We start from the raw sequence: 72,089 nt of genomic DNA on the forward strand, positions 1-72,089 counted from the left end.
GAACAGGTGAGTCTGAACAGGTGAGTCTGAACAGGGGAGGGGAGTCTGAACAGGGGAGTCTGAACAGGTGAGTCTGAACAGGTGAGTCTGAACAGGGGAGTCTGAACAGGTGAGTCTGAACAGGGGAGGGGAGTCTGAACAGGTGAGTCTGAACAGGTGAGTCTGAACAGGTGAGTCTGAACAGGGGAGTCTGAACAGGGGAGTCTGAACAGGTGAGTCTGAACAGGGGAGTCTGAACAGGTGAGTCTGAACAGGGGAGGGGAGTCTGAACAGGTGAGTCTGAACAGGGGAGTCTGAACAGGGGAGTCTGAACAGGTAAGTCTGAACAGGGGAGTCTTCAACTGTCTCTTAAAAGACTTAAAAGACTTCAACTGTCTCCAGTCCTGGGGGAGCACATTCCAGAACCCAGGGTTCTCCAGTCCTGGGAGAGCACATCCCAGAACCCAGGGTTCTCCAGTCCTGGGGGAGCACATTCCAGAACCCAGGGTTCTCCAGTCCTGGGAGAGCACATTCCAGAGCCCAGGGGCCACTGCCTCAAAAGCACCATCACCCTTAGTCCTTAGCTTGGTCCGAGGCACCACCAGGAGTTCCTGGTCGGATGACTTCCGAGACTGGCTGGACGAGTATTGGTGGATGAGGTTGCAGATGTAGGCGGGCGCTTGGCCATGGAGGGTTCTGTAGGTGAACACCAGGACATTGAACTGGATCCTGAGGTGCACTGGGAGCCTATGTAGGGAAGCAAGGATGGGGGTGATGTGGCATGACCTCTTTGACCTGGTGAGCAACTTGGCAGCAGCATTTTGGACCAGTTGCAACTGGTCCACAGACAGATGAACAGTCAGTTACGCCTGGAGGATATAAAAGCATGGACAGACATTTACACCTCAGTATGAGATACAATGGACATGAGATTTGCAATGTTACTGAGGTGGAAGAAGCAGGTGCGGGTCAGAAACTTGACATGTTTGTCCAGATGCAGACTGATCGAAAATAACACCAAGATGTCTCAGGTTAGGACATACATTCCATTTAGGGACCCCGTATGGTGGATGGTTACACAAATCTTATATTGTTTAACGTACTAAGAACACTACTAAAATAGGAGGTTAATATAATTTATTGGAATCACAGAAAGTGATTGTCATTGTTTTGTTAATCTCCATTCGCAATCAACTGTTGTTACTTCGATGAGGAAAAACACAAAGCTAACATGAGATATTTACCATGTCATTTTTGGAAGAAAATAAAATAGAAATTTAGGAAATTACTTAGTTCATCATCATCATCATCATCTTCATCCGCTTATCCAGGGTCGGGTCGCGGAGGCAGCAGTTCCAGCAGGGGGCCCCAGACATCCCTTTCCCTAGCAGCATCAACCAGCTGTGCCTGGGGAATCTTTAGCCGCTCACAGGCCAGTGTGGAGATGTAGTCCCGCCACCTAGTCCTGGGTCTACCCCGCGGCCTCCTCCCACCTAGTCCTGGGTCTACCCCGCGGCCTCCTCCCACCTAGTCCTGGGTCTACCCCGCGGCCTCCTCCCACCTAGTCCTGGGTCTACCCCGCGGCCTCCTCCCAGCCGGACACGCCTGGAACACCTCCCTAGGGAGGCGCCCAGGAGGCATCCTCACTAGATGCCCGAACCACCTCAACTGGCTCCTTTCGACGCAAAGGAGCAGCGGCTCTACTCCGAGTCTCTCCCGGATGACTGAACTTCTCACCCGATCTCTCAGGGAGACCCCAGCCACCCTCCGGAGAAAACTCATTTCGGCCGCTTGTATCTGTGATCTCGTTCTTTCGGTCATGACCCGAATTTACTTAGTTGCTCTTGTCAAATTATTTTGTTATTCAGTATTGTCCATTTTAAAATAGGTTTCAACAAAAAACATGAACATATTTCACTAAAACATTCTACTGACTGGACATTTCCTCATGTGAATATTAATACCAATTAAACAATTTTACAGGCTGGAAATGTGTTCTTGATTGTGTTATTGTGAGATTGCTGTTGCACTTAGTCTCCGCCAGTAGATGGAGTGGTTGTACTGTAATAGGCCTAACCCCAATGTACAAAGCCACACGGGCCAAAAGTAACAATGTTGAAATAGCCTAGCTGTTGCATGACATTCATTGACACAATTCATTTTACATGGCTGAACAGTAAACAGTGTTTATTTGAGTTTCAGCTTAGGGCCCTGTGTATTCACTCCACCTACACGATGGTCAACGCGCTGCCATTGTAAGCCTATTTTAAGCGTCGGGGAGAGGTGGGGTTTCAGAATTGATCGCAAGGAGGGACCTATTATGTTGAACAAATTGTAAGTGAACAAATTGTAAGCAGTCAGTCTTACTCTTCCTCGACTGGCAGCAGGCTACTGTGCAATACAGTTAGCCTACACTTACTATATTATTCCCCAGCTTTGCTATGATGGAGTGCTCTTTTGATCACTTGGATGCGGCCGGTTTTCTGGAAATCTGGAAACACTTTGATGCAGACGGTGAGAGTGGTGACGAATCAGATTAATAACATATTTTGTTCGAAAAATAGATAAAATATGCTTTCCCCGTGTCTAGTTGTAATTGGGAATTTGACCGACACCGAAGATGCAGCATGTCTCAGGTTTGTGATACTGTAATTTACAGATAATGGTTACATTGAGGGGAAAGAGCTGGATGACTTTTTTCGTCACATGCTGAAGAAACTGGGTCCGGAGGTAAGTAGCCTAGACTTCAGTGTAATTATTTTGATTGGAATAAAATCATGAACAATTTTAAGATGCAGCTGAACTTGCTCAAGGTTATAAGCCTACATAGCCTGTACGTGCACTAATTAAACATGCTTTCCAAAACAACTTTACAGTAGCTAAGTAGACTCGACCGCATCCGTAATCGTCAGTAAAGATAAAATGCCACAAAAAAACAGAAAAAGCAGCACACTTTAAGCAGCAACCACAGAGAAGGAAGAGGACCCGTCATTTTGTTCACCGCGTGCGACTCAGTCACACTCAGTAGAATTTCCAAGGTTCAGAAGTGCATTTCAATTTCGTTTATTGCCGTATATGGGTATGAATTAACAATACATGTGTTGCTATTATGTAATTATGTTATTATTTAATTAATTGTTATTAGTATTACTGTTATTATTATTATTATTATTATTATGCTTATTATTAATAATAATAATAATAATAATAATAATAATGCTAATAATAGGCCTAATAATTCTTACACATATAGAACTACGGGACCTCGAGGGTCTATTCGCCACACGGTGAATGACTCAATACACAGTGAAATCAGCGGCGACAACCACACAGAGCGCGCGCGCGCGCGCACACACACGCATCTGCGGTCGTCGGTGGAATTCTTCCTTTTGCATTTAAACCCATATCCCAGCCGTCCTCCTCCAGGGGCAGCGGGCAGCCAGGGGCGCCCGGGAAACAAGTCCAAGTGCTCAGTCCAAATCCTGGTCAGGGACAGCCTCTGTTCTTCTGCATGTTTTTCATATTGGTTTCTTTGGTAGAAACCCCTTGCAAACACGGGGAAAACATGCACGATCCGCACAGAACGACCCGGAGACCTTTTTGCTGTGAGGCGACAGTACTGCGTCTGCACGTGAGCGATTTAAGGGGCTCAGTATCTTTGCTCAAGGACATTCCAGGAGCTGGAATCGAACCGGCGATCCCCAGCCGGCCGCTCTACCTACTGAGCTACATTAGGCAATGTTTTCATATATTGATTTATTGTTCATATAAATGTTCATGTAAATATGTGGCATTCTTTTTTTTGCTTGCTCATAGCTCTAGGTCTGAAATATATCTGTTTCAAGGGCTACACTTCGCCCTTACTGCTACACTCGAGAATTGGGATGACCCTACCACTAAACGTGAACGCGCTAAATGAAGTGTTAGGGGTGGGGCAAAGGGGTGAATTGGGATGACCCTACCCCTAAACGTGAACGCGCTAAATGAAGTGTTAGGGGTGGGGCAAAGGGGTGAATTGGGATGACCCTACCCCTAAACGTGAACGCGCTAAATGAAGTGTTAGGGGTGGGGCAAAGGGGTGAATTGGGATGACCCTACCCCTAAACGTGAACACGCTAAATTAAGTGTTAGGGGTGGGGCAAAGGGGTGAATTGGGATTCAGCCTTAAATAAACTGAACAGGGCACGGATATACAGTACAGTAGGTGACATGGACATGGATATCTCATACTATACTTTGGGGAATTCAACTGAATCCTCTTTCCAACAGAGACACACCTGTTGGCTTGCTTTACAGACGGCTGCTGAGAAGACATTAGGACACTAGAGAAACTCAGTTATAGTGTTCTGGGTTCTGTCTGCAGGGGCGGTGAGAAAAAAACACACACACACACACACACACACACACACACACACACACACACAGCACTGAGACTAAACTCTGCATAGCCTGTTTACTGTCATAGCAACCAACAGGGATATCTATCAGGCTACAGAAGGTCAATGATGTTTGTTGTTTATGTTATAAAACATTGCACTTGGCAGTGTCAACACTGTACCTGAATTCAACTCAATTAAAGGGCCTGTTCGTTGAGGCAAATGTCGGCTCTTCTAAACAGCGATGTGGCTGCAACAAAATATAGTGTGATAAGGCTCTGATGTGTAAGCGAGTGAGAGTGTGAGTGAGTCCCAGGTAGTGTAGCGACTAGTTGGTTAAACTTACTCCTTAAAGGAGCACTACAATACAGCCCCTCCAAGAGGGACATCCCTATTGGAGCAGCTGTGAGCGTGTCCACCTCAAGCAGGTGAGCTTGTGAAGGCTTGGTTTGGAATCCTGCCCTGGCCAAGACCTTAACATGGGTCCAACCCAAACACAGCGCAGTCAGAGTACTACCGCTACACACGTAGACATGATGAAGAGGTTTATTGGTTGTTTGACCAAACATTAGAATGGGCAAGACGTGTGACTTAAGCGTGCTATTGTGGTGCCAGACGTGGTTCTAGCGTGCTCCCCTGGCATTTTCAGGCACTACAGTCTGTAGAGTTTATAGAGAATGGTGTGATAAAACAAACAAACTTTGGATGAAAAGTGGGATTTTCGACCCTGTGAATGCATGAAAAATTCATGCAAACTTCTAATTCCTGGCAGCTCTTCGCCATAAACTGTTGAGATCATCCCATTCCTCCGATTCCACCTGGAGTATTGAGCGATTCTAATTAGCATCGAAGAGCAAAACTGCCCGGCTAGAACAATGGAGCCTTTTCACTAGTGATTAGTTGCCAGATCTGGGGAGCTGGCTTCTGTTCTTTTCTTTTTCCTCTTATTTTCAGTCTTTGAAATAATTGTTTATTGTTTGTAAATCTGTGAAGTATGTTTGAATACTGAAAAAGCAATAAAAAAGTTTAATCGAAAAAAAAAGAATTGGGGAGCTGGCTTTGCTCAAAGTTTGGTTGTGGCGCTGCGGGCGAATGGGGCATGTTTGGTCTTCCTGTGTTCATTACGTCCAGTCCAACCCAGATATGAGGGTTGCAATATGGCCGACCCTCAGGTGGTACTCAGGTGGGGTATCTCCCAGGGTAGACAGGTACTTAGATGGTATCTTCCAGGGTGGTCAGGTACTCAGGTGGGGTATCTCCCAGGGTGGTAAGGTACTCAGGTGGGGAATCTTCCAGGGTGGTCAGGTACTCAGGTGGGGTATCTCCCAGGGTAGTCAGGTACTCAGATGGGGTATCTCCCAGGGTGGTCAGGTACTCAGGTGGGGTATCTTCCAGGGTGGTCAGGTCCTCAGGTGGGGTATCTCCCAGGGTAGTCAGGTCCTCAGGTGGGGTATCTTCCAGGGTGGTCAGGTACTTAGATGGGGTATCTTCCAGGGTGGTCAGGTACTCAGGTGGGGTATCTCCCAGGGTGGTCAGGTACTCAGGTGGGGTATCTCCCAGGTCTTTCTGTGCGGTGTTTGCATGTTCTCCCCCTTTTCACAAGCCAGGGATAAGAAATAAGACAAACATGCAGAAGAGCAGATGCTCTCCGGTCCTGTCCTGAGCACGTGACCTGTTCTCCGGTCCTGTCCTGAGCACGTGGACCTGTTCTCCGGTCCTGTCCTGAGCACGTGGACCTGTACTCCGGTCCTGTCCTGAGCACGTGGACCTGTTCTCCGGTCCTGTCCTGAGCACGTGGACCTGTTCTCCGGTCCTGTCCTGAGCACGTGGACCTGTTCTCCATGTGTGTGTGTGTGTGTGTATGTGTGTGTGTGTGCTGTCGCTGCTCACATGTTATACTTTTGTGTGTAACTTGCTGTGTGGCTGAATAAAGACCACCCCCCCGAGGACCCCTCTATGTACTATCAACATTATAGCATATGAACTGACCATTATCCACCAACACCTGCTCAGCACTAATGATGGATCACAGGACCTGCCCTACTGTATTGAACTGGAAGCTACTTGTGCGCAGGCATGTGCTACTGACCCGTCCACTCCAACATTCACTTCATGAGCTTTACAGGCTGATCAGGGCTGCTGGGCGCCATACAGTAGTTGCTCATGTCACCTCTTCATTACTGTAGTTTATTAATTATTCTTGAGGTGATTCCTGAGGGAAGCACCATTGATCAACGGGTCCTGTTGGCTGTATTACATCGGTCTGGGCTTGAGAATAGAGATAATAATGTGATATGGGCTAATCAGGTCACAGTTACCCAGGCAACAGGCTGATACAGAGCCAACCAAATTGAACCCTAACCCGACTTAATTTCACTTTATGAGGCTGTGGTCATGGTAACTGAAACATTATGTCAGTGGGGCCAGTTCAATTTCTAGGTCTTGATCCCTCCTTATCTCTGCAGGAGAAGGTGACGGAGGAACGACTGCGGAGGCTGAAGGAACGCTTCATGTCTGCTTACGACATCGCTGGGGACGGCCGGCTCCAGATCCAGGAGGTGCACACCCCTCTTTACTATTCCTGCCTTCTCTCCATCCTGTCTTTATCCTCGTTCACATTCAAATCTCATGATCAAGGGCCTGACAGGGCGGTGGTCCCTGTTGCTAGGTGGACTGCCCACTCCACTACCCAATAGAAAAAATGAATGATGCAGCACACTGGATAGAGACTGGCACAATACCAATGCTATCCCCCAAACTTAGATGTTTCATCTATCAAGTAATTCGTTTTGTTTTGAAAGACTAACCCTAAATGGATCACAGTCTTGAAACCTTCTTTGAGAAAATCAATACGTCTAAATGTTCAGATGGATTATGCTGGCGTATGGTGCTGCAGTGTAGTCCCAGGAATCTTCTCAGTCATCTAAAGTCACAGAGGTTTTATAGAGCTCATTGTCCTTAATGCACGATGGCACACTGCCAGAGAGAGCCAATGAAACTGCTTCACTAATGGGATGAGTAAGATTCAGGCTGTAGGCATGTTGACCAGAACAGGAAGCTGCATACAGTCATTCATTATGCATCATTTTGTTTAAAAAGACAGACATAATATCACTGAATAGACCATTTGTTGTGTTGATACTGCATATATTATACATATATATATATATATATATTATACATTTTTTACTGTGCATAGATAATTCTCAGCTCTCGTCGTAAGTTAATCCATTGCCTGTATATCAAACATTATTTATGCTTGCTCAACTGTATCTTTGTTAAAATAACTCGTTCTGATACCCATTGGAGCACTATGGATACCAACTGAATACTGTACATCTGTTATCCCTCCAGCTTAGCCTGTCAAATTAACTTATCTGCTAGTCTGGATACCCATTAGAGCCATTTAGGCCATTATACTGTATCTGCCCGTTTCCACCCCAGAGCATAACAGACATGTTGTGTTTGGCAAGTCCCATCTGAATGATAGCTTGCATGGTTTGGCTATTGTGTGTAAGCTAGCTAGCTACTACAGTAGGCTACTATTGGGTGGACAATAGAACGCACTAATGTTGGGCAAAGCTGAGCAACGGAAAAATAATTGTAGAGTAGGTTGGTGGTGTGAGGTTCTTTGCTCAGTGTTTGTATCAGGGCTGGTGTGAGGAAATAGTTGAGTGTTTGTATCAGGGCTGGTGTGAGGTAATAGTTCAGTGTTTGTATCAGGGCTGGGGTGAGGTAATAGTTCAGTGTTTTTTGTCAGGGCTGGTGTGAGGTAATAGTTCAGTGTTTGTATCAGGGCTGGGGTGAGGTAGTAGTTCAGTGTTTGTATCAGGGCTGGTGTGAGGTAATAGTTCAGTGTTTGTATCAGGGCTGGTGTGAGGTAATAGTTCAGTGCTTGTATCAGGGCTGGTGTGCGGTAATAGTTCAGTGTTTGTATCAGGGCTGGTGTGAGGTAATAGTTCAGTGTTTGTATCAGGGCTGGTGTGAGGTAATAGTTCAGTGTTTGTATCAGGGCTGGGGTGAGGTAATAGTTCAGTGTTTTTTGTCAGGGCTGGTGTGAGGTAATAGTTCAGTGTTTGTATCAGGGCTGGTGTGAGGTAATAGTTCAGTGTTTGTATCAGGGCTGGTGTGAGGTAATAGTTCAGTGTTTGTATCAGGGCTGGTGTGAGGTAATAGTTCAGTGTTTTTTGTCAGGGCTGGTGTGAGGTAATAGTTCAGTGTTTTTGTCAGGGCTGGTGTGAGGTAATAGTTCAGTGTTTGTATCAGGGCAGCCACACTGATTTTGGGCAAAGCTGATGAGCTGACAAAATAATTCTAGATTGGGTAGCTGGAACGCTGGGGTTCTATTATCGATCTGAGCAATATGTCTGTTGGCTGGCAGTATTTTATATTACTGTTAGCCAAAATGTAAATTAATCAAAAATCCGACCCCGTCTGTCCAAGGCAAGTCTGGACAGAGGGATAGACAGACAGGCCGAGTGTAGCTCATTTATGTGTTAGATGCTCAAATGTTTTCAAGTGCTGCTTTGGCCCATAGGCAAATGGCAGGGGCCTGCGGACCGCGGCAGTGGACCAGTAAGCTGCTGCTGTGGTCAGGCCCAGTGGACCAGTAAGCTGCTGCTGTGGTCAGGCCCAGTGGACCAGTAAGCTGCTGCTGTGGTCAGGCCCAGTGGACCAGTAAGCTGCTGCTGTGGTCAGGCCCAGTGGACCAGTAAACTGCTGCTGTGGTCAGGCCCAGTGCAGCAGAGATGGCCTGGTAGTGAACAGTGGTCCAGCTTGGGACTGGTCCAGTAGTCAGGGCTGGTCCAGTGAACCACTCAGGTCTGGTCCAGTAGTCAGGCCCAGGGCTGGTCCAGTAATCAGGTCTGGTCCAGTAGTCAGGCCCAGGGCTGGTCCAGTAGTCAGGTCTGGTCCAGTGGTCAGGTCCAGGGCTGGTCCAGTAGTCAGGTCTGGTCCAGTGGTCAGGTCCAGGGCTGGTCCAGTAGTCAGGTCTGGTCCAGTGGTCAGGCCTAGGGCTGGTCCAGGGGAACCAGTGAGAGCTGCTAAAGTGGCCTGATGAATGGTGGTCCAACCTATGGGTAACCCAGTGATCACACACAGATACACAGATCTTAGTGCAAGTAGATCGATATTTTTACAGATGATCTTCCATTTTGAAGAATCTTGGTTTAAAGGTCATCGTGCTATTTGTGAATACGAATCAGAGTTGTCCGAGTTGAACACAGCATGAAGATTGGGGGTACAGCGTCAATACACCTGACGGAGAGAACCTGGCTGCTTGGACAGCTAACAACAGCCTGGCCCTATTGTATGATCCCAAGGGCGCAGCCATCTTTGTCTCAGGTTGCTGGAAAACTGGGACGAATCCTGACCTGGCATTCGCGAGCATTGGCATTGATAACCAGCTCCCTGATAGACGTGTGCTAGGAAAGTTACCGTGGCCTCAACATCGACCATCGCTGATAACCATGCCTAAACTCGTGGAACTCGTTCCAAGCCCCAACATCTGGAGAAGAGCTGTAGTTGTCGCGATCCCTAAGCCGAATAAGCCTGAAGGGGACTCCAAGAGTTACCACCCCATCTCTCTGTTATGTATCCCCTTCAAGATCCTCGAGCGCCTCATCTACGTCCACATTGAACCAATCATTGACCCGCTGCTCCCACAGAAGCAGGCCGGGTTTTGACGTGGGAGATCGACCGTAGATCAAGTTACCCTGATGACTCAAGACATTGAGGACAGCTTTTCAGCCAAAAAGAAGGCCGGAGCCGTCTTTATAGACCTGACGGCTGCCTACGACACCTTATGGCACCGCGGCCTCACCTGCAAGCTGCTCTGCCTGCTGCCGTGGTCAGCATGATCATGGAGCTTGTCCGAAATCGCAGCTTTACCCTCACCACCACCACTACACCTACGACCTGCCGACCACAGTCTCCAGGAAGTATGCCTACGCAGACGACCTCGTGCTGGTGTACTCCACTGGCCGTGGAGGAGACCCTGAGCCAGGACATGCAGACGCTAGTGGCATACCTCCGGAAATGGAGATTGAAGCTCAGTGAGCCTTTTGTGCCTGCTGCACAGGATCTCCTGCAGCAATGCAGAGATCTTAACATCAGTGAGGCAGGATGGGCGGACTACACCTGGCGTACGGAGTGGGAAACGAACACCTCCAGACTGATTTCATCCCGGCCATGAAATCCCAACGGAATGCGCGGCCTGACGGTCGTGGATGACGAAATAGGGACGTGGCTTCTGTACAGGGGCGTGCTGGGACGAAAAAACAGGGGGGGGAGCATTCACCATGGGCCAGGCCAGTTAGCCTGGCGGCCAACTGGCGGCCGTTATCACCGGCGGCTGTTCTGTGATTCTCCAGAACCTACAGATGGCCAGCACGCCCCTGCTTCTGGAGGTGTGCCCGGATATATAGCCCAGGTGACCCCTCACCCAGGCTCGGGGCCGAGGGTCTATCCTTTTACCATCCCGAGCCTGGGGAAGAGGACCGAACCAACCTACCCAAACGACGAAGAAGAAGAACACCTGAGTTGTAATCTTGGTGCATTGCGCTGTTCGGTACTGTCCTGCACTGCACTGCCTCATCTATCTAGGATGATGACATCATATGTGGCCCACAGTGGGTCTTCAGGCCTGGAGTCTTAATGGGATCATTGAACAGAGTCCAACTTAATCCCCCTAATGCAGACCAAACATGATTAAGAGATGAACAGTGAAACGGTCTGGAAGGCTGCCCAGCGCTCTGTCACAGCGCAGGAGTCAAACATGACAGCGTCCTCAGCTCCAGCGCTGCTGTAGGCAGACAGAGAGGACCTAAGTCTATTGGTAACACCTGCCAATCATGTATCTAGGGATGGGTGATAATCACAAGCGATTTGCACTGTGGTGGTACAACTGTGTTCACAATGTGTTCATGTATCTCTATCTGTCCCTAATCAAATAAACCAAGGGTCTCAAACTCAAATTGGCTTGGGGCCACTGCAGGTATCGTCAACTCATAGGAGGGCCACTTCAATGTCAACTACTACTAACTATAAGAAAGTGCAATATTTCGGAAAATGTCATTTTTCATTTCCATAACTAGACTCACAACTCAATCTCTAAATGTTGCAAGACTATTCCATAACTAACATTTTCATGTTAGTCGTGATGTTAATCACTTACAGTATCCAGGCTTTGTGAAGATCCGGCTGTGACCCTTGACCTCTCACCTGTCTTGCAGCTGGCCAATATGATCCTGCCTGAGGACGAGAACTTCCTGTTGGTGTTTCGTCGGGAAGCACCTCTGAACAACAGTGTGGAATTTATGAAGGTAACCCCTGCACCCTTATTTTCGATGGATTTCCACTTGTCCACTCTCTTAAATAGATTTCAAATCTCCACCCTTTTCCATGAAGGAAGTAGAATTCTCTTACACAGCTTACAGTAGGTACCACCTTTGTCCCTTGACACCAATACAATACTTTGAAATCCGGCTAAGTGCGCTGTACACTTCAGGGGAAAATGTGAAAAAGATTTGGTTGCATGCAAGGTGACTGAGTTGACGGGTTTCCTGTCACTGTTGAAGTATTTGATACAGGAAGAAACTCACAAGGAAATTCAACCAACAAAAACAAAACAAACATGTTTATTGGTCACACAGTGAGACACAACACGCACACATCACACAGTCAAGTACAGGTACACACAGTGAGCACGCACACATCACATGGTCAAGTGTGAGGGTACAGGTACATTCGAATTCTTGTCATCGCTTGTCCTTACAGTATCTTATCAGCACTAATCAGTTCCTCATTCCAGCCCTAGGTACTCAGGCCCATTAGGTCTGGATAGGTCATAATGAAATATGTAGATGATGTGCTACTTACAGTAACTGACCCAAGCAAATCCAATGAAATTGACCTTTATTTGTCTAGCACATTTCAGACATGAATGCAACACAACATGCTTCACAAGAAAATAACATGGAATAAAGCAGACAGATAGTAAAAGAAAATAACATGGAATAAAGCAGAATACATCAAATAAATAGATAAAACCTGGCTGCAGCCCCGTGTTTGGTGATGTGACGGAGACTGTCCCCTCTCCCTCTCCGTAGATCTGGAGGAAGTATGACGTGGACAGCAGTGGGTACATGTCTGCTGCCGAACTGAAGGTAAAGCTGTCCACCAGATCCTTCTGTGTTCCCATCCACAGGTCCACCATCGGACAGGAGACACAGAACAGAGGCTAGGCACCAATCCCTCTGGTCAGGCAGTTACTCTACATGTAGGTTTGGTCTCCAAGCCACCTCCGTTAAACTGACCCTGCTCCTCTCCCTTAGCCTCTCCCTGCCTCCTTGTCTCCTTGGGGGCTGAAGGAGGTAGAGGAGGAGGTGGAGGTGAAGATAGAGATCGAGGAGGTGGAGGTTCTACATGGATCACATCAGCAGAAGGGATCCAGGCCCAATGTGAAGTATTGTAATGGCCTTTAGACTGGAGCTGAGCAGCAGTGTCCTCTTCCCATACTGCATTTAAAGGAGCAGTATGCGGTTTTTAATTTCCTTTTAGACTTAGAAGAAGTTTTGAAATGTTTTGAAAAATGCAACTGACAAAATCCGTCCCATCAGACCTCCCTCCAAAGCCACGCCTCCAAACTGGGGGAAAACAAATGACCCTTGCTAGGCAGGTAGGGAGGTTGACAGGTTGGCAACTCAAAATGATTGGACACATTTATCACAGTCCTGCAAATTCCACAGATCACAGATTTATTTCATTTTAGTGTCAGAACACTTTATTTATTGATTGCTGTGGAATTACAAAACATATAATATAACAAATCGTGTTTCTGAGCCAAACCACATACCACACCTTTAAAGTCTCCAGTTCTTTCTTTGTTTCCCTTAAAGAATGGGCCATCCACCCTCCGGTAATGCTGTGTTGTGTGATGCCGTCTGCATTTTCATAGCCACTTGCACTTGTACGGTAGCTACAATACATGACCAGCTCCTCTCCCTCTGGCTTGAATGGCTCTTCTGTCCTTCTTCTGATTTACAGTCACTTTCATTGGTTAACGTGTTTCTCTATTTTAAAACAGGCGTTCCTGAACGAGCTGTTTCTCCAGCACCAGAAAAGCGTGTCTCCCAGCAAACTGGAGGAGTACACAGTTGCCATGGTAAAACAGTTTACACTGAGTAATTTATTGAGTTTTTATAGTATATATTTATGAAACATATTTAGGTAGAATGGAAATACTTAGGGACAATACTCAAGGCAGCAGCTATACAAATACTAAGTTAATCAATACACCTTGTTATGCTAACGTAAAGTGATGCAGTCACAGAGATTTGTAGATTATGTGGGGTTGAGTGAATTGCAACTAGCTAGCTAACGTATTATCACTAACCTTGTCGATAGCTTACTAACGTTAACATGACCTAACATAGCTATCCACAGTCTTATTTGGAAAAAGTAGCCACTAAAGAGAACAATATGAATGTCCTGTTCTGGAAGCTCCTGCAGTCCTGAGGGTTCTGAGGCTCTTCCTCCATCGGGGAGCGGACTTCTCCATGTTGGTCCGGTTGTATTGAACAGTAGCGGACTCATCCATGTTGGTCCGGTTGTATTGAACAGTAGCGGACTCCTCCATGTTGGTCCGGTTGTATTGAACAGTAGCAGACTCCTCCATGTTGGTCCGGTTGTATTGAACAGTAGCGGACTCCTCCATGTTGGTCCGGTTGTATTGAACAGTAGCGGACTCCTCCATGTTGGTCCGGTTGTATTGAACAGTAGCAGCATTAGTTGGGCAGTTGATGCATAGTCATATCAAAACAGGCTGTATGAGGGAAAGGCAGATATCAGCAGACTCAATTATGGAATAAAAATGCTTTCAGATGATTTCATTTCTAATGTCAAAAGTAATCATGTACAAAAAAAACAAAAGTGCAAAGGATTAGGGAGCTTTAAAAAGCTTTTTTTAACCAGAGAGTGATTTATCTGTGCAGTGTGCAGCCTATGAGATAAATCAGACAGCAGTCTAATCAGCTTAATGCAGTCATCACCCCCTTGAGTGCTTGATACTGGATTATGCCAAAACAGTTCTTGGCCTATCATCTTGGTTTGCCATGAAACATTTTAGCTGATGCGCAATGAGATCACTATTTTTACAAAGATTTAGCAATATATCTAATATATAACGTACAGTATAACACTAATTAATCACTAGCATAAAATGGTCAACAATAGCCATAATATAAACTCAAGATGTAGACTACTCACGCAGCTGGTCTGAGATCTGTTCTCTCTTAACACCATGCCCAAGGCCTGAAGGCCTTCTAACTCACTCTCTGACTTTAATTGGGTCCCCCAGACCCACATAGATCCACTTTGTAGAGAACAGCTCAGTTTTCTGACAGATCATCATTTCATTCAAAACACTCTGGATAGGCTCAGCCTTCAATTACCAGAGCTGCAGAACAAACAGTCACACTACTGTACTTCCACCAGGTCCCAACCTGGCAACCCACAGCTGTTTACTTACCACCAGGTCCCAACCTGGCAACACAGCTCTGTTTACCCCTGTAGATGTACTGAAGGGTCCCTTATAAATGTTTAGAAAAGTATGGATACACTATATCTCAGATGTGTAATAATGCTAATTGTTTCCTTTACAATTCTCTTTTCTAACAGATGAAGATTTTTGACAAAACCAAAGATGGCCGTTTGGATTTGTATGATTTGGCCAGGTAATAATGAACTATTGAATGACCCTACAGTTAATTTCTTCATCTGTATTTGATGTTAAGGGCCGTTGCCATGTCAACCTCTACAGTAAGTAGTAGGCTACAGTGTCTGTTCAGCTATGCATGTGTGGAGATCTGAAGGGATTGGGCAGGTAAGACAGGTCAGATCTCCACTGCTGCCTAGCCTGGGGTGTAGGGCCTGACAGGGAACATTATAATCAATGCAAAATTGTGATTGAGTTCTATATATCTCCTAGGATTCTGGCTCTTCAAGAGAACTTCCTGCTCCAGTTCAAAATGGATGTGAGTCTGTGTTTTCTTACACATATATTCTACTGGTTAATCTGGACAGGAAGTGGGCGATTAATCACATTCTCTACTCCCACAGGCCTGCGGTCAAGATGAGAGGAAGACTGACTTTGACAAAATCTTTGCCCACTATGATGTTGTAAGTGATTCAGTCTGACTGCTTGGGGACGAAGAGTTCTGGGAAATTAGATTTGCAGGGCAGTGCTTCCTTTTTGATTTGAAAAGAAATAGCCTAACACAAATGTAACAAGGAACGATTGCATTTTATGGCATTGAAATAGCTGCAATGAATGCTCTGCTGGTGAAGTGCCCTGGAAAGAACTAGGTAGAAATAGTTGATCTATGCCAGTTCAGTATACACTAGTTCAGTATAGGAAGTGAAAACGAACACAGTGACCAACAAGTAAGCATTCAATTCAACTAGGAAGTACATTTCCTGGAGAAAATGTGAGGTGGGCTAGCTGCTGCAGATGTATGTAACAGCTACTGCTAGTACTACTACGAACCAGGCAATCTCCATGCACCCACCGGTGAAGACCGTGTGTCTCTAAACCACTCAGGGGCTGAATTGTGGGGTCCGTGGTGTAGACATTGGCGTGGTGGCGAGACACTGCCCCCTCAGGTCAGAGCCGGTTGGGGACAGTGTACCCCTCTCCGGGCCATCTACCCACCCCCACCGGTGAAGACTGTGTGTCTCTAGCCAACTCAGGGGCTGAGTTGTGGGGCCCGTGGCGTGAATAGTGGCGTGGTGGGGAGACTCCACCCCTTTAGGTCAGAGCCGGTCGTGAACAGTGTACCCCTCTCCGGGCCAACCACCTGCCACCACCGGTGAAGACCGTGTGTCTCTAGGCGACTCAGGGGCTGAATTGTGGAGCCCGTGGCGTGGTGGCGAGACTCCACCCCCTCAGGTCAGAGCCAGTCAGGGACAGTGTAGCCCTCTCCGGGCCACCACCTGCCACCACCGGTGAAGACCGTGTGTCTCTAGGCCACTCAGGGGCTGAATTGTGGAGCCCGTGGCGTGGTGGCGAGACTCCACCCCTTTAGGTCAGAGCCGGTCGTGAACAGTGTACCCCTCTCCGGGCCAACCACCTGCCACCACTGGTGAAGACCGTGTGTCTCTAGCTCACTCAAAGGCTGAGTTGAGGGGTCCGTGGCGTGGTTAGTGGCGTGTAGCCTGGTATGACCATCCCGATCTAGCGAGCTCACTGCTTCGCTCCGCAATATCGGTCTGGCCTTCGCCCCATAGAGAGCGATTATGTGGGCGGGGGTACTTGCCTTGACAGACAAACACCTTCAGCCAATCAGCGTTCAGCAAACTTTTGCCAAATCCAGTCGGAAGAACAGCAAAAACGGCTTTTCCACCGAGAAACTCCGCTAGTGCATACTCTTGTTCTTGTTTAAGTGTTGTGATTAAGTCTATTTCTGTAATAACTGCACTTATAGCTGCGTTTATTCTTCTAACCTTAACGTTACCACTCGTTGCTTCGGGAGCCGCCATGTTTGTTGAGCGAGCGGCAGGGACACAAACCAATCAGGGGCTGCTTTCCACTGTGGGGCGGGACAGTAGTTAAAATGCAGTCCCTGATTGGCCCGGTATGGTCTGGATTTTGGCATAATCACTCTGGAGGAGGCGAAGGCCAGACCGTTCTGCGTTAGTGAAACAGAATGTGAGCTCATGAGAATGGGACGGTCGTACCAGGCTATGTGGCGTGATGGCGAAACTCGTGGCGAAACACGACCCCTCATGTCATAGCAGGTCGGGAACAGTGTACCTCTCTCCGGGCTACCCACCTGCCCTCACCAGTGAAGACTGTGTGTGGCGAGACTAATCCCCAGATTATTTAGAATACTAAGGTGTGTGTGTGTGTGTGTGTGTGTGTGTGTGTGTGTGTGTGTGTGTGTGTGTGTGTGTGTGTGTGTGTGCGTGCGTGCGTGCATGCATGTGTGCGTGGTGTAGGGTGGCTGTTTTTTTCATAAAGTCTACAATCATTTCCACTGTCTTGAGAGCCTTGAACACCAGACTATTAAGAGTTACATATAATCTGTATCATTCATCTGAAGATAGGAATATAATTCTACAGTAGTCATAGAAGTGTGTCTGTACCTTTAAGAGAGGTTGCGCATGCACCCAAATTCAAATCACAACTGACACTGAACATTCCATCAATTGTATAATAAAATAAACTAGCTTCAGACAGACTTCACACAGCTTAGATGTTTACATAATAGGAATTCAATTCAATTCAATAACCTTTATTTAAACTCGAAGGACACTGAGGTTGCCCTCATTTACAGTGACGACGAGTAAAAGAGATAAAATAGTACAAAGATAAAACATGAATAAAACAGAGGTAAAGCAATAATAACACTAAAAGCACAACATGAAAATAGAGTAAAATAAGTTAAAATAAATAAGAACAGAACAAGAAATACAGCTAAAAACAATTACAGTAAGATGTGCAAAATTCAGAAACCATAGTTCTAAAATGACCAAACGAAGGGAGGGTGTCAAAGGATTTTTATCCTTGGTTTAGTTAGATTGTCAAAGAACACGCTGAGTGGTCGATCAAGCTGGTTTTAAACAAAGACAAATAGTTTATTCTATGTTACGATTCTGCAGAGTCGGACCCTCACACAGGAAGTGAATCCAGGCAAGAGTGAGTTCACGGGAGGACGGGGTCTTAGGTTATACGAAGAAAGAGGAAGTGACAGTTTCAGGGGGAAGACAGGGAAGTGATGTCACACAGGGAGGGATTTGTAGTTCTAACAGACTGATCTATGAGAACGAACTACAAAGTTTAGAATAACAGTCAAGGGGGAAAACAAAACACTTTGTTGAGACTTGAAATTCATTCACAATTCCCCACTTTGTGGATTAAATATCCACAACTATAATAGAAATGAAAGAATATACAATGTGAAATCAAATTATAAAATAGGCCTATCATAAAAATAATCCAACATCTTTGGCAAAAACCCTATTCTACACATATGGAAAGGAAGTAATCTATTTCTCCACTAGGTGGAGCATAATAAAGATTAACAAACTCAAAGTTATTTAACACACTAAGATCATTTTCTTCCCATATGCAATCACGTACCAAAACTCCTCACCTTAATTTGGCATAAGCAAGGTAAAAAGATAACATGATTATTAATCTAAGACATCATATATTCTTGACTGAGTGGGAAAAAACCTCTTTGTTTTAGAGGAAAACCCTTAAATTCAAATTAGAACCAACAGATTATGTATCAAAATATTCCAAATAGTCAATGGCACAGACATCATTAAGATCTTGAATTGAATTAATAGTAAATTTAACTTTTTCTATCATTATTAAGGCAGCATAGGCATATCTGGAACAGCATTTAAACATACACTTAAGAATATTTAAAAAAATAATAACGATGAAAAACATACATACAAATGATACACACATATTTGAGAATATCCAGGACTTGCAAAAGCATTCCATTTAGGAACATTATCTAAGATCTGAATACCTTTATCGTTTGCTTCATAGAATTCAATGTAGCATTTGGATCTGAACTAACCGAACAGCAGATATAGCCAGTATTATCTCTAAGGGAAGTCTATTTTGTAGCACAATCTTTTCCATGTAATTTACTTCTGTAGCTAAGGCTGAAATTACTTGGTATTGTGCGATCATGTGTCATGCGTTCATGAGAGAAATAATATACTGAAACTAAATTGAAAATTCGAGACAGCTCTATGGTGTCTAGTTTGATTGCTGATGAATTCCCTGCAGTTGAGTGTGATCAATCTTCTTAATCCTGGACATTACATGAGCAAGATAACATTCATATGACACTGTTGCACTTTAAAGTTGAATACGCTATTTCCCTATAGCTCAAAAATATGCCAATTGGAATGGCTCTCTAAACCTTAATTTCACATCTCATAAATATGCTTAAAACATTAATTTGTCCTAATCTATGTGTTGTATCTGAAAATATTAATACATGCTGTGATATATTGAAGAGGTCACTTCAAATTGTTTAACTCGCTTTTCAAGTTCAGCCCTGTGGATGCAATTCTGTTAGGCTTCATTTTAATACTTGGTTGATGTACTTAGGTGCAGAGCAGTTAAACACAGTTAAACACAGTCCCCTGAGAATAGTCTGGAACAGCTCTACAAAGATCAACTTTATAATTATGAATTTTCAATACTTCTATACCCACTCTAAACCAAACTCCAGTCACAGTTTCAACAGTATAACCTGGAAATCTCTGTTGCTTTCAAATCTTATATATGCAGAATGTAGTATTTTCCATTCATCTTCGTCTACCGTATAGACCCAACAGTCAAGTGGAGTGCAACATTCAAAATAGGACAAACGCTTGTCCATGTTGCCATAACGATCCTGGGAAGGAGGTGACAGGCAAGGTCACTTCTTTCAATAGCTCCTCCTCAGAGGAAGCCACAGTGTGGTGGCCCATGATTGTGTTTTGCTGGAGTGGTGGTCAGAGTTGTCATCCTGACAGCAATGAGGAAAAGTAGTGCGTTATTCTTTGTCTGATTTCTCATCTGAGGAGACCAGAGAGTGAGCTTTCGCCCTGGTGGTGACACAGGATATTGCATCTTGGTTGTTGAATCCTCGGGCCGGGTGCCTCGTCCTGGTTTGGAACCAGCCTGCAGTGGCTGGCGTGTACCCACAAAGTCCTCTCTGCTACGTCTGGGTTAGCAGCAGGAACTGGTACGGGCCCAGCCAACGGGCACTCTGGTTTCAGGTCTCTGCTCACAACCCATTGGCCTGGTTGCAAATGATGCAGGTCGGCTCTCTCAGGTCGGCAGAGACCTGTGAATCCACAGATGAGAGACAGCATAGACAAAACAGGATATCACCGCAGCTTTTAGCAGCGGAGTTAGCAGCCATACTACCTATGGACACAGGATCAGAGGTTTCAATAGGAGCTTGGCCTTTGCCACCATCTTAAAATATTACACATTAAGTTTCTTCTTCAGCTCTGCATCTTGTTCTTTCAACTACTTTCTAATTTCCTTCAACTACGTTCTCACCTTCAATACAACTTCCTTATCTACCTTCAATTCAACTTCTTCATTACCTTCTTCACTACTACTACTAGTCTGTTTCATTAGCAACGACCAGTTAACTTGATAACATCCTTTACTCCCCCTCTTTTTTGAAACATGATCTGGTCAGTGTGCTAATTTGAAAACATAATGAAAGCATGGAAGATGCAGTATAGGTTATGCTTACTATGAAATGAGCATTCATTCAAAATCAGAGTGAGAGGAGAATATCTGAGAGGTTTGAGCGTGGCTTAATTGATCTCGTTCAATATGTTGAGTCATGTCTCTCTGCCTTCTGGAGGAGGAAGCAGAGTTAAGAACAGTGCATCTTTGAAATGTACGGTCAACAGTTCATTCTTATTAAAGCAGCAGCCACGCTGTGTGTAGGTGCGATGTAAAAGATGAATAGACACAACATGCAGGACATGGACAAAATAGCGTGCGCAGTGCTACTAGGTCTAAAACAGCACCAGTGGTAGCTGCCAATGGTTTCAAGTAGGACCCAAGTCCTTTTAACAGAGTCAAGTCATTTTAGTCATAAATACTTAAACAGGGTGTATGAGTCATTGTTAGAGCCAGTCGTGCTCGTCAGTCCATGTAATCTTGTCAAGTGGAGCTAGCTTTTGTCTAATGAGGGTTATGTCTGCAAAATCAGGGATAGGCTCTGCAGTAGCCTACAGTCCCAAGCAGTGCATTTTTGTTTATTTATCATTATTACATGACCAAGGTAATTAACCTGCTCACGCACCAATTAGATTTAGTTCTAAGAAATTCTATGGCCATTTCCTAAAATAAAACAACATATTCGTATCATCAAACCATGAGTCCTTGTTTCTAACAAGAAATTGTTATTCAAAATAATCATTTAAAAAGGGGAGCGCCAACACATTATGTAAAACAACGCTCTAAGGTAAAAGCAAAAATTCCCTTAAATCAGGGTGAACAAATGGAAAAAATGCATTATTCAAACCAAAATAACATTAAATGAATAGCTGCATACGCGGTTCTCAAAGCCTGAACAAATATAATTATCTAAACCGTTCTCAAAAGAACACTAGGGGTGTTATAAGTTGAGCTCAATTTCAAATAACCACATTTCTGCGTTTGAGGACAGAGAGTTATGAGCACGCTTAGGAAGTGATGGTTCCTTGGGTCTGACAACCGCTTGGTTACTATTCTTAAATTTAGCCTAGATCATATCTATCTCTTACCCACAGTCAGTTGGGCAACGTGGGGGTGAGGCGTTTGACCAGCGTCCCCACGAACCAAGGTGTCAGCCCATCTAAATGGGAAGTCGGTTACCCCGGTTGTATCCAATTCTTGGAGCAGCCTCCATCTCTCGTCCCGTGCCTGTGTCTACTCTGTAAACAAACTTCAGAAATAATACGTGACACATTTGTTTTACCATGCAGCTGTCTCTGTGGGCCGTCAGACGCACAGACAGAGCTGCATGGGCAGTTTACATACAATAAAAGACAGACAAAATAAAAGACAGACAAAATAAAAGACATTTCAATTTCTCACCACTCTTGTGGGTAACACCAGGTCTTAGAAATTGAGTGTGAATTTAGCATCATCTAACACAACTTTAAGTGGCAGTCATTTCAAATTATTAAAATACTTGCGGTTCCAACCGGTTTGGCATTTATCCGGCAGTCCAGGAACGTCAATTCTCTGTAAAACTCAAAACCAATGAATGTGCATCTGAAATCAGTAAAACATCTTAAACAAAAACAAAATTCCCAAAATTGGGTTGTCAGACAATATGTATCAGACTAAGATATTGGCAAATATGAATGTTTTTTTTCTTTTTTTTTCTTCTTACCTTTACCCTCCCCCCCCCCCCCCCCACGTGTCACGTACACTCTCTCTCCCTAGACTTTCCCTACTGAAATATCTATCTTATCTAGTCAGAATCCACCACCCTGTGGAGTATTAACAAAAGACTTTTGAAATTTAGCGTATTGTCTACATTCCCTCCGGTAATGCCCTTTGCGGTTGCAGAAATAACAACGTTGATTAGATTTGTAAACCCTGCTGTTTTGTTGTGAATATCTCTGATTATCTCCATAGCCTCCATCTTGTTTTTTCTGTACCCCCATCGGTAGTTGCTTAGTGCGAGCGATATTGTTGAAATACCTACACTGTGCAGCTCGTAGTCTCACCGAGTACCTTCTTATCTCAGCTTCACATCGTTCACTTAGCAGACGGATTATTGGCAAGCATAGTTTACCAAACTCATTAACCAGATGTTCAACAGAATCAGCACGACCTGGACGGTCAACTTGTGAGTTAGAAGCAGAAACAAAGGGATGGGGCAGAGACACTGAAGTGTCAAATAGGTGACATGGGGTCACAGAGACACCAATTGGAGCGTGAGACACAGCAGGAGGGTATGACACAGGAGAAGCAACCATATGATCAATGGAAGAGGAACCAGAGGGAGGTGTCTCAGAAGAGTAATAACCTAGGGGGGCCGTTATTTCAGACATCCTTGTTTGGGGTAAGGTGGTTCCAAAAATAGTACCAGTTAACCCTCTTGGCGCCAGGTTTTTTTTCTTTTTAAACAATATTTTGACATCGAAATTTCAAAAGAGTGTGGCTTTAAAGTGGTTAGAGATAGAGACTCACTGTAAATTAGACAAATGTTGAGAATGATCCAAAGTTTATGTTGGGTCTAAATTTATCCAACTAATTTGCATATTATGATGTCATAGGGTGGCGGCCAACTTGAATTATGCCATTTTTCAAGGAAATATGGGATATTTTGAATCAATTTGAACTTATTTCAACAAATTTCCCCACCTCTGTCCATTTGTTATGTTATCCAAACATCAAATGAACAGGGAAACAGAAAATGGTAAGCCAACAGTAGTAAACAAACTAATTACTATGCCACATAGTAGCATCACTCATGTAAACAGAAGGCGTCTCTTAGCCGCAGAGGCCTGTGTACCTATCTATCCAGTGTACCTATCTATCCAGGTGACACTGTTTAGTTTTTCAGAGTGTGGTACCTCTCATTGCAAGGCACAGCACACAGAACCACCCCACACTGGCCCTGCTGTCCCCTCTCAACATAGGCCTACTCATCATTGTTTACAAAATGCAGAAATTACGGGATGATTTCAAATCTGTTCCTATATCACTTTGCCAAATCCAGGTGTAATAGTTGGCCAAAACTGTGCCCAGTAATCCTCAATCTCTGATTTCTCTACCAGCCCCATGGACAAATATCATCCAAAACTTGCTCACAATATAACCTTATGGCAGCCATTTGGCGTTTTTCCAACGCAATAATCTACTCAATTCTGCTGACTCGCTCTCTCAATAACTCTGCTCCGCTCAACCCACAACTGAATGAACAGTCGTCGTGTGTATTTATAGTAAACGTGAGAGACGACAAAAACATATCTATAAATATACTGTGCTTACTGTAACTGTACAAAATCATTGTTGTGATTGGTCATAAATTGTGCGCGCGTGATTCATTTGCAGGCTGCTCTTCCTCCGAGCGGCCGCGGTGTCTGAGCTGGAAATATGACGCTATCTAGTCAGACTGGCCGAGTGTCATGGAGAGAGACTTACCCTCAGCTCTGGTGAAATCTGTTGTAACGTGAACCACGGAATGCGCAGGGCTTTGTCATCTCAATCATTCCCAAATGACCAGGAAAAGTCGCTAGATTTGTCGAGATTATTTTGTTGTACGTGGGATGTCTTATTTGTACAAACACGACGCAAAAACTCAACTTTAGATGGTAGGCTATCTTGCAATCGAACTCTCCATCCTGGTATTTTCGAGTAGTTGTAGATCCCCATCCACAGGGATAGACAAAGTAGGCTACTGCACCAGGCAAAGCAACCTATCCCCATTGTTTACAACTTTGTGGTTGGACCTAAATACGGAAGTCGGCTACACAAATGGATAAACCGAAGCTTGCCAGACAGCGCAATTTGTCTACTTTTACAGGTAAAAAACCGCTTGTCTCTAGGTCAAACTATTTCAGAAATATGCCGTCCTAAAGAACATATGGTATTTAGGAGCGCTGGCGCGCCCCGTGTATAAAATAGGGAACTCGTAATGAGATTTTCTCAACTATATTGCATTGGAAGATGGTGTCATACTGAATCGAGAGCAAAGCTATACATGTCTGCCATCTAGTGGTGGCGGGAAAATCGAGGTTTCAGCGTGTAAATATCATAAAATCACTATTTTAGTCAGTAACGCAGCTTGTCGCAGAAATGCGACTTTGGCGCTAAGAGGGTTAACGGTAAGGGTGTTATCTGAGATGTAGCAGGCGTAGAGGTGACAGTTGGTTGAACAACAGGAAGGGACGTAACAGGAACAAGGAGGGGGGCCTCATGCATAGGGCCAGGATTGGGGGTTGGTTGAAACAGCTCACATCTGCTTAGCAGATCATCCTTATCTGAACAAGGGACGTGGCCTGAAACAACAAAACTCTTGTTTGGATAGGAGGTCAGAACAGGAAGGGGGCCTAGCAGATCATCCCTATCTGTCCCTTCACTATTCTCACACACATGCTTTCGTGTACTAAAAGTAGCTCCCATTTTAAAAGAAAATATAACAGTAAAACAGGACCTCAAATCCCAAAACAAAAACAGATCTACCTTGGCGTAGACCCAAACATACAATGGACCAATATCTTAAGAAGCCTCAGCTTCACATGAAACACAAAACGCAGCACAAACACACATCCAAGTCTACAAACAAAACGAAACAAAATAAGGATTACGTCGTAGGTACGACTACCTAGCTAACCCCCCTGGGGATTCCAAATAATCTTTCGAATTGAAACAGCCATCTTCGTGTCGTGCTCCTTCACAACAAGAGTAAACAGAAATAAATAAAAATAACGAGCCTAAGACAACAAGCTCTCACGCGCCGCGGCAACCCCCCACAACGCGGATCCCAAAACAATCAAAAGAGAAGGCTTTCCGAAAGTTAAACGTTGTGTAGTACTAAACACACCCGTTCTCAAAAATGCACGCTTACAAAACCAACCCTGGTATATAGGTCTTTAAGCGGGCATGCGGCTCAAAAAACGACTTTCTAATCAGGACACGTGTGCGCAACACCGGCTCGAATAAACACTATTGTCTAAGTTATCACACAGCTGAACAAAGAAAGGGACCACTCTAAACTAGGTTCAAACAACGTACCAGACCTCCAGCAAGTTCCAGGCTGACTCGGGCCTCGGGGGAAAACCGCACCAGCTAGATGTGTCCCCGAGATTGAACTCCCCCGTCCTTTGAGAAAAGCACGTCACGCGTCCGTGAATTCAGCCCAAAACAAACCGAAAGACCAGTTGTCGTCCCATTAGAACAATTTCGTCGCCATAATTGTCAAAGTTATTTTTATCCTTGGTTTAGTTAGATTGTCAAAGAACACGCTGAGTGGTCGATCAAGCTGGTTTTAAACAAAGACAAATAGTTTATTCTATGTTACGATTCTGCAGAGTCGGACCCTCGCACAGGAAGTGAATCCAGGCAAGAGTGAGTTCACGGGAGGACGGGGTCTTAGGTTATACGAAGAAAGAGGAAGTGACAGTTTCAGGGGGAAGACAGGGAAGTGATGTCACACAGGGAGGGATTTGTAGTTCTAACAGACTGATCTATGAGAACGAACTACAAAGTTTAGAATAACAGTCAAGGGGGAAAACAAAACACTTTGTTGAGACTTGAAATTCATTCACAAGGGTAGCCATTTTAAAAGTGCTTTGGAGGGCATTCCAGGAGTTTGGAGCACTGACAGTAAAAGCAGTCATTCCTAGGTTGGAACGAGCTCTGGGAACCTTGAGCAGGAGCACCTCCCTGGAACGGGTTAGAAAAGACCCAGAGTTCCAATCCAGCATAAAAGTAATATAAGGTGGTTGCTAACCAATAAGAGCTTTAAAAATAAATAAAAACCAATGTTTCTCACGTCTCATAGAAAGGGACGGCCAGCCAACCTTTTCATACAGGGAGCAATGATGCGTGTTATAGCTATCTCCTGTAATGAATCTAAGAGCTGAGTGGTAGACAGTGTCTAAAGATCTGAGAGTAGAAGCAGAGGCATGTCTATAGACTACATCACTATAGTCCAGGACAGATAAAAAGACTGCTTCGATAATCCTCTTTCTACAAAGCATTGGAAAGCTAGTTCTGTTCCTATATAAGAAGCCAATTTTCTGCAGTAGTTTGGTCACAAGATTATCAATATGAAATTTGAATGTTATTTCAGATATTTATATTCTGAAACTCTCTCGATAAAGGATCCATTTGCAGCAGTTATTGCAGCAGGTCAAGATCTCTTGCCCTAGAGAACAACATACATTTGGTTTTGTTCTCGTTAAGAACTAACTTGAGAGACACAAGAGCATCTTGAACAGCATTAAAAGAAAGTTGCAATTTTTCAATAGCTTATTCCGCAGAGTCAGCAACACAATACAGAATGGTATCATCAGCATAAAGATGAAATTGACAACCACTAACCGAGGATACAATATCATTGATGTAAATGGTAAATAGCACAGGACCTAAAATTGACCCCTGAGGAACACCTTTAGTTATAGGCAAAAGGTCCGACTGGGCACCCCCTAACTTCACACATTGAGATCTATCAGATAAATAATTCTGGAACCAGTTACATGTATTTCCATCTAGGCCAATGCTACATTATCGATTTAACAGTAAAGGATGGTCAACAGTGTCAAAGGCCTTAGACAGATCAATAAACAGGGCAGCACAATGTTTTCTTTTATCTAAGTAAGAAACTATATTATCTGTAACCAAAGTGATGGCTGAGATAGTGCTATGGTTGGCTCTAAAACCAGATTGGTGCAAAGATAAAATGGAGTGGTGTGAGAGAAAATCTTTGAGTTGACAATTTACAACTGACTCCATCATTTTAGCCAAACAAGACAGCCTAGATATTGGCCTATAATTATTAGGGTCATTCTTTTCACCGCTTTTATGCAATGGGAGAACTTGCGCAGTTTTCCAAACTCTAGGGACAACACAAGAAGACATACTGTAGACAGATTAAAAATATGTGATATGTGCTCAGCAATTAAAGGGGCAGATAACTGGAGAAAGAAAGGATCCAGGTTATCTTCACCAGTGGATTTCTTGGGATCAATGGCTAGGAGAGCTTCAAGAACCACACTAGGAGACACAGGACTAAAAGAGAACTGGGAAGCAACATTATGGGTAGGCACGTGAGCCTGCTCCAGAGACAGATGATTAACATTTGTAGAAGGGGATCCAACATCGTCATCCTTAAAAATATGGCCAGCCGCAGCAAAGTGTCTATTAAAAGCAGAGCAGATCTCAGTTTGATCATTGATAAAACAGTCATCAATTTTACCTCAGTAGGTACAGAGTTAGAAGAATTGCTGCTACAAGCTTTTACCACCTTCCAAAATTTAGAGGGATTAGAATAAATGTTGGTGATCAAATTCAAGTAATAGTCAGATTTACTTTTTCTCACGAGAGACGTGCATTTGTTCCTAAGGACTCTAAATGCAGCCCAGTGTGAGGCCTCGTTTGTACGTCTAGCGAGAGACCACGCTGTATTTCTAGACAAAAACAAGGATGACAGTTCAGGGGTAAACCAGGGACTGGATCTGTTTTTTGCTTGGTACCTTTTGAAGGGGGCATGTCTATTTACTACCGACAAGAAAGTGAAAATAAAAAATTCTAAAGCTAGTTCAACATCAGGGATAGCAGAAGTAGAATGAATACCACTGTTATAAAGGTCATGAAGAAAGGCTTGTTCATTAAAATTATTTAAGTTTCTCTTAAATATAATACGAAAAGAGGTTCTCTTGACATGTGTATCACGAATACATACAGTAGGACAGTGATCACTAATACCCAAATCAAGCACTCCACATGCAGATATTTTATCTCTCTTATTAGAGAAGATAAGGTCAATAAGTGAAGATTTTAAAGGGTTCTTCAAATTAGGCCTGGTAGGATCTATGATCAACTGAGTCAAATTAAGGCTAGCAGAAACATCCTTTAAATAATCAGAAGCATTTGTTAGCCAATCAATATTAAAATCTCCCAAAACAATCATTTCAGAGTTAGTAAAGCGGGAGAGTAGATCAGCCAGACGATCAATAGACATGACATCAGCAGAAGGAGGTCTATAGATACCAACAACAACAAGAGAATTATTAGACCCACAATCAATATTAAGAGCAAGAAATTCAAAGCACTTGGGTAAGGTGACTGCAAGTAAAACAGAAACAGTAAAACAGCTTTTAACATAAATGGCCACCCCACCACCTCTGCTAAGCCTGTCAGTTCTAAAAAGGTTAAAATCAGTTATGGCCGCATCAGAGTCACAGACACTACTCTTAAGCCAAGTTTCAGTGATAACCATAATATCAGGATTAGTTTAAGAGACTAAAATATTCAGATGATCCAGTTTCTGATATTGGAGTAGGCTTCTAATATTCCAATGGATCAGCCCCAAGCCATTTCTAGCACAAAATGTAGAGGGGTTATTCACACAGGTTGAGGTGGACTCAAGGAGACAATTTGCCTGCCGAGGAGCCACAATAGGGGGGGAGACAGGAGAATTGGAGCTTGGCGAGGCAACCGGTACAGAAACAGGGGTAAGAGGGGCACAAGAAACAGAACAATAGTTCGGCAGACTATCTACAGCAGTAGATGATTGTCAGGCCAGTGATGCTAAAAGTCTGATGGTGCTAGAGGTCAACTGTTTCACGCCTAGTCCATTAGGATGGATACCATCAGGTTTGAACAGGTCGGTCCTGGTCCAGAACAGGTCAAAGTTGTCAATGAAGCCAAGTCCAGTGGCAATACAATAGTTCTGTAGCCAACAGTGGAGACTAAACAGACGGCTAAAACGCTCAGAGCCACGACCCAAGGAAGGGATAGGGCCAGACACAATACATTTTTTCCCCAAACCCTCAACAGTGGTTATCAGTGCCTCAAAATCAGACCGGAGTTTGTCAGATTGTCTCTTCATGACATCATTGGCTCCAACATGAATAATGACAGTATGGACAGTCAGGTGCTCTTCAACAATAGCAGGAGTAAGCTCCAACACATCTAATATTCTAAAACCAGAAAAACAGTAGGTAATACCACACGGTATTTTGACAGACCTGGTGATGGAATCTCCAATGATTAAGATTTCTGGCTGACCATGGAGGCATCCTCCATCATAAGTGGTTTACTAGACTGAATAGCCACCGGGACCAGAGTGACAGGTTGAACAGCAACTAATACATTAGCAGTGCAGGCAGCGTCGGAGGAGATAGCCAATGGGATGGTCGGCTGCCCAGAGAGGGGTGAGGCAACCTCATCAGCCAGGTTGACCACAGGTGTGTCCGCAGTCGGTCCACGCCGAGGAGCGTCAACAGGAGAGGGTGGTCGAGACGGCTGGGAAACGGCAGGAACAGTAGTGCCCACGACGTGTCCAACGGAGAGCTCAGCAGCAGAGACCAGCAGACGAGGGCGCTTAGCCCTACCCTCCGGGGATGTAGACCCAGAAGTGCTGGACGGGGAGTTGGACGGGGAGATGGGTATTGAAGCGTTGGGGTCCGGTGCAGAGCGCTTCCTACGCGGCGCGGCTACTATGCTAGCATAAGATGTATGGGCTTCGGCATCAGCTAGCGCGGCCAGCGGAGCGAAGCTGTTTGAATGCAGCAGAGCGTCCTCGGACCCATTTTGGTCGAAGAGAGGGAGAACAAACTTTTCTTTCCTCTTCTTCTTGGTAGCAAAAGCCCAGGAAGAGGCAGCGCCAGTAGCTAAGACAGGGCAAGGTGGTTCCAGAGCAGCTAGCCTTTCCTGGAGCTTGGATTGTTGCTGGAGGAGATCATAGATAAGACTTTCCACGGAAGAAAGTTCAGATTTGATATTAGCGATCTCGGCGGGGGAGGCCATCGTTGCCTACCTGGACAACAACGCACGGCAACAACACTATCTCAAGGTTGAGCCGAAGGAGTGGTCGCTGTGAGACGGCGGGATAGAGCAGAGGACAAGCAAGGGGGTACCGCAGGTCTGGAGCAGTAAGGTCGCTGGGAGAGCGATAGGGACTTACACGCCTGGGCTCAGAGAGGAGCCCACAACAATGACAGCTTCTGATTTCAGCCGGGAGTTGAATCCTGGGAACCAGCTGAACATTTTGAGATATATGTCCATTTAGCTTAAAAAAACTGTAGGAGTGGTGACAGGTTAGAAAACAGGTATGAATTCAGAATGAGCAACTCAAAAGCTAGAGTTGAGTGCCATTATTTTTAATGGTTGTAAAAAAAAAAATGGTCATAACGCAAATCTCTTTATACAACATCTAGTTCCAACCGTGCATTGTGATTGGCTAAGACGCATTCCAAGCTGTGCCTTAAAACCCAAGCCCTCAGGATTCGAAATCTAAAGTGAAGCCCTATTGAACCGCGCCATCTTGGCTAAATTTGTAGTCATTTGGCTATTTCCGGTGACTTTTGTACTTGCGCAGTTGTGCTTTTCTGTCCTACGCGCGTCCACGAACAAGTTCACCTTTATGTGAAATGCAATGAAATGAAAACTTGCATATTAACCTGTTTTTGTCAAATATATCCATTGGATTATTTTTTATCCAGGCATCTTAGTTTTAACAGGTTAATTATAACTGAAGATGTTTTGTTTGCTGTGGAATGATGGTATTCATTCCGTTTGCGATAACGTTATTGCAGCCAGGCTAAATTCCTCCAGGGAGCCAGTGACAGGCGAGTTGAAAAGCTTCAATCCCCGCCAGCAGGAGCTTTGGCCGCTGCTACCGCATCTCGGATAACCCGCTGAGTTCGTGGCTGCTATTTCACATTCACGCACGTCCATGAACAGGTTCACGTTTATGTGAAATGTAGACGCACGTTCCCGGCTCTCCCGCTTTGCTTTAGCAATGAAAACCGGCTTGTATGTATACAATGGCGGTTCTACGGGATGGCAGATGCCACCTCAGAAAAAAGCCTTGCCACCCCAGTTGCCACCCTAACTGTAGGCAATTAATCTATTAATAATATTTTTTTCATGTTGATTATAAATGTTGGTGATATTTCTCCGTAGTTCATGTAAACGTTTTACTCACCAGTTTAAAATGAACTTTGCCCCCCCTCCTAAATAAAGAAAAAAATGGTTGCACCCGTGACCCGCCCACCTCACTGACCTGCCGAAACCACAACAATACTAAGCTAACGTAATGTTACATGGTGACTGGAGCGATCCTCACTACCACAGGATATTTCCAGAGTGACAGTCAGGTAAGCAAGCTATAATTTGTTTGTTGTTGCTCTATGTTTAAAATATTCAAATGTTCTGTCAAGTTTGACAATGTGTAATGTAAGTGCTCAACCACATGACTAAGACCAGTTGTCGCTAGTTGTTGCTCCAGCACGCAGTGCGCATGCGTGCTGGAGCAAGTGAGGAAGCTATTTCGTGTCTAAAGACGTTTCTAAAGATCATATTACAGAGGCATGTGAAAAACCACAACAGGCCTATGCTCTATGTAAGCACAACTAGCGATTCATAAAGACAGATTGATGAAAACAACCGTTTCGCGGCAGAAAATAGATTTTTAGAAACTGCATTCTAAGTGCCCCGACCACCGCCATTACATGGATATACTGGCTCGCGCTGGATTTTAAATTTCTTCTACATGCCTCCGATCTACACCAAAGTGATCTCGGTGAGTCAAACGTCTTATAATATGTCGTAATTAAGGTCCAACGTCTTATAATATGTCGCAATTAAGGTCCGCAGCACGCATGCGCACAGCGTGCTGGAGCAACGATTGCGCGCTGTGCAAAAAAAAAACGAGCATTGTCCTTTAATATGCAAGCCGGTTTTCATTGCTAACTTAAAGCAGGTAGAGCCGGGAACGTGCGTCTACATTTCACATAAACGTGAACTTGTTTGTGGACGCGCGTAGGCCAAAAAAGCACAACTGCGCAAGTACAAAAGGCACCGGAAGAACTACAAATTTGCCAAGATGGCGCGGTTCAATAGGGCTTCACTTTAGATTTTGAATCCTGGGGGCCTGGAAACAACATATTAAAGCAAGACTGAACACTATAAACCCGTCTTTTTCCAACATAAAATTAACGACAGTGCAGTGCTGTTGTATAAAAGCAATAAGACACTCAAGGTCATGCTTTACTGTGGTTTATTGGCACGGCTGTGGTGCGGCCGCAGGCACTCCGCAAAAACCACAGTAAAGCACTCCCTCTCGTGTCTTATTTCTTAATTAAGATACCTTCAAGCTCTCTCCTATGAACTGTCATCATAGCAACCACAGCGCAGCAGCACAGCTCTACAGCACCAAAGCACAGAACACACAGAATTCGCTGACTCACTCGCCATACATTTCAACGGGGAGCGCAGTTGACGAACAAATCGTCATACAGTGAAAACTGTAAGTCACACAGCTTAGATACTTACATTGTATGAATCAGCACAGTTGTGTGAACATTTCGATATATACAGTACTGTAATATGTGTGTGAACTGTCAAAACTGTAGGAGTGCCAGCAGTTTACAAAATGTGTGAATATTTTCAAAGCAACAGCTGCCACCACTAAAAACATAATGATACTGAACATTCCACCAGCAGTTTTAATAGCACAAAAATTACTATTAAAAGTTAAATTACTAAAAAACTATTTAAAAAAATATCAAAAATCTGAATAAGTCCGGGAAACACCTAAACATCATGAACATTTTAAAGCAATACATTGCGATATTTGGCCTTAACAAACATGGCTGGTGCTAATTCTCCAATTAGATTTACTAAAAGTAAGCTGAATCGTCCAAACAGTCTACTCAGAAAGATAATACATTGACATTTATTACCTTTTAAAACTCGCGCCCCCGGGACGCAGCATTCAGTCGAAGTGCGCATGCGCAACGTTGTGCTTAAACAACACAGTAGTAGCTAACTATTCCGCCGTCTATGGATATCATGTATTAATATAACATGCAATGATATCATGGCGGAGGTGAGAAAACCGAAGCGAAACATCACGGAGGAAGCCAGAAAAACAAAAATACAATCTGATAACTTTACGACAGTGCACTTACTCGCAGAGCCTGTGGGGGAAAACCGGAGAAAACGCTATGTATTGCTTTAAAGTTTGAATGAAGTTTCTAGCACAAAGTATGAAGAAGTAGTTAAGGGCCAAAAACTGGGGAGAACTATAAGTAAGAAAGAAAGAAATAGTGGGAATATTACAAGCTGGGCTAGCTTCTACTATTACCCTCCTTAACCACACAGGTGGATTATGAGACGCGTAACCCCCCCCCCCCACACACACACACACACACACACACTTTTTCAGTAATCCAACCCTGCCTAACCACACTAACGAAGTGAAGTATTTATCATTGTTACTCCCTGAGATTATAAATGGAGGTCTGTGTTCAACTCGGTGTTCAGAGCTCCCTGTCATCTTTCCATCATGATCATAGCAACGAGTAGGCACATTGATTGGTACCTGAATTAAAACCATTAGACCAATCAGGTACCAGGCTGTGGAAATATAAAATGGTTGCATTTCATGTTTCCACATGCTTTATTCACACAGGCGCCTTTTGATAATTAGGCTACCTGAGCGTGGGGTGGGAGGGATCTCAGAAGCTAAAATGGGTGTCTCTGCTTGCTGTACAAACTAGACAATATCTCTAGCTAGCTAACGTTAGGTACCATTACAAGCCTACTAGAAGATACTGTCGTGTTGACTGATGAAACGGCATGCTCACAGCAAGCCCTGGTCCAGGTCGGTATACTATATGGGGCTATATCCAGTATAGCCCAGTATAGCCCAGTATAGACCAGTATCGCCCAGTATACCCCAGTATACCCCAGTGTTCAGTATACCCCAGTATAGCCCAGTATACCCAGTATAGCCAGTATAGCTCAGTATACCCAGTATACCCCAGTATAGCTCAGTATACCCAGTATACCCAGTATACCCAGTATACCCCAGTATACCCAGTATACCCCAGTATAGCCCAGTATACCCAGTATAGCCCAGTATAGCCCAGTATAGCCCAGTATACCCAGTATAGCCAGTATACCCCAGTATAGCCCAGTATACCCAGTATAGCCAGTATACCCAGTATAGCCAGTATACCCAGTATAGCCCAGTATACCCCAGTATACCCCAGTATAGCCAGTATACCCCAGTATAGCCAGTATAGCCCAGTATACCCAGTATAGCCAGTATAGCCAGTATATTCAGTATACCCCAGTATACCCCAGTATAGCCAGTATACCCAGTATACCCAGTATAGCCCAGTATACCCAGTATAGCCAGTATACCCCAGTATAGCTCAGTATACCCAGTATAGCCAGTATACCCCAGTATAGCCCAGTATACCCCAGTATAGCCCAGTATCGCCCAGTATCGCCCAGTATACCCAGTATAGCCAGTATACCCCAGTATAGCCCAGTATCGCCCAGTATAGCCCAGTATACCCAGTATACCCAGTATACCCCAGTATAGCTCAGTATACCCAGTATCGCCCAGTATACCCAGTATAGCCCAGTATACCCAGTATAGCCCAGTATACCCCAGTATAGCCCAGTATCGCCCAGTATAGCCCAGTATACCCAGTATAGCCCAGTATACCCAGTATAGCCCAGTATACCCCAGTATAGCCCAGTATACCCAGTATAGCCCAGTATACCCCAGTATAGCCCAGTTACCGCCCTTCCAGGAACCATTCATTGCACCATTGACTCTTGTCACTCTTACCATACCTACAGATATTATTTCGTTACTCACTGAAGTGAAGCCAGTTTTCAAAAGATGAAAGCCTTTTCTCCGAGGTGGCTACAATTGCAGCCCCTCACCTTTTATATAAAAAGCACTTTTTTCACTTAAATAGCACACATCCACCGATATCCACTAGCCTGGCTTCCTCTAGCCTGGCTTCCGCTAGCCTGATCACATGATCTCACATGCTGCTTTTTCTCTGGAGAGAGATCACGTGATCAGGGTGGCGAAGCTGGGCTGGTGAATATCATGTGGCGCAGTAGCTCCCCTATGTATGGCTAGTTAGGTAGCTAGCAAAGTCGATTTCCCAGCTGGGTCCGTTTGTAGGCCGTAGGCCTAGTACTAGTACAGTTCCGGTAGGTTTGTTTAGAGATATTGTCCCCCAAATCATTCTTTTGTTTGAACCCTAACCCTAACCCACCTAGTACGCTATTGCTTATTGCAGCTATATTTGTTGTTGGAATTGTATGAACCACTTAACTGGCCTGCAAGCGTGTTAGCCTACCTAGTAATTTAGCATAGAGGTTAGCGAGTTGGCTAATAACCTGAGCTGTAGACATAGACGTCTGCTGGTAATGGCAACTTACAGTAATGATGTATTGAGTAGGCAGTATGCAGTACATACTCTCTGCTTTAGTTTGTAATTATAATAATGAACAGAAATATTCACACATGAATAAAAGGCTCCTCTGGCACTCTGCCCTTCCCCTCCGCCCCCAAACGTCCAGAAGCGACCAGCCAACCCGTGAGCGCATGAGTGGACCGGGCCGCTACCGGACTCTCTGCGCATCAGGATCACGCTACTCTAGGCATAGTTTGCATATCATTTCATATCATTTCAGTGTAACACACTTTTGCTTCAGGCACATTGAATTGCATAATTGAATTATGCAATAGTAAGAACCACATTTCTTCACTTTGAGATGGTAATGAAAACCAGCTCTTCACAGCTGGACTACTAACATCACTCTTCTTCTCAGAGTAAAACAGGAGCTTTGGAAGGACCAGAGGTGGACGGCTTTGTGAAGGACATGATGGAACTCGTAAAGGTAAACCGCTCTGAACTGCGTCTTGAGCAGGGGGCCATGTGTTGCAAGAGGGCATTAAGGGATGTAGGATGGCTATTTTGTCTTCTGTAGCCTTCCATTGAATAAGAAATACTCTTCAACCACCAGGACCTACAGTATGGAGGCCTTCCATCAGCTAGAGCCCACACAAGGTTTCAACAAGTCCAATGAAGTCTGTGTTCAATACAACAACCCATAATAAATGAAGGTATACTGCTGTATTTCTCTTTACTCTCCCTAGCCAAGCATCACTGGGCCTGAGCTGGATAAACTGCGGGAGGTACTGCTGGGCCACTGTGACGTCAACAAAGATGGGAAGATCCAGAAGAACGAGCTGGCTCTGTGTCTGGGGGTGAAGGTCAAACCCTAGAAGGTCGAGGCTATAGGTGACCATCCTTTCACAAAGAGAGATGGGGGGGGGGGCAGCCATACTAATAATTAATAATAATAATAATAATTAATAACTAATAGGGGCCTCATAGAGATCATCTTCATATACACAGACACTCAAATGATCAACAGGCAGTCACTGTTGACATGCGAGTGGTTAAATTTGGTACGGCTCAGTGGGTAGTTGAGGTTTGGCGAGAGATAGTGCGTAGTTGATTGGTTAAGGTTTAGTGAGAGTTAGTGGGTACAGGTACACTGCTGCTCATTGAAAGGCATGATCAATTTTGAGATAAGAAGCTTCATTTTACTTTCAGCTTCTTCACTAGCTCATCCTCATGCTTTTTAAAAGAAAGTCTTTCATCTGTCCAAATGCCCAGGTACTTGTATGCAGGGACTCGTTCCACATGAGTACCATCTAGTTTTCTAAACCCAAGACCACAGATACAGTCTTATGTGACTTGGACAACAACATACTGTGTATTTGGTCTTATCAGCATTCAATATCAATTTTAACTCCATAAATGATTTCTGTAGATTTCTGTGGTTAGATGGCTGGTTTGGTTAGTGGATAGTTGACTGGTTAAGGTGTGGTTAGGGTTAGTGGGTTACTGGTTAAGATTGAATGTTTGTTGACTGTTGAGCATATATATCATCCACATACCCTCAAATGAAGTGTCACTGTGTCTTCTAATGTCTTGTCATCATCAAGTCTTTGAGGATATGAGACAGATTGTGTTCTTGCATGTGGGCAGGAGAAAGTACTACTTGGGTATGAATTGTGTTATTCTTGTGATATTAGAATGTATTGCTATCCAGTATATTTGAGTCAATCTATAGTATTTGAAAAGGCAGGAACATGCAGTATCAATGTCTGACATGGCTGTAATACCTGTTGTTTTTGTTACACACCTACATGTTAAACTGATTACTGCTATGCGCATGCAAATAATGGTTCAAATTAGTTTGGTGTTAGTACTGACGATTGTATTGTATAAATTAACCAAGTGCAGAGTAAACAAGTTATCCCCCACCCTTGATGTATGTTTGTTTGTGGCAATGGAGTCCTAACATGTAAAATACAGTATGTCAGTGAGCTAGCTATGTCTGACATGGGAGCTGTGTTCTAAAACATTCACTACACTAATTATATAAATGAGAAATCCATCCATTCAAATGATAGCTAGGTAGGGTGGCCTTTGTACTAGTTCTCAAGTGTGGGTATGGCAAATAAGTTGATGATTGAACACACCCATGACCTAGTCACACACTATCACACTATGTCTAATCTACCCAATGACCTTGTTATATACCATAATATAATGACTAGAAGTAGCAATAGCCATACCAACAATGCAGCTACACTAACCAATGGAAATCCAAATATGTGGACCAGACAAGTCAGAGGAAACTCAAGATGTAAACTCTGCAAAGCAATAATACTGTATGTATATTGGTAATGAGAAAATGAACTGAAGATGGACTAGCGCCCCTAGTGAGGGCTCTGGTGCATCTCTTTGAAGGGACGCACACACAGAGGCCAGATAAAGAACGACACGCTTGCACAGTTCCCGCATGTGTACCCTACTCTCACAACATGAATTTTTACAGTATTTGGCTGCACAGGATAATATTCTCATGAGTAATTCAATAGCATGTAGCTACACCACAGCCCCCAGCCAGATGAAGTAAGTAATTGTGTGTGTGTGACTCAGCAAGGCGCAGGGAGGTAGAGTCAATATTTAACATTGCTCCTGGACAAACCGGCACAGCTGAGGACTAAATGGACTCAAATGAAGCCTAAGATGAACTGAGCAGCTGTATCTCCTGAGTGTTGCGGGAGCTGGGAGGTGTTTGGTGTGTTGACTGGGATGGGCACAGTGCAGCAGCAGGGCACTTTCCCACAATGCTAGGAGGATTCATGTTATCTCCTGTTGGTGAGGGAGGGGTTATCGTGAAATATACATTTTAATAGAGTTGGATAAATAGTAATCTGTGCTTATGTAGCCTATAGGATTCCCTTTAAAACGTGTATGAATCAAATCATGTAGTCAGTAAATGATCCCCTAAGAATTTCTCTGTTATCATCTTATATTGTCCTCTGTTCCCTTAATTTACTTGCAATTCATTTATTTAATAGTATTGCCTGATACTGATGCCTGCCACTCGTTATGGTCTGAATATCAAGGCCGTCAGAACATAGAGCTGGCATATTGTTTCATAGATCTCGGTCCTTCTGAAAACGCATAGGTGGGAGACTATTACTACTATTACTAGGCCTAACGCCGCATTTATACTGCAGGTCTTGATGCCCAGATTAGATTTTTTTGACCGTCTGCCTACATATTCTTTTAAAAGTGACCCATATCAGATACCTGTACTTACTGTACACGTATACAACCCGCATTCGTTCACGAGGGTTTGGTTACCTTGGTTACCTAGCAACCGTAGAAGGGGCATACAATACGACTATTGTCACTCTTGCTCTTGTGGGCTTTGGCCTCTTATTTATTTATTTATTTGTTTATTTGTTTGTTTATTTGTTTGTATTTAGCTTTTTGGGGACTTGATTTGATGACACTGCAGCCACAAGCGTTTAAAACCTTGCTCTGCCATCGCGGCTGAAATTTCCTCATAAACGGCTTTGTTTAGGTACAAACCAGTAATTGGCTTGCACTGACTCTTCGTCCCAAAGGCTAAAAACACAGGTGACCTCAGCAGGTGTCCACTGACCTGAGCCTTTGTCCTCCATTATCTCTTTAAGCGGGATAGTTGTGACAGGTGTTGATGGGTGTGGTTGCGTTGTGCACGTGAAAGTAACGTTATACGTCATACGTCGTATACATGCGAATCGCAATGACAGGGAATATCCGTTCTGTGTGCTTATGCCAGGTGCAGACTAGAGGATTTTAAGCCCGATTTTAGCTCCGATTCACCCCTCCCGACAATCACTGCGGTCAAGCTAGACTCTTAATTTATCAGACACTATTTCATGTAATTTCAATTCACAGCTATTTCAGTGGCGTGACTAGCTTCCGTCGTACCAGTCCTGAACAGAAACAAGCCAGCCACGCACATAAGCCAGGCTGGGCCTGGCCTGGTTTTAGATTAGAATGTATTTTGAATGCATTTGATACTATATTTTGTTCGGTAATACACCCAAAGTCCACCCTTCTACTGGGATGAAGGTTATCCAGATTTTTTGTATCAAAATGATCCCAATCCTAAATTAAAAGTTTTGAACTGCACATTTTGAAGATTTGATCTAGTTGAGCCAGTTGAGGAGGTTGGTGAGGTGTTAAACTTTAGAGGAACTACTGGTTATGTCCTGCTAATCTTTTCATGTATGTGAAAAGAACATCATTATTTCTGCCTCAGTAACAGTGCAGGGTGAGAGGTCATGTTTTCGGTGGCATTTGTTTGTTTGTTTGTTCGTACATCCATACATCCGTTTCCGCTTTTGCGTAATCCGCAGGTGGAGGGGTCTAGCTTGGGTCAACTAACAACCCATTAAATTCTGGAGTGGATACGAATCACGGGGTGGGTCCACAAGCCGCCCAAATATGGCCGTGCCGGTCATTCACCTCCATTCATTTTTTGGACTAGGATTACGCAAAAACTACCAGACTGCTTTTCATGAAACTTGGTGGAGGGGTGTTGCATGGGCCAATTAGAACCCCTTTACATTTTGGAGCCGATCCGAATCATGGAGTGGGCCCACGAGCTGCCCAAACATGGCTGCCTATTCATTTCAATGAAAGTTGCTCACTGGCGAATGATGCCATTTAATGCAGTGGCCAAAGCTCGGTATTGCAAGTCACGTGACGGTATGTGTCCCAAAAGGCTTATTTCTAGTAGAAATAGATTACAATAGATAGGGCTAGCAGCAGAAAACAAAGTTTTCTGGGTATCATTCAGCATCAGAGACCAATCTAATAACCATGAAGTTTTAAAGGCCTGGTTCTCTCCTGCTAGTCCGGGAGCCATGGGGTTGAACCTTGTTTTGTCGGTGCAATTTTTTTCTTTGCTGTTTCTTGTAGCTTGGGGGTACCTCTTCAAAATACAAGAGGGTGCTCGATGATATCCCTTGAGCATTTTCAGATATTAACCCCTTCATGCCCGAAAATGCCAAAATCACAAAAAAATAGAGACGTATGATATTGCACGCTATATATATATAAATATATTAATTAAATGCATCCAATTTACATTCTCCAATGTTTTTTCATACAAGGGGTGATGGGAAATGTATTGCATTCCAAATTATTAGTATTAACCCCTTCAAGCCAGGCCTTTAAAACAACTTTTGTAGCAGGAGTTATTAGCTGCGACACACAACTCAAGTTTGCATTGTGTTGGTCCGTTTATTGATATGGGCAACAAAACATGAGCAACCGGAAAAGGGTGCAGCTCTTCCCCCCACAAAATGTATCTAACTAAATCAAACAAGTGCATCCCCACTAGAGATGTGCGGATGGAGTTTGAGCCAAGCCCCCAGGATCAGCTTGGCGCATTGAAGCCACCATGGGCTTTCAGGCCAAGCTCGGTATTGCAAGTCACGTGACGGCATGTGGCCCAAGACCCTTTTTTCCCATGGTTTGTGGATTATGATAGATAGGGCTAGAAAAGGAAAACAAAATTTTTCTGGGTATCATTCAGCATCAGAGACCAATCTAATCAATATAAACTTTTAATTCAATTGGTTTTTTTTGTTTTTGAAGCCACCAATACCTGTATTGAGCCCATTTGAAACATGTGCTGTGAACGAGCCTCGGGGACGCTGGGCACGCCTTCATGAGTCCTGCGAACTCGGCAGAAAACACGTCACCATAGGAAGACCCGCCCTTCTCTGCCTCTGATTGGATAGGAAGTCATATGTACTGCGGGTTGGCCACCCCTGCACTAGGGCGTAACTGACAAAAAGTTAAAAAGCCTTTATTTAGATATGCCGCTATACGCGCGGCTATGCTTTATTTTTGCACAAGTAGAATATTGATGTGTAAACTTTGATGCATGCAGCGCCGTACTATGAAGAGAGTTTGAACACACACATTGCGCATGCGCATATTTCAAACCATCACAGCGGAACGCAAGCAGCCGGTGTAGAGCAACAGAATGATCCCCTCCGATGAAAGTGCTTTTCACATGCAAGGAATTGGGAAATATTTACTTTGGGGTAAATATTAATCTTTTAGATTATGTTTAATTCTATAACGTGTTTAGTGACTCCATTAATGTATATCATCTGTCCTGGTATGCAGTGTGATTTCTGTGCAGTTTTGTCTGCTGATAATACGTTTTTAGCTGTCGAGAAATACACTAGCAACATTCCATGGCTAAGTTCCACAACAATCCGTGTATGGTTCGTTCTTTGGTTTTTCTGTTTCAAAACAAAATTGGAAAAAACAAAAAACAAGAGTGAATTTTCGTTTTTCCGTTTTGGTTTTAAAACGAAAAAAGAGAAAAACCAAACCGAGAAAAACCGAGATGATTTGGTTTGGTTTTTCAAAACGGAAAAACGAAAAATCAGAAAAACAAACGCTGTGTGGTTTGTTTTGGTTTGCGTTCGGTGCGCTCGGCGCATATACCGGCTGCTGCCGAGTGGGCGTCATCTGCCTGTCATCCATGGACTGACTATGAAACGTGCCAAACCCCCGAGTCGCTCTGGCTCCTTCCGACCGTAACACATCTAGAAATCACCTGGGGCCTCATTTATCAAAGAGCATGTAAATCCAGGTGTAAAAGAGGGCGTACGACGAAAACGAGAAAAGGGCGGACTGCCGGGTACGACGAGAATATTTACACGCTTTTCGGATCTATCAAACATGGCGTACACGCTGCTGCGCCGATTCCTCAATGATAAATCCCACGGTGTCGTGGAAGACAGCGGACGTGCACGCGCCTCGTGTTCCGCCCTCTCCACGCCCAAATTCAACCACATATGGTAAAAACTATGACAGCGCACAACGTGGATACCCGGAAGGAACCGACATAATATAGCGTGGAGCAAAGGCAAGACAATTACGTTTATGGAAAAACGCGGAAAGAAGATAAACTATTCGGAGACGGAGGTGCATGTGCTTGTTGGTGAGGTCCACGCGAGGAAACAAATCATCTTCGGAAGGTAAGCTATTTGTACTAGCCTACATTTGTCTGATTGCTCCTACAGTTTAGGTAGCCAACTGTACGTTTCGTGCATCCTGTATTTGGCGTAGGCTTCACGGACATTCTGTATTATGTGGCTGTGAGGAAAGCAAACATTCTGTGGTAGGCTATGATTGATTTAGAGGACCAAAAACTGGGAACGATAACACAGACGACCACTTCATAATGTTTAGACCACATTAAACATTTTCCCCTCTGGGAAATTAAGACTCTCATCTAAATCACCCGGTAAATCACAGCATTTATTTGACTGCCAACAGAAAAACATATCAAATGAATATGGCTGCACAATGAAATGTTTAATGCATAATAAAGTGTACAGACAAACTCAAAGAAAATGACTGAAATTGTTTCTCCAGACTCTGACGTGGGGTGGGACTCTGGGGGTCCTGACGGTTGCAGCCTCCACCTCCAGCGCCACGACCTCCAGTGCCTCCACCTCCAGCGCGCTGGCCTCCACCTCCAGTGCCATCTCCACCTCCAGCGCCTCCGTCTCCTACGTCCACGCCTCCACCTCCGGCTGCCAGCGTCCCTGCCTCAAGGGTCCCTGAGGGCTGGGCTTCCTCTCAGACACTGTGCTGGAGGCTCATGACCCTAGAGGCCCAGAGGGACATGGCAGAAGGGATTGGAGCAGTTGTGGGGCAGTTGTGCAGCAGTTGGTGGAGGTCACCACACTACACCACCAGAGCCAACAGGACATCCTCACTGCACTTCATGCCCTCACACATGCTGTCACGGACCTCACACTGTCACTCACTACCACACTCACGGACCTCACACATTCACTCACAAACGCACTCACACACCTCACACAGTCACCTACCAACAGACAATAAAATGGTAAAAATGTGAACCTTACTTGTTTGTGTCTTCATAGCTGGCGCATGACCTCAGTGCGGGCCCTTTGGCCCTGCTGGTAACCCTCAAGACGGGGAGGGGGCTGAGGGCTTGGGTCCTCATTTTGTGGTGGGGTCTTGACTGGTTCTCATTCTTATCAGCTTTGAATATATATCTTGGCAAACATAACAGAATGATGTACAAGGAGGGGACAGATACCTAGTGAAAGTACTATTGGTTGCTAGTAAAAAGATAATAATGAGGGCTTGGTATAAGGTGGAACCCCCAACCAAGGAGCAGTGGTGGGTGTTGTGGAGGAGATTTATGAGATTTATTTATGCATTGAGGATGCAGGAAGGAAAGTTTGAAGGGAGATGGGAAAAATGGATGGATTATAGAAGGAAGTGTGATGATACCACTAATATTAAAATTGTCATATTTGAGTAAGAGAAAAAAGCTGCATTGATGGAAGTACCCATAAGCTGTTATTGTAAGTTTTTATGTTTGATTGTATTGTCGTTGTATGGATGGAAAATGCTAATAAAGATTAAAGTAAAAAAGACAAAGAATATGTATCTTGGCTATGCACACACCAACAAGCCAGCCGTCACGCGCAGCGCCTGCCTCCAGTCTAGTCCCTACCCTGCTGTGCGCCAGGATGGATGAGTCATGCGTGGAGCCAGGCCACCGTGCCACTACACTTGTGATGAGCATGTCGGCGTCACATATGATTTGGGTATTTATAGTGTGCACATTTTTGCGATTCACATAGACGTATTCATTCACTGATGGTGCCCTTATGTGGGTGCAGTCGCCATCGCCGTCACCTCTTTGGAGTTCTATCTCGGCCAGTAGGCCGAGTAGCGCCGGATTCATTTAGGCTCGCATTACGCACAGGAGGACTGTCATTTATATGCTTACCAAACAGCAAACAGGTCCACATGATCACATATTAATGACAATCTAATTGGTCAATTATTGCCGTTTGATGGAGTGCCTGCATTAGGTGTGCGCATAGGTTAGGTTTGGGGAACAAATCCATATCGGACCATTAATGAGCCGGTTAGAGGACACGATCTTGCATTGAGATATATGTTTGTGCTGAATTGGGCTATTAGCCTACATGATTGTGCGTTCATAAACTGTCACTCTTATTCTCTCCATCAAACATTGTAATTCACCGACGCACCACCTGCGTCGCCAGTTCCCCGTGTTCAAAAAGGGTCTAAAAACCCGTCTAAAATGGTACGACAAGTTGAGAGGTGTCCTACAAAAGCGCGTGGAAAGGCGACTAAATATCCGCCCTTTTTTACTTGATAGATCGCGTTGTGGGGGGGGAAGAGGGCGTACGCCTGAAATCGCGGAAAAGACCGTGTAAAAGAAGGTGTACCTCAATGATAAATGAGGCCCCAGGGGGGTGGTTATTCTACCTACGGCTCTGGGAACAAAGGGTGCTGTTCCTAAATAAACTAGGTTGATGCAAACTTTTGGCTTCTTCGATCAGTCCATTTTGAGGCAGCATTCCAGGGTGCTGAACCGATCGACACATGCGTAGCCTACAGCATTCATAATTGGCTACATTGTTGATGGAAAATACTCTTTTACATTCTAAGTGCCTTATATATATTTCATATATTTTCATTTATGAATCACCAGTGACAGGCCTACCCTACTAACACAGTACGTAAAACTGACGGGACACATTGTTGGTAGTTTGGTAACTTTGCGACGGTACCAACAGCGGACCTAGCTGACACCTAGCTGACACTTGCCTTTTCAGTCGCAAAATAACCAAAACTAGGGCTGCGAGCAGCAGTGAGCGGGCCCTCGCACCCCATGCGTGTCGGGGTGTGGCGCCGTTAAAGGGTGTGCTATTTCGGTGTGCAGTACTGAGAGAAACTTCCTGTCACCAGTAGGTGGCGCTCTAAGCGTGACTCAATACCGATGCATAGATGTGTTCAGGACGGTACCTTGATGAAGCGTGAGAAATGTTGAGTAAATCAGACAATGTATGTAGGAGTTATGATGACTTCCTGCTTGACCTGTAGGCGGCGCTATAAGTATGACTCAATACTGACTTACAGATGTGTTCAGGATGTGACCTTCATCAACCCTGAGCAATTTGGAGTAAATGGGATAACGTATGTAGGAGTTATGAGGACTTCCTGTTTCACCAGTAGGTGGCGCTGTAGGTATGACACGATACTGACTTACAGAAGTGTTCAAGATGCGACCTTCATCAAGCATGAGCAATTTGGAGTAAATCGGATAACATATGTAGGAGTTATGAGTACTTCCTCTTTCACCAGTAGGTGGCTCTGTAAGTGTGACTCAATACCGACGCATAGATTTGTTCAGAAGGTGACCTTCATGAAGCGTCAGCAATTTGGTGCAAATCGGATGATGTATGCAGGAGTTATGAGGACTTCCTGTTTCACCCATAGGTGGCGCTTTCCAGGGGGAGCTCTTGAGCTGTTTTGCCACACCCATTTCAGTCACCCATGAATTATCAAATGTTTCACTGGGACTGACGTATCTGCAAAGTTTCATCCGTTTTCATCGATGTTTAGGCCGCCAAAAAGGCATTTGTTTGGGGAGAAGAAGGAGAATAATAATAATAATTAAAGCTGCTACGCAGCGATGAGGCGGGGCTAGGCAATTTCAGGCAAGTTTAGGAGCAATAAGCGAGAGAATATGAAGACAACAAGAAAGTTGACATTCCAATGTTCATTTTGCATCAGTTCAGGATTGAACTTGTAACCTCTGACACCAAGCAACATCCTCTATCTCAGGGGTTCCCAAACTTTTCAGCCCGCGACCCACAAAATAACGGTGCCAGAGACTCGCGACCCCCACTATCCCCGGAGGTGGTTAAATGTCCGCGCGCACACGCACTAATAGGCCTACGCTATTCAAACACGGGCATAAACGGCACAAAACACAAAATAACATAACAGCCTAACAACTATAATATTAATTTATATAGTAATTACATTTAGTAAGCTTACCTAATGCGATGGATGGGCACTATGCTTTACTCTTCCTTTAGTTTGTTGTCAAGTTTTGTGAAAATGTCCTGGCCTGTGCACGTCCCATCCAGCGCAGTGCACATTAGCATGTCCTCCTCGAGTTTTCCATCAAAACTGTATCTGACGAATACAAGCAGCTGGGCATCGTTTGCTATATCTGTGGTTTCATCTAACTGCAAAGCATATCTCCCTGCTTTCTTTACTCTGTCAATCAGTTGAGCCTTTATGTCCTGGGCTAGGTCGGTGATGCGCCGGGCAATGGTATTGTCAGACAGCGGCACTGATTCAATCTCACGGGCCAGTTTATCCCCATGCATATTCCGACTTATAGCTATAGCAGCGGGTTTGATTAAGGTTTCCCCGATTGTGTGTGGCTTTTTTGCCTGTGCAATTAAGTACGCCACCTCATATGATGCCTTTTGCGCTTTGGTGGGGATTGTTGCTTGTTCCGTTAGCACTTTCTCAAGTGTCGAAGCATTTTTACGGGCTTTAGGCTTTCATTTGCAAGCACCTCCGTGCACACGACACACTGGGGATGTACTTTGTTGATAACGATGCATGCGAATCCATACCGGATATATTCCTCTCTTTTAATCGTTTTTAAACGAATGTACAAATGAATAAACGAATATCAGAATGTATTTCACACATTCTGATAATTGGCACCAAAAAAACACACTTTCTGGAAATTATCTCGCGACCCCCGGGAGTCATCTCGCGACCCCCACTTTGGGAACCACTGCTCTATCTCACTGAGCTAATTAGCAACAACTGACATTTGGCTTCACAAATTGACTAAGCCAGTCACCAGGGTGTATGATAATAGGTTATAATCTGTTTCATCATAAAACACTAAACGTGTGGTATATGTAAAAGCCCATGAAAATATGTTTGTTGATTAAAGTATACACACTGAAACAAAGGATATAACAATAGAAGTTGCATCATATAATGATGGTATGCCCTTCAAAATGTGGATGAGTGGCTGAAGTGATCAGAGTCTCATAATATACAACAAAGGAAAGAGAAAGCTGTTGACAGTACTGTGTATTGTAAAACATTTTGATGCATTGTAAGCTCAATTTTAATGACAATCTGGTCAATGAGTTTGTGAATGACAGTCTGAAGATCCAGTGTAGCACGTTTGGTGTTAATTGATTGAGAAATATGAGACGAGATATGTTCATTTTTACAGGTTTTGTTTGCTTTTCTTCATAATTTAACATTAACTTCAGCAGCAGTGTGCTCAGTCAGTGGCCAATCAATGAATTTAGTCATTGTAATCCTCGGCGGGGGCTGGGTAAGGTTGCCAACAGCGATGTCTGGATGATTGGTGGAGCTTGCGTTGGATTGTGGGTAATGTAGTTTTCTCAGTATGAAGTGTTGGTTTCAGAGGACAGAATTAAACATTTTTAAAAATTCAATTTTTGAGATAAAATTCTGAAATAAATCACACTACATCTCCCCTTTCATGACAATTTTGCCCTCATTTTTCATGAACATTAGACATTTATTGAGCGAGAATTTGTAGTAAATGTACAGTATTGCTAATAGTAAAACATTTTGAGGCATCATGCACTCAGTTTTTGATATTTCAAAAATCTGTCAGGATCGTTTGGTGTGGGCTGTCTGATAATGCAGTGTGTGCATTTTGGTTGCAATTGGGGAAAAAAAGTGGGAGGAGTTAGGTTTAGATATGTTCTTTTCTATTGACCGTTTGAGGGTATAATTCCGAATACTGTAAAAAAAATCATTTTTTGACACAAAATTCTGAGTTAAATCACACTACATCTTGGATATGTTGCCGATATTGTCACTTTTTATGAGGATGATCAGACATTGATTTGGCAAGAATTCGTAGGAACTGTATACAGAACTGTTAACAGTAAAACATTTTGATGCGCTGTGGGCTCAATTTTTCATATTTCAAAAATCTGTGAGGATCCTTTGGTAAGGACAGTCTGAAGATACAGTATATCAATTTTGGTGTCAATTGAACAAAAAATGTGGGAGGAGATAGGTTTGATAGGTTTTACAGTTTATGAAAAAATCTGAGTGATGGACTTCAAAATTCCTGCAAGGTCAGAGTGTATGAAAGTTTTGTCTCACTTGGGACTACTTTCACGTGGTAATTTTACAGTGATAGCACCTATGGCTGATTTGTTATGATTTTTTAAAGTTTTAAACTTTAGACTGTTGCTGTAGCGCCACCTTCAGGTTTATTGACCTACAATGCAGGTTGAGGACTTTGGGTATAGTACTGGAGCTATTTGCAAATTTTGGCGATTTTTTGTCCACGAGAATTTAGACTTCAGTGGAAGATGGAGAATAATAATAATATAGGCAAATACAATAGGGTTCCTAAATAATAATATAGGCAAATACAATAGGGTTCCGGCAGCTACGCTGCCTGGCCCCTAATAATAATAATAATCCTTCGAGTTTCAATAGGGCCTCGCACCGCCAGTGCTCGGGCCCTAATAATAATAATCCTTCGAAATACAATAGGGCCTCGCACCGCCAGTGCTCGGGCCCTAACAAGAAGGTAGGAGAATAATAATAATAATTAAAGCTGCTTCGCAGCGATGAGGCGGGGCCAGGCAATTTCCGACAAGTTTAGGAGCAATAAGCGAGCGAATAGGAGGACATCAAGAAAGTTGACATTCCAATGTTAATTTTGTACATTCGTATCGTATCGTAAAACATTTGTAAAACATTTTGATGCATTGTAAGCTCGATTTTGATAATTCAACAATCTGGTCAATGAGTTTGTGAATTACAGTCTGAACATCCAGTGGAGCAAGTTGTGTGGTGTTAATTGATTGAAAAATGTGGGATGAGATATGTTTATTCATTTTTAAAGGTTTTGTTTGCTTTTCTTCATAATTGAACATTAACTTCAGCAGCTGTGTACTCAGTCAGTTGCCAATCAATCGTTTTAGTCATTGTAATCCTCGGCGGGGGCTGGGTAGGGTTGCCAACAGCGATGTCTCCGGAGCTTGCGTTGGATTGTGGGTAACGTAGTTTTCTCTGTATGAAGTGTTGGTTTCAGAGGACAGAATTAAACATATTTGAAAAAAATCAATTTTTGAGATAAAATTCTGAAAAAAATCATACTACATCTTGGATATGTGGCCAATGTTGTCACTTTTTATGAGGATGATCAGACATTGATTTGGCGAGAATTAATAGGAACTGTATACAAAACTGTTAACAGTGAAACTTTTTGATGTGCTGTGGGCTCAATTTTTCATATTTCAAAAATCTGTGAGGATCCTTTGGTAAGGACAGTCTGTAGATACAGTATATTAATTTTGGTGTCAATTGAACAAAAAATGTGGGAGGAGATATGTTTGATAGGTTTTATAGTTTATGAATAAATCAGAGTGATGGACTTCAAAATTCCTGCAAGGTCAAAGTGTATGAAAGTTTTGTCTCACTTGGGACTACATTCCCGTGGTGGTTTTACAGTGATAGCACCTATGGCTGATTTGTTATGATTTTTTTAAGTTTTAAACTTTAGACTGTTGCTGTAGCGCTACCTTCAGGTTTATTGACCTACAATGCAGGTTGAGGACTTTGGATATAGTACTGGAGCTATGTGCAAATTTTGGTGATTTTTTGTCCATGGGAAGTTAGACTTCAGTGGAAGATGGAGTGTGACTCAATACCGACGCATAGATGTGTTCAGGACGGTACCTTGATGAAGCGTGAGAAATGTTGTGTAAATCGGACAATGTATGTAGGAGTTATGAGGACTTCCTGTAAGCAGTAGGTGGCGCTATAATAATATATAATATAATTTCCGGCACCAATAAATTATCAAATTTTTCACCGGGACTGACGTATCTGCAAAGTTTCATCCGTTTTCATCGATGTTTAGGCCGCCAAAAAGGCATTTGTTTGGGGAGAAGAAGAAGAATAACAAGAAGGTAGGAGAATAATAATAATTAAAGCTGCAAGCAGCGTTGTGGGGGCCAAGCTGACCACGCAAAAGATGAAGCAAATACGACTGATGTTTTGAAGGCTTTAGAGATATGTTTGTCGGACTGCAACTACACTGCAGACTTGGTAAACACAGCAAACGTTATAACCACTGCAAACTTCAACCACTGCAAACTATGAATATCATTCAGCTCAATAAAACAAGAAAAGTAGGCTGGTCTAATACTCAACACTTGTGGGCAGCGGATGAGAGCTAAAGTCTTTCCCACACCCGTGTGGCCAGCGCGTTCGTGGAAATTCTGCCACACCTTCTCTTTCAAGGCTGTAGGGAGGACCAGCTGAAAGATGGAGTTTGCGGTGTTGGGGTCCCTCACACACTGATGCAAGACTCCCTCCCTCAGAGTCAGCCTCTTCCTCTCCTTGAGGATCTGCCGAGTGTCACGTTGCAGGGCGATCCTTTCTGTTGCACTGGGCGGTTTCCCTGTCTGCAAGGATAACAGCATGTGGCGAATCATGTCATCTTTTTGCTGGGCGTCCTTCCGTTCTCCAGGGGGTTCGGCCCAGCTGCACTTCTTCTAGGTCAACTTGGACAGGAGAGTTAAGCATTTCTGGGCATGGGTTTTCCACCCCGGTGAGAAAAGTCTTCAGGGCCAGGATCTCCTCCTCTTCACCATCCTCTCCTCCATCCACAGGTACTCGAGATAGGGCATCAGCATTAACATTGGTTTTGTCAGGCTGGAACTTGATGTTGAAGTGGTAGTTGTAGAGTCTGGCTGCCCACTGTTGCTCCAAGCTTCTCAGGTTCACCTCCTGTAAGTTTGCGAGAATGTTGTTGTCAGTGAACACTACAAAATGGGAGCCTAGAGTGGAATTTCTTGCTGCACCAGCGAAAGACGGCCTACCTTCTGATAGCATGAAGGTAAACAGGAGTCTGGCCAGTGTTCTTCACTTCTTCACTTGTACCTTCCCATTCAGACAAACTAGACTCCATTGAATCTTCAAAACCTTCCCCTACTCCACAGAAGTCTTCACCCACTCACTGCATTTCCTTAACCCACTTTGACTATTTGTACACGGCCATGAACATGGCAAACAATACGCAACCAAGTTCCGTCTGCTGCATTTTACACAAGAGTAGCGCATTATTGTACTATATGTGATTGTCTGTACTGTATGTGCTTGTGTCTATGTAATTGTGTCTATTGTATGTTATGTTCTCTGCTGTACTGTATGTCTGTGATTGTCTACTGTATGTGCTTCCGTCTGATTTTCCCTACTGTATGCAATTGTCTATGTGATTGTCTTTACTGTATGAGCTTGTCTATGTGATTGTCTCTACTGTATGTGCTTGTCTGGATAATCGTCTCTACAACAAATGCCATGAATATGATGTACTGTACTGTAAGATGCCTCCCCCACATGGCAAACATTTGTAATACACACATATTACTTACTCTGAACAATAGGCACACGAGTCCCTGGTCTGTGAGCCAAATTTCACAACTTTTAACTGGCAGGAGCGACCGACAATGATTCTGTTGTCTGCCATTGACTTCCACAGCAGCATAATTACAATAATTATAAAAATGCACTTTGGATGAACGGGAATCGAACCCTGAACTCGCTGCTTGCGAGACTGACGCGCTATCCGCTATGCCACGACGGATCTTGCAAACGCGCTTCGCAGATTTGAGTGGATAATGTCAGCTTTTGCTTCCTCTTGGTAGAGTGAGTCCTGAGCACTTAATTAATGTCACCTGGTAGGGTTGCTTCCTCTCGGTAGAGTGAGAGGGGGGGGGGTGTCGTTGTTTAAATTGGCACACAGCGAAAAGTATACATAGCATAGCTCAACTATTTACTTCTTCAGAATCCAGACAATCACGTGAACATTTCCATGTATAATATGTCCTTCGGTCTTCAGAAGTGTAGGAGAGGTGAAGAGTTAGAAACAGTTAGAGATTCTAGAGCGAAGAGAGATTTTCTAGAGCGTGGCTCCATTGATTTCAATGGAGGGGGGGGAGTCATTATTCGAACTGTCACAGAGTGAAAAATATACATTGAAGAGCTTAGCTTTTTTGATTTTATGAATCCCAAGAGTCGTGTGAACGTTTTGATATATAAAATGTGTATGAGCTGTGAGAATTAGAAGAGGGATGGCAGTTTAGAAAATGTGTGACTTTTTCCAAAATGTGCCTTTCACCACTCTGAAACTGGTGAAATTGTGCAGAAGACAAAAGGTGTTCCTTTCATTCTGCAATCAAACAAATGAAGTAATAAACCATGGGGTGTTTTGAACTCAGCATGAGCCAGGGAATCCATTGCTACCATAATTTTGAAGATTGGACATACAATTCAAAAGTAACTGGCATAAACGCAACTCCAACTTTGACACGCTGGTGGCGCTAGAGTGCACGAGATGTCAACGTAAGGCTTGGTGACAGATGTCATGGGTGTGTCCCGGATGAGTGTGCCAAATGTGGTTTTGATAGATTAAAACATTACTGAGATATGACCCCAGTTCCTGTTTTGCAGCTTTTCTGCAAATTTTGATTGGCTGTCACGAGGGAGCGCAATGGACAATCAAAAATCCCTGTAAGACTTTTGTGGACATCGGTCTATAGATTGTGCATTCTGCGTTTGGTGCAGATTGGTGAAAAAACCTAGGAGGAGATACATTTTGAGTGTTTTACACTAAATCCAAAATGGCGGGAAATCCAATATGGTGGAAAATGATGTCATAGGGTGCGTTGAACTCGGCTTGAGCCAAGGAAGAATGGAGGCCTTTGCAGCTTCGCTGCTTGGCCCCCAATGATGTCATAGGGTGCGTTGAACTCGGCTTGAGCCAAGGAATCCAACGGTGCCTCATTTTTGAAAATCGGGCTTACAGGTCAAAAGTTGCATGCACAAATGCACCTCCAACTTTGACACGTTGGTGGCGCTAGAGCGTTCAAGCTGTGGACATGGGTCTTGGTGAGAAGACTCAGGGGACTGTCATGAATGAGTGTGCCAATTTTCACAACTTTTTACCATACGGTTCTATGGGCTGCCATAGACTCCAATGGCAGAAGAATAGATAATAATAAGAAAAGGTACAAGAACAATGGGTGCCAGCGCAGCTGCGCTGCTTGGCCCCCAATAATCCTTCGAGTTTCAATAGGGCCTCGCACCGCCAGTGCTCGGGCCCTAACTAGGGCTGCGAGCAGCATTGAGCGGGCCCTCGCACCCCACGCGTGTCGGGGTGTGGCGTCGTTAAAGGCTGTGCTATTTCGGTGTCCAGTACTGAGAGAAACTTCCTGTCACCAGTAGGTGGCGCTCTAAGTGTGACTCAATACCGACGCATAGATGAGTACAGGACGGTGTTTGATGAAGCGTGAGAAATGTTGTGTAAATCGGAGAAAGTATGTAGGAGTTATGAGGACTTCCTGTAAGCAGTAGGTGGCGCTATAATTATGACTCAATGCTGATGCACAGATGTGTTCAGGATGCGACCTTCATCAAGCATGAGCAATTTGGAGTAAATCGGATAACGTATGTAGGAGTTATGAGTACTTCCTGTTTCACCAGTAGGTGGCGCTGTAAGTGTGACTCAATACCGACGCATAGATGTGTTCAGAATGCGACCTTCATGAATCGTCAGCAATTTGGTGCAAATTGGATAACGTATGTAGGAGTTATGAGGACTTCCTGTTTCACCAGTAGGTGGCGCTGTAGGTATCACGCAATACTGACTTACAGATGTGTTCAAGATGTGACCTTCATCAAGCATGAGCAATTCGGAGTAAATCGGATAACGTATGTAGGAGTTATAAGTACTTCCTGTTTCACCAGTAGGTGGCGCTGTAAGTGTGACTCAATACCGACACATAGATGTGTTCAGAAGGTGACCTTCATGAAGCGTCAGCAATTTGGTGCAAATCGGATGATGTATGCAGGAGTTATGAGGACTTCCTGTTTCACCAATAGGTGGCGCTATAAGTATGACGCAATACTGACACATCGATGTGTTCAGGACAGAACCGTCATGAAGCGTGAGAAATATCGGACAAATCGGATAATGTATGTAGGAGTTATGAGGACTTTGTGTTTTATGGCGAAATGTCAAACTTTGTCGGGGCGCCACAGTAAGGGTGTTTGGTGAAAACTAAATTTTTTTGATAACTACGATGTAATTAAATGACGTGACAATGCTGTTACATTACAGTCCCACCCTGACTTTATTGGAAATGTGTCACAGTGGGTCAGAACATTTGTAAATTACTTAGGTTTTAAAATACATTTTGAAGTCATACAGTTACAGAATTGTAATAATGAGGAGAAATCCTGCATGTCTGTTTTGTGTGTAATTTCTCATTTACAGTTAATATTAACACTAAAGATTTGCAGTATAGGCCTAATACAAATAATGATAAAAATATGCCTATGAATAAAGTCCTAATTTTGCAACCTAAATGTGAGCAATGAACGCTGAGCAGTGAACATAAAACAAAGAATGCAATGCATTGGGCTACTTTCTTAGGTGACACAATTGAAGAACTAGACAACCAAGTTACACACTCTGGTACAGTAGGTGGCTGTATGCACATTAAAGTTGTTTGCGATCCGCCACTAAACCCAGCGAAGAAGAAGAAGAAGACGACGACGGGTTATACTTCCGTTCTGTTTGAAACAGAAACGATTGAGAAAGACCAACACGCTGTCTTTGTCCCCGCGACAACACAGATCCTGTAAGTATCTCAATTTCAATGTATACATAGCTAGCTATGTATTTTGGTATCGTCCCAGATAAAACACCAACGTTATGTGCAAGCTACCCTTTTGTAATGATTATCTATATGGAGATGCTCTCTTTCCAATGTTAGCTAACTAGCTAGCCAGCTAACGTGATTAGCCTTTTTCTGTACATCATGGCTAGCTAAGTAGCCTACGTAAAATTACTGTCGCAATGATTATTATAACTTTCGCTTTTGTGTAATTGTAGCTTAAATTGTAATGTTGGCTTGGCAACTTGAGAATATTTCAGTTGTGTACACTATAACTTTTGTGAAGTGTTGTCGTGGGTCATTGTTTCCTAATTATGGGCAATGGTGGAGTCTTCTCGAGTCTAGCAGACTTGCGCGAGCTCCTGCACGTTCGTACTGTTTCATCGCTTGGAATAAAATGCGATAATTAGCTCACTCATTGATTTCGCATCAACCCACGACACCGTTAGTAGGCATTCATTTTTTCCGAAGTTAACGTTAACAGAATACTAGAAGCCCCAACAACGGAGCTAGGCTAGCTAGCAGGATTTGTTATAGCAGCCATCTTGGCTTTTTTGGTTACAGCAGCCATCTTGGTGGTTTTGGTATGTGATTTCATGTTACTCTTAACTGTTGAAATGGTTGCTCATGTCAAACGGGTAAAGAATTGTGTACTACGTTTTCACTCACATACAAATCCAAATTTTGCATAATAGGTACTCATGATGTGGACTACTAATATAGTGTCTTGCAAAATCTATTTTATTACTGAGGGTGAAGGGTGGTAGACATGTTGCCCTGTTCCTCTAAACGTGTCAGAAATCAAGTGGTCCTGTGGAGTGTTCATGTCAGCCAATGAGAGGGTCACCCACCCACTCTCTCTCTCTCTCTCCCTCTCTCCCCTCCCATGCTCTCAGTTGCCAACCTCCCAGTTCTTGTTTGAACTGAGCAAGAAGCAGGTGAGCGGGACAGGAAGAGGCACTAAGACGGGGACAGGCGTGGCCAGGGGCAGTCCTGGGACAGCACCACAGGCTCTGTGAGTCTTGTTCAGTTAAATGCCCTCATGAGTATTAACAGAAGAGCACCATATACATATGCACACATACACTCTAACATGTCACTCTCTCCTCAGCTCAGCCCAATGGTCTCTGATGGTTCTGTCTGGCCAGCCCTTAGGTGGAGGGCTGATCATCAATATAGGCAGGCACACGTAAGTACAAATGCACATACGTTTCCATAGACGGGATAAACAAATGGGAATATTGATATTGAGTTAAAGTTAGCGGTAGACATGTGAGATTCATAAGACACATCACTGACGCCAGTGACGCCACAATATCAGGGAAATTGAGCAATTGCTTCCCTGTAGTGCAAACTTGCAAGATTCGCTCAGTTAGTAACCCTTCTTGCCTTTTTTGTTGTTGGTTTTCTCTCTCCTCCTTCCTCTCTGTGCAGTTCTCCTGTGTGCTGAGCCGCTATCCCATGTATTGCCACTGCTGACAGGGTAGAGCTCAGCCACATGCAGAAGTGAGTGATGAGGAGAGGGAAGAGGAAGATCATTTCCCCGTTTTTTTTTTCCTCCAGTTTTAGGAACCGTCTCAAGAATGTGTTCCCCACTTTTATGCCTTTAAATCAGGGTTAGAGTATTCCAGGTGTGTGGCCATGGCCATGAACACCAGTAGAGGAGGGAACCAAGTGTCTCATTCTCTCTCCACAGTTGTGTGGTTGTTACCCCCCACTAGCTATATATTCATTCAATCTTTATTTAACCTTGTGAATCAATTGAGAGTAAGCTCTCATTTACAATGACGTATAATCACTCTATATTTGAACTTGTACTACAGGTGAGAGAATCCTTTTTAATGGTCTCTCTCATTCGCTCTCCTAGGTGTGATGTCAGAGTTGTTCAAGACTTGGGTGTTCTCCTGCTCTGAGTGCCCATTCTCCTACACCTCCCAGATCTACCTCCACAAGCACATCAAGAGGAGCCATGACAACCTCTGTCTCTGCTGAGGAACACACAGAGCATTATGAAGTAGCCAGGGCCTTGGCGAAGGTGTTTGAGCAGCAGTCGTCAATGGATTAACTCCCAAAACACAAGGAAGAGACAGCACAACATGGGCTATGACTCCAGTGACGAAGGTAATATAATAAAGTGCATTCAACAGTCCCAAAAGAGTACTACTTGAGTTGACTAATCTGAGCTAATTTACCTCTACTATATGTTCCAGTGCCCAGGCAGCCGGCTGGCAGAACTCAGACCAGACCAGCTATGCCAGGTGCCAGAGCCGGAAGGCCTGCTCTGCCAGTTATCAATGCAGGTATCCATGCATGTTTGTGTTGGTGAAATGTCTATGCATATTTGCACACTGACAGTTAACTCAGGACTTTTTGAAGACTAATTAACTAATCTCACTAATTTACTCATCTCACTTTACTCAGCAGTAGATGTTCATCACCCAGGCCCTTAGAGCTAAGGCGCAGTGAGCGATGGCCCTGTGAGCCAGGCCCTCTGGTATCCTCTGGTTTTCAGGTAGTTCTCTGATGCCATCGCCTGTGAGACCAACAGCTCCAGCAGTGTTGCCCTCCAGTTCTGTGATGTCAACGCCTGTGAGACCAACAGCTCCAGCAGTGTTGCCATCAAGCTCTGCAGATGCTGGTATGCTGAATTTTGTGAACTACTTCATGCTGCATGTAGGGATATACTTTGAGTTGAATATCCATTATGGGACCGCTTTGATAAAGCTTTGATTGATTGATTGATTGACCGTACAATTACTTATAGCCACATCTGTGTTTAATATCCAGACTTCCAGAGGATGATGTGTCAGCAGTTCTCCAGCGTCATGCAGAGTCTGAGGGAGATGGCACAGACAATGATGAGGCTGGAGCAGAGGCTGGAGCAGAGACTGTCCGGCGAGTCTGCAGACAGCTATCGGGGAGCAGTACTGGATGACCTGCACCCTGCTAAAACGGAGGAGGAGCTGCTGGTCTTGGAGGAGCAGCTGAAGGACAAGGAGCATCAAAGGAAGATGGTGAGAAACTTCAGGGCAGAACTTTGTTCCTTATTTTTGCAGGGAAGTGTTAAGGAAATGTAAAAGTAAATGATTGTCTTTATGTTTTGCAGACACGATATCTGAGTTCCATTGGCGGCAAAGATCTGCCAGATGTGGTCAGGCGGGTGCTGTCAGCCATTGCCATACACAGAGTGTGGTGTGTCTACAGCGTCCATGGGAAGAGGGGGAAGAAGCCTCTGAAGAATATGACCCTCTACAATGTCATATTACGTAAGGGATTGTTCATATTTTCGCAAAATAATACATTGTCTTTGCTTCATGCCATGTGCATTGAAACCATTCCCTTTTTGATTAAAAGGTGCAGTTATGGCCTGTAAGCCAAGTACCACTGTGACGGAGGTGTCTGCCCAGCTGCAGGAGACGCTGAAACATGCCCCTGCTCGATGCAAAAAGGTATGTGATGTCAGGCAGTTAATTTTCTCGTATCCAGTGACATGGCACACTTCCAATGAACGTATGCGACTTGCTTTTACAGCCATTTCATTATGTCCTTAGGCATCTGCTCCAGCCCAGCTGACCTCCCCAGCCCAGCCCCTGACCGCAGCTCCAGCCCTGACCACAGTGGAGTATTCAGATGAGGATGACCTCTTCTGCCCAGACCCTCGATTCAGATGTGGGTGACCCCCAGCCCGTCTCCCTAAACCTGCCTTTCCAGCCTGCCAGGATGGATGCCTTTTTTGTAAATAGTTTTTGTAAATTTTAACCTTTTTTTTGTGGGATACAACGGTCTGTTCCCGGTCTGCCTGCCACAGAATGCGCACTTTGTTTCATTTTTGTTTTTAAACTTTTGCAATTGTCCGATAATGGGTTGCTAGCCAGAGCTTGTACATACTTTTTTTTTGCTTTTCTGGCTATGCGTAATGTGACAGACCGTAAACCAGTGTTAATTTTGACAGCAAATTATGATTTTGTTTTAGTCATAGTCTTTTGACTAAAATGCCATTTAGTTTTAGTCATATTTTAGTCATCTGACTTGTTTTAGTTTTAGTCTAGTTTTAGTTGACTAAATATCATTACGATTTTAGTCGACAAAATCTACTATAGATTTAGACAACTCAAATTTAACAGGCTTAGTTCAATCAATCAATCAAGTTGGATTCATATAGCGCCCTTTATGAAACCCAGAGCGCTTTACAGAGTCCAGTATTCATTCAGACACAGTCGTACCGGTGGTGGTAAGATACATAGCTACAGCTGCCCTGGGGCAGACTGACAGAAGCGTGGCTGCTTTTGTCAGACAGTTTCATAATGAAGCATTCCTCTCCCCCAGTCTGATGCTAACTGTGTTTTTTGCCTGATATAGCAAGCTATAACATTATCATGTCAGCACTAGTTGGCTAGTCAGGCTAGCTAACATCAGGCACAGGCTAGCTAACGTCACACCGGAGGAGAGGGGCTATGGCGGCGCCAGGTAGCTAACTGTTCGTGTCTTATCCATCTAGCTACAGTATAACATTAGACAGCAGCAGTAGTTGCTTAGCTAGCTTACCCAGACTAGCTAACGCTAGATACCCCCGCCAGCCGCCACAAGCATAGCCCCACTTGTTGCTAGCTAACCTGTGCCTAACATTAGCTAGCCACTAACGTTAGCGTTGCAATGATCAGACACTTCAGTTATCCCCCGCCACAAACCTACGTGAAACACTGGTTTCTTTTAGCTTGTATTGTATTTGAAGTATTTCAGAAACACACCAGCTTGGTTTTAGCTAATACAGTAACGTTAGCCGGGGGAGGGGGGGTGCTTACCTTCTCGTGAATTTCGGGATGACTGTTCTCCAAATGTCGCTTTAAGTTTGTTGTATTTTTGCCAGTAATTTTCACCCCACACGGTTTTGTTTTCCTTTGCATCAAATATGAAGTTTATCCAGATGTCTGCTCTCCTCTTTCTCCCGGTGTGTGCGAACGTTGACAAAGACATTTCTGAACTGTGGTAATTTACTGAACAGTTCAGGCGCAGCAGTCGTATGCTGTTAGTTGACTTCCCGCCGGCCGGTGAGCAACGGTACTATTCAAATGTAGGCCTACACACAACAGGCTACCTGTAGGTTGCATCCAACTCGTTCTATTAATACATCCATGATCCAACTGCGCACATCCCGAACCTCGACATTCTGATTTGAACTTTTCCCATACGTCCCTCCATAACCATTTTAGTCTAGTTTTTATTTGTTGACGAAATGTGAATAGATATAGTCATAGTTTTTGTCATCATACATTCATTTTTATTTAGTTATCGTCTCGTGACGATAACCCAAAAAATGTCGTTGACGAATAGTTTTCGTCATAGTTCTCGTCAACGAAATTAACACTGCCGTAAACCTCATCCTTGTAAATATGTATACTTTTAATTTGTTTTGCAATGTACTTTGTCTAATAAAATGTTCTAAACTGTTAATGGTGTTCAGTCTCATCTTGGTTTGTATCATAATGCTTGCTGCTAGATCCCCATATAGCATTAATTAGTTTTTGTACTGCAAATGCTAAATATAGCCAGTGGTCAGGGTTTAGTAAGTAAGTGACCATATCTGCACCGTGCAAAAAAGACGTGCATACCAAGTCATATAAATACCTGTAAATCTAGTGTCAGCCAAGTCAGTCTACGACGGTACCTGCTGCTCACGTGTAGGTCAAGTGTCAGCCAAGTGAGTTTATTACGGAGGTTCCTGCCCACGTGATCACGTGCGTTTTTTGCACGCGGCCGCAACTTATGAATGACGTGTCGTTCTAAAGTAGCGGCTACTAAACGGCAGATCTCGCGTTTCCGTAAATGGCCACGTAATTTCCGCACGTGGCGCAGATGAATCGTCACCTATAGCGGCCGTATGTAGAATGTTTGCGCAACCTGCGTGTGTTAGTAGGGTACTTGTGTTCCCCACAAAAGTGCCATTGCGCACGCAGCAGAATGTCTGACTCTGAAAACATAAACTGACGCAAATAATGTCCAATAACCCTGATAAAAAATCGGAAAATAAATTAAATGGAAGAAAAAAAGAAATAACATTACATGATGCCATGACCCCAACAAACATAATGGGGGAAACGCTGAGATATGCATGGAGAGCAGGGGCCTCATTTATCAAAGAGCGTGTAAATTCAGGTGTAAAAGAGGGCGTACGCCGAAAACGCGGAAAATGCGAAATGTAGCGTACGACGAGAATATTTACACGCTTTTCGGATCTATCAAAAATGTCGTACGCCCTTTCCTGCACGAGAAATCCGAGACTGGCGGGGAAGAGAGCGTACGCGCACGCGCCCCGTGTTCCGCCCTCTCCACGCCCAAATTCAACCATATATGGTCAAAACTATGACAGCGCACAACGTGGATACCCCGGAAGGAACCGACATAATATAGCGTGGAGCATTAGGACAGACAAAGACGTTTATGGAAAAACGCGGAAAGAAGAGAAACTTTTGGGAGACGGAGGTGCATGTGCTTGTTGGTGAGGTCCACGCGAGGAAAGAAAATCATCTTCGGAAGGTAAGCTATTTGTACGAGCCTACATTTGTCTGATTGCTCCTACAGTTTAGGTAGCCTACTGTACGTTTCGTGCATCCTGTATGTGGCGTAGGCTACACGGACATGCTGTATTATGTGGCTGTGAGGAAAGCAAACATTCCACACATTCTGTGGTAGGCTATGATTGATTCAGGACCAAAAACAGGGAACGATAACACAGATGACCACTTCATAATGTTAGACCACATTATTAAGACTCTCATCTAAATCACCCGGTAAATCACACTTAAGCATTTATTTGGCTGCCAACAGAAAAACATATCAATTGAATATGGCTACACAATAAAATGTTTAATGCATAATCAAGTTAACAGACAAACTCAAAGAAAATGACAGAAATTGTTTCTCCAGACTCTGACGTGGGGTGGGACTCAGAGGAGGGGGAGTCTGCAGTGGTCCTTGACCTGACGGTCGTGCCCCCGCCGGTTGCAGCCTCTACATCCAGTGCCACGACCTCCAGTGCCTCCACCTCCAGCGCACCGGCCTCCACCTCCAGTGCCATCTCCAGCGCCTCCGTCTCCACCGCCCACGCCTCCACCTCCGGCTGCCAGCGTCCCTGCCTCAAGGGTCCCTGAGGGCTGGGCTTCCTATCAGACGCTGTGCTGGAGGCTCATGACCCTAGAGGCCCAGAGGGAAATGGCAGAAGGGATTGGGGCAGTTGTGGGGCAGTTGTTCAGCAGTTGGTGGAGGTCACCACACTACACCACCAGAGCCAACAGGACATCCTCACTGCACTTCATTCCCTCACACATGCTGTCACGGACCTCACACTGTCACTCACTACCACACTCACGGACCTCACACAGTCACTCACTACCACACTCACGGACCTCACACATTCACTCACAAACGCACTCACACACCTCACACAGTCACCCACCAACAGACAATAAAATGGTAGAAATGTGAACCTTACTTGTTTGTGTCTTCATAGCTGGCGCATGACCTCAGTGTGGGCCCTTTGGCCCCGCTGGTAAACCTCATGACGGGGAGGGGGCTGAGGGCTTGGGTCCTCATTTTGTGGTGGGGTCTTGACTGGTTCTCATTCTTATCAGCTTTGAATATACATCTTGGCAAACATAACAGAATGATGTACAAGGAGGGGACAGATACCTAGTGAAAGTACTATTGGTTGCTAGTAAAAAGACAATAATGAGGGCTTGGTATAAGGTGGAACCCCCAACCAAGGAGCAGTGGTGGGTGTTGTGGAGGAGATTTATGAGATTTATTTATGCATTGAGGATGCAGGAAGGAAAGTTAGAAGGGAGATGGGAAAAATGGATGGATTATAGAAGGAAGTGTGATGATACCACTAATATTAAAATTGTCATATTTGAGTAAGAAAAAAAAGCTGCATGGATGGAAGTACCCATAAGCTGTTATTGTAAGTTTTTATGTTTTATTGTATTGTCGTTGTATGGATGGAAAATGCTAATAAAGATTAAAGTAAATAAGTCAAAGAATATGTATCTTGGCTATGCACACACCAACAAGCCAGCCGTCACGCGCAGCGCCTGCCTCCAGTCTAGCCCCTACCCTGCTGTGCGCCAGGATGAATGAGTCATGCGTGGAGCCAGGCCATCGTGCCACTACACTTGTGATGAGCATGTCACATATGATTTGGGTATTTATAGTGTGCACATTTTAGCGATTCACATAGACGTATTCATTCACTGATGGTGCCCTTATGTGGGTGCAGTCGCCATTGCCGTCACCTCTTTGGAGTTCTATCTCGGCCAGTAGGCCGAGTAGCGCCGGATTCATTTAGGCTCGCATTACGCACAGGAGGACTGTCATTTATATGCTTACCAAACAGCAAACAGGTCCACATGATCACATATTACTGACAATCTAATTGGTCAATTATTGCCGTTTGATGGAGTGCCTGCATTAGGTGTGTGACATATAGCGCGGAAAGGTTTGGGACAGCGCATAGGTTCAGTTTGGGGAACAAATCCATATCGGACCATGAATGAGCCGGTTAGAGGACACGTCTAATCTTGCATTGCGATATATGTTTGTGCTGAATTGGGCTATTAGCCTACATCAGGGGTGGCCAACCCGCGGCTCGCGAGCCGCATGCGGCTCTTTGCCCGTCAATGTGCGGCTCCTCCATCCATTCCCAAAAAAAGTTGGCTTGCGGCTCTTCCATCCTTTCATTAAAAATTAAATTCATTCATTCCATAAAAACGTTTCTCTCTCTCTAGTTTCGCTGTGCATTTCTTCCCGCCCATTTTAGTTTATTGCAGATTTGTCATAAAATCATGATTCGTTTCGCTAGTGAGGAAGTCGCGTGAGAACCACTTCAAACCAATCATATAGGTAGCAAATCACCTTGGTAACAAAATGATTAGGTGCTTTTACATGGACAGTTTGAATCGGTTTCAAATAGGTTTGGAAGGCCAAACCGATTGAAAATATGTCATATAAACACCTCAATCCGACTGAAATGCCCCAACCCGATTGAAATCCCAATCGCTTTTCAAGGAGGTAGTTTAAACCTTTTCGAAACCGTTTGGTCCGTCATGTATACTACCTTGAAACGGATTGATGCTGCGTTCTGCGTTCATTCTGCGCATGTTCAAGACTTGACTAATCAAGGCATGCTCGACAGTTCCGTAGTCAGCTGTTTGTAACCATCGTAACGCAATCACTCACGGCTGCGTGCGCGTTCGAAACATTTGTTTCGTTGTCACATGTAAACATCCAACCAGTTTACTTTGTATCCCATGTATACAATCAAGATGAAATCAGCTTGAAATCAACCAGATTGAAAAATATTTGTCATGTACATGCACCTATTGTAAACAAAATAATTTGCTTTGCGTGGCTCATTCTCTTTTACGACAAAAGCTAACGTAGCCTAGGCTACTGTACACAACCAAAGAATGGCTGGAAAGAAATGCGCAGCTAAAAGAAAATATGAAGACGAACACAGGACATTTTTTACCCGAGTGGGGAGAGTAATGTTTTCTTCATAGAACGTAATGGTAAGCCATTCTGTCTGATATGCCAGACATCATTGGGACATTTCAAAGCCTCATCTCGAGCCCAGTCCAGCCCAACCCAGCCCAGTCCAGTCCAGCCTAACCCAGTCCAGCCCAGCCTAACCCAGCCCAGTCCAGCCCAGCCTAACCCAGCCCAGTTCAGCCTAACCCAGCCCAGTCCAGCCTAACCCAGTCCAGCCCAGCCTAACCCAGCCCAGCCCAGCCTAACCCAGCCCAGTTCAGCCTAACCCAGCCCAGTCCAGCCTAACCCAGTCCAGCCCAGCCTAACCCAGCCCAGTCCAGCCTAACCCAGCCCAGTCCAAAATATATTATGTCAGAAAATATCTTGTATGTATTAATTTTAAATAAATTAACTTTAAATGTATATTTAATGGACAATAATGTTTTTCTTATTATTTTAGACTGGGGTGCCTTGGGATTTTAAGTACTTATGAAGGGTGCGGTGACTGAAAAAAAGGTTGAGAAACGCTGGTATATATGGTGTGGCTCTGGGTGGTACCACAGTAATTTTTGTGGCTCTTAGTCTCTGACTGGTTGGCCACCCCTGGCCTACATGATTGTGCGTTCATGAACTGTCGCTCTTATTCTCTCCGTCAAACATAGTAATTCACCGACGCACCACCTGCGTCGCCAGTTCCCCCTGTGTTCAAAAAGGGCGTAGAACACCGTGTAAATCGGTAGGACAACTTGAGAGGTGTCGTAAAAAAGCGCGGAGAAAGGCGACTAAATTTTCGCCCTTTCGGCTTGATAAATCGCAATGTGGGGGGGGGAATGGCGTACGCCTGAAATCGCGAAAAAGACCGTGTAAAATATGGCGTACCTCAATGATAAATGAGGCCCCAGGAGTCGAAGCCATGCCCACCAAATATCAACAGCTCACAGATGCACGGGACAATGTGACAGGTAGGCTAGAAATAATAGAAAGGACACATTCAAGATGGCACAACAAACAACATGTATAGGCAACAAAAATGGCCCATATGATAGAGTATGAATACATGGCCAACCGTGGTGGCCTGATACCCAATGCACCAACTCCCCGTTGCTCGTGTGTGTGATGACAGACTATCCAACAGCTATCCAAATGGCAATCACATCCAATTACGCACAGCTAGGGCTATTGGTTAATGCAGACTATTGTATATAATGATCCGGGGGTAGTTGCACACATTTGATGGGGATGAACTACTGTATGTATGTCCATTCAGATAAGGGATGGTTGCAGAATAATCATGGTCAAACCTGTTCCATCTCGCGGGCGGGTCCAGTGGGGACAACACCGAAAAATATGCACTACAAGGTCTACCTTGGTCCAGGTGTACCGCCGTCCGACAGCTTAATTATTTAAGGACATTATTTATTGGACATTATTTGCGTCAGTTGATGTTTTCAGAGTCAGACATTCTGCTGCGTGCGCAATGGCACTTTTGTGGGGAACACAAGTAGACCTGTCACTGGTGATTCATAAATGAAAATATATGAAATATATATAAGGCACTTAGAATGTAAAATAGTATTTTCCATCAACAATGTAGCCAATTATGAATGCTGTAGGCTACGCATGTGTCGATCGGTTCAGCACCCTGGAATGCTGCCTCAAAAAGGACTGATCGAAGAAGCCAAAAGTGTGCATCAACCTAGTTTATTTAGGAACAGCACCCTTTGTTCCCAGAGCCGTAGGTAGAATAACCACCCCCCTGGTGATTTCTAGATGTGTTACGGTCGGAAGGAGCCAGAGCGACTCGGGGGTTAGGCACGTTTCATAGTCAGTCCATGGATGACAGGCAGATGACGCCCACTCGGCAGCAGCCGGTATATGCGCCGAGCGCACCGAACGCAAACCAAAACAAACCACACAGCGTTTGTTTTTCTGATTTTTCGTTTTTCCGTTTTGAAAAACCAAACCAAATCATCTCGGTTTTTCTCGGTTTGTTTTTTCTCTTTTTTCGTTTTAAAACCAAAACGGAAAAACGAAAATTCACTCTTGTTTTTTGTTTTTTCCAATTTCGTTTTGAAACAGAAAAACCAAAGAACGAGCCATACACGGATTCACAACATTCCTCCTGTTGTGTTTGCGTTGCATGGGAATGTGAATATATTTCCTTTAATTACAAAAGCAGATTATCTTCAATTGCAGATGCCACATTTTGTTTGTCTTTCATCCATGTACTTTGATGTATGTGATATATTGTAATGTTTGAAGGAGATTCATGTTCTTTTTCGTAAATAAATTATCCTAATGTCTCTAGCTAAGAGGAAAGGGAAGAGCAGTCATGTTAGACTTCACTGCATGAGCTCATCTTCAGTTGCAGACACCAGGTTTTATAAAGACATAAGTCAAGGGACCAGTGTCCGGGGATGAGCCCAGAGTTACAAAAAATGGCCTTCTCCACCAGCCACATCAGAGAAATACAACTTCTATCCTTTTTAATTTCTCTTCCTCTGTCTTTATTTCTGCACCTCTGAGCAGTCATCTGTGTGGGAGCCCCTGCCCTGCTGCCTGACCTGATGTCAGGTGCTACCTGAACACCATGAAACGCAAGAAACAGTACCAGCGATGACTGCACAAGGAGTTTGCCTTGTATGTACACCAGGGAATGTTGGGAGTAGGGTCTTATTCTTTGACTGTGTGGTTTTGTAGTGTATGACACTTGTCTCTCTCCTCTCTCTATCTCAGTCTCTATTTTCTTCTTTCTCTCTCCTCTCTCTCTCATCTGCTTAAGTGACACTACATTTTCTAATTTACAGACTCTTCACCAAGAAATTGATGTCCAATTTCAATATGAAGGGGGGCGGGGCGAGAAGAAAAAAAGGGCCTTCACAGCAATGTTGCTGTACTCTGGGGTTGAAGGTAATATATATTCAACAATATTTAATTTATGACTGGTTGTACAGTCAAAGCATCTCACTTCATGGTATAATATACTTGATTATTTTATTCCCCTAATATTATAGAGGCCTTCATGAAGTCCAACGCAACAGTGAAAGGGCCTGGAAATATACAACGCTGTAGCTGGGTGTTTGGCTGACATCTCGGAGTGGATGACGACACATCACCTCAAGCTCAATCTGAGCTGCTGTTCTTCCCAGGGAAGGGCTGCCCACATCGGGACCTGGCCATCACCATTGAAGACACAGTGGTGACCCCGACTCGGACTGCGAGGAATCTGGGTGAGACCCTGAACAACCAACTGTCATTCTCCGCACATATCACATCCGTCACACGCTCCTGCAGATTCATGCTCTACAACATCAGGAGGATTCAACCTTTCCTCACTGATGAAACGGCGCAGGTGCTCATCCAGGCCCTGGTCATCTCCTGCCTGGACTACTGCAACTCCCTCCTCACTGGGGCCCCGGCGTCTACCATTAAACCGCTGGATCTTGTCCAGAAAGCTGCTGCTCGCCTGGTGTTCAACCACCCCAAGTTCTCCCACACAACTTCCCTCCTCCGTTCCCTACACTGGCTCCCTGTAGCGGCTCGCATCCAGTTAAAAACTCAGGCGCTAACCTACAAGGCAATGAAAGGAACAGCCCCCTCCTACCTCCAGGCCATGGTCAAACCCTACACCCCCTCCCGACCGTTACGCTCTGCTACCTCGGGGCGACTGGTTGCCCCGTCACTCCGAGGCCCCTGCGGTCAATCGACACGGTCACGGCTCTTCTCTGTCCTGGCCCCGCAGTGGTGGAACGAACTGCCCACTGATGTCAGGACAGCAGAGTCGCTGCCCATCTTTCACCGCAGGCTCAAAACTCATCTCTTCAAGAAGTACAATCCCCCCTCCTAAGCACTTATTGTATTTTAGATTGCTATTCTTGCACTTTGCCTTCAGCACTAGATAATGCTCTTAGTCACTTGTTTGATTTGTTCATGTTTCTCATCCTTTCTCAAGGACCTTTTTTGCCCTGGGGGTGGTCATTCTAGGCCACACCCAGGAGTGTGTGCACACACACACCATTATCGATCCTCGGTCCTCTTTCACTGATACGGATTACTTCCTGGCCCCTGTTCTGCCTTGTTATATCCCCCTTCTCTGTTAGAGTCTGTCTGGATGTGAACTGAGGCCACATCACATGCATAATTGTGTGTTTTCTGTTTTGCATGCATGTGTGTTGGTTCCATATTTGGTCAAAGAAATAAAAAATTAATTGTAGCCTGTGTCACATGGTGTTTTTTGTCCCAGTAGAAACTGTTAGTGTTAATTTCACTGTTTGTTTGTGTGTGTGTCATGTGCTGCTGGTTGGCTGTAATCCTATAGCCAGAATTACTTGAACAGTTACATTTTTCATTGAGCATTTTTCAGTTGAAAAGTCGTTTAAAATACGGTTTGTGGTAATCGGTGAAATTACCAGCAAAACTGGTTCAAAAGTGCAAAGTGAAATACCGGCTATTTGAAGACATTGATTAAACGTTCACATTTAGACTACATTTCACCAATATTACACCGGTGAAATATGGTCTAAATGTGAATGTTTAATCAGCGTCTAAAAATAGACATTGTTTCACTTTGCACTTCTGACCTATTTTTAGACGTTTTTTGAGCCTAGATTATAGACGTCTATTAAACGTTTTATCAACCAGAAAATGCTCACTGGGAAGTTGGATGAATGGTTGGACTTAATGTAGTCATCTTGGTAAAAGTTGATTGCGCTCTAAAATCATGAAAGAACTCGAAATGGTGCTCAGAGAGACCGCCCTGAATGGATTTCGTGGCTCTGTGCACGGCAAAATTGAATGGGTTCTAAATGGGCCCATGCTACACCCCTCCACTGAGTTTCATGAAAAGCATGATTTGCGTATTTTTGTGCGTGGCTGTCCAGCGCACCTAGTATAGCGTTTGTCGGGTTATCAATGTTGGCCTGCATCTCTCTGTTGCACCACAAGATGCAGTAGTCCCAGCACACCAAAATCAAGAAGGACACCAAAATCAACTCACCAATCTCCACTGCAAAAGTAGAGTAGTGGTCAGAGCATAGGACTCCCACCCGGGAGACTGAGGTTCAAGACCTGGTGGGGATGACTTTATGGGACTATACCCCAAACCTCCACATGTTCATCTTTTCACTCCAACCTTTTTATCATTAACCTAAATTCCACAAGTAGAGTAGTGGTCAGAGCATTGGACTCCCACGCAGGACATTCTCAGAGATTACCGTCTATGCTGAGCGAAACTCCTCTAGTCTATATGTAGCTAAACAAATGCTGTTGTTTACGTTTTGGAACTGATGTGTCCTGGCGACAAGACCTAACTTAATTCATCAGACATTATTTCATGTCATTTCAATTCACAGATACTGTATTTCAGTGGCATGGCTAGCACATACTGTAAGCCAGGCTGGACCTGGCCTGGTTTGTATTTGATAGACAATAAAATCTGAATTCTTGATAACTCATCCGAATGGCACGTGTATATGAATTCAGGACTTCTCCCTAATATGCAGAAATATCTGACTTTTGCCCTCTTGACCTCTACCTCTACAAACCCATGCAATAATATTTGGCTTCTACAGTGTAGTTTTGGAGAAATTCCATTACAAAGTCTGACAGTACACAGATCAGAAATGTCTCTTTCTCATCTTTCTCATCTCCATACATAATCTCATAAGAAGAAATAAAATGTACAGTACCAATCAGACACACCTTCTAATAAGAGGACTATAGTATTACTATACTATACTATACCAGCTACAGAAGTGTCTCTCAGACCAAATAAAATGTGACAGGACGTCACAGTGAGTTACAGTCACATTTTGATGTGCTGAAATGACTTCCTGAGAGCTGATAGATAGATAGCCACTATGAATACACAGAACAGGATGTTTGACTGAAGAGGAAGGTATTATCAGATGCTGCTGTATGTGACAGTTGCCCCACAGCAGAGCCACCATTATAGCAGCTGAAGAAATTCGGTCTACCAATGGAAATGATGCTACTCTTCTACACCTTGAGTCCATCCTCACCTCCTCCATCACCATCTGGTACTCCGTCGCTACAGCCAAGGACAGGGCCAGACTGCAGCGCGTCATCCGATCTGCTGAGAAGGTGATCGGCTGCAACCTGCCCTCCCTCCTGGTCCAACCTGCCCTCCCTCCTGGTCCAACCTGCCCTCCCTCCTGGTCCAACCTGCCCTCCCTCCTGGTCCAACCTGCCCTCCCTCCTGGTCCAACCTGCCCTCCCTCCTGGTCCAACCTGCCCCTCCCTCCTGGTCCAACCTGCCCTCCCTCCTGGTCCAACCTGCCCTCCCTCCTGGTCCAACCTGCCCTCCCTCCTGGTCCAACCTGCCCCTCCCTCCTGGTCCAACCTGCCCTCCCTCCTGGTCCAACCTGCCCCTCCCTCCTGGTCCAACCTGCCCTCCCTCCTGGTCCAACCTGCCCTCCCTCCTGGTCCAACCTGCCCTCCCTCCTGGTCCAACCTGCCCTCCCTCCTGGTCCAACCTGCCCCTCCCTCCTGGTCCTGCACAACTCCAGGAGCCTGAAGCGGGCCAGGAAAGCTGCGGCCGGCCCCTCCCACCCCGGCAATAACCTCTACATGCCCCTCCCCTCAGGCAGGAGGCTGCGGTCCATCAGGACCACGTCTGCCCCCCACAGAGACAGCGTCTTCCCCACGGCCATCAGCCTCTTCACCAAGGCTGTCCCCCTCTGACCCCCACGGTCTCCACCACCGCTGAGAGACACTGTCCACAGACACTGGCCCTGAATGAATATACTGTATGTATAGGATGCACGCACCCACACATCACGCCACACATATACACACATACACACTCACATACACACATACACACTCACATACACACTCACATACACACTCACATACACACATACACACTCACATACACACATACACACTCACATACACATCATACTCTGCATACTCACTGTACATACACTGACTGCACTCCTTTTTGTACATTGTTCTTTTCTTTAGCTTTTTTGCACTAGCTTTTTATACTTACCGTTTGCCCTGCCCTGTCTTTGCCCTGTCCTGTCTCGTCCCTGCACCCTGCCCAATGTTGTCTAAATGTTATGCAAAGCAAATTCCTAGTACATTGTAAAACTGCATGGCAATAAAGGGATTCTGA

At 44.4% G+C, this 72,089-nt stretch overlaps 1 protein-coding gene across 1 annotated transcript; it reads left to right on the plus strand.

Moving 5' to 3' along the window:
• Positions 1–2,423: 2,423 nt before the first annotated feature.
• On the plus strand, positions 2,424–36,673 carry LOC311326368 (secretagogin-like; the record flags this gene model as incomplete). Its single annotated transcript, XM_084459258.1, has 11 exons — positions 2,424–2,493; positions 2,639–2,709; positions 6,821–6,913; positions 11,588–11,677; positions 12,464–12,520; positions 13,441–13,518; positions 15,033–15,088; positions 15,343–15,388; positions 15,474–15,533; positions 36,217–36,285; positions 36,545–36,673. The coding sequence occupies 11 exons, from the start codon at positions 2,424–2,426 to the stop codon at positions 36,671–36,673; spliced, it is 819 nt and encodes a 272-aa protein (XP_084315384.1).
• Between the last annotated feature and the right edge of the window lie 35,416 nt (positions 36,674–72,089).

Source organism: Borostomias antarcticus (assembly GCF_949987555.1).
Source record: "Borostomias antarcticus genome assembly, chromosome: 27".
NCBI classification, from domain to species: Eukaryota; Metazoa; Chordata; class Actinopteri; order Stomiiformes; family Stomiidae; genus Borostomias; species Borostomias antarcticus.